Source organism: Poecilia reticulata, chromosome 11 (genome assembly GCF_904066995.2).
Source record: "Poecilia reticulata chromosome 11, P_reticulata-male-v2, whole genome shotgun sequence".
NCBI lineage: Eukaryota > Metazoa > Chordata > Actinopteri > Cyprinodontiformes > Poeciliidae > Poecilia > Poecilia reticulata.
In genome coordinates, this window is record NC_088840.1 from 25,996,825 (window position 1) to 26,057,772 (window position 60,948).

Genomic DNA, 60,948 nt, shown 5'->3' on the forward strand with positions numbered 1-60,948 from the left:
TAGGAGGCGTTGATTCAATTAGTAAGATTGCTTCATTATTGTCATTCAGCCATGTTTCTGTCAGAAATAAAACATCAATATTATGTTCAGTGATGAAATCATTAATTAATAGAGCTTTAGCACAGAGAGATCTGGTATTTAAAAGAGCCAGTTTAAGTGACTTGGAGGATGAAAGTTCTTCAGTCTGAGGTTCCTTTAGATAGGGGATCAGTCTGAGGTTCGAATTAAGACAGCTGTTTTTTGTATTTATGTTTTTTATAACTTTTCTTGCAGTGATCCGGACAGGTAATGTCCTGCTATGCAATGTCGGCGGGCCAGACACATTCTGGAGGAAGAAGGGGGTAACGATAATATCTGGACCCCGGTCTCAGACCTCAGAAACGCAGAGTGCTGGATCCTGAGGGAGGTCAGAGGCAGGTGGCTTAGACGAAGTGAGAGTTGTGCCGAGGCGAACCTGTTGATCCATACTATCCAGCTGGGAGGAGAAAGAGTCCGTCCGTCTTTCTCCCTGACCTGAATTCTCCACCAGCATTTTCAGGCGGCTCAGGTGAAGCCCGACTCTCTTTAGTGATTCACTTCCTGAGAAACTCAGATCTTGTGAGTGAGTGAGTGTAGGAGCAGAGAGGGAGGGGGGAAGGAGGTGGGAGGGTGAAAAATGTTTGCAGTGAGCAGCCTTATTCCATGTTTGTTAAGATTGCGTCCGCCTCTTCCAAAGAGGTGAAAGTGTAACACTCGCTAAGTCTTTACAGTTAATAAAATCGTAATAAAACCAAAGCTAGGTTCGGCTACTGGAGTAGTGAGAAGTGTATTTTAAATTAATGACCACAGACCCCAAAAATTAAGTTAAAAACAGCCGGCTTATTTATCTATTTTAATCTACAGTTTGTTTTTTTTATCTATTTAATCTATTTTAGTTCTTTAGTTTTTCCCCTAAGAAGAAGAAAAAACAACAACAATAACAGCAAAACAACAAAACACAGCAGAACAATTCAGCAAGGACAGTTCAACTGTGCTTCAGATTGATGTCTTGTTTCTTCCGATGATCCAACAGTTAATTCTGTTTCGGTGATCCACTGCTAATGCGCACAACATAGGCAGGTCATACCAAGTTGGGGGTTGGCAGTGTCCAGCAGAGGGCGTAGCTCCTACTGGATGGTCTTTAAGATCCCGGGTTGGCTCGCCATCTCGTTCTCCTTAGGAAGATCCGTTTCAGTGATGATCCTTGACTCCTTAGTCCAGATTCCAGCCGAACAAAAACAAAAAAAACAAAAGGACACAAAAAACAAAAGGGCCTGTTGCCAACAAAGAGCGACAGTTAGCCACAGTTAGCTCCTCTGTTGATAAGCTGTTGAATTACTGTTGACAAAAGCGGCTGTTAGCTTCAGCGGATCAGCTGTTACTCCTGCTGACTTTCAGTTGGCTTCCTGTTAGCACCAAGAGCAACAGGCAATGCCTCCGCTGATCAGCCTCCGCTTCAGCTTTCCATTTAAATTAAATGGATGTCTATGTGGAAGGTCTGGATCATCAGCTGCATGCAAATAAATGTCTAACAAGCAGGGGTGAAAGTAAGGGGGTACGGCAGGGTACTGCGTAGCCCTAAAAGATTTGGCGGGGGTACGCAGTACCCTGCAAGAGAGGAGCGGCTGTCTGCTGTAAAAAAAAATCAGTGGGTTCACTGTGCAGCCGTGAGTTCACCCACTAATCAGCCGTGACTGATTAGTTTTTCGAGAACAATCTAAAACACGACTTAATCAGTTAATAAATAGCTTTTTTTCTCATTTTATATTGTTTCTTAACTGTTCGTGCTTTGTAGAGCAGCGGTGCGATATGTCGATCGAGGAAGGTTTTGAGTCGATCTCGGCATCAGGAGACAAACTGAACATCGCCAGGACGCTGAGATCAACACGTTCTCTTCTGACTCCTTATCAAAACGTTCATAACTTTATTAAAGAAAAACAACAATAAAATCAACATAACGTGTTAACATTAATGACACAATAACAATAATCTCAGTGATTATTGTGTCAACAAGGTGTTACGCAATTCTGTGCGTTTCGGTTCAATTACCAAAATAACGAGCAGAGCAGGAGTTTAAAATTAACTAATCAATCACCACTGTGTTCGGGGGAGGCTTATTAATGATAAATATCAAGCCTGCAAACCTAATATTGTAACGGACTGAATGTTATGTCTTTGACATAATCTCAGCCGTGAGGGTGAGAGGTGCGAGTGGTTTAGAGTTGATCACCTGTTCGGGTTGTTTTACCTTTTTTTACTTTTGCATTGGCTCATCACAGCCGCTGTAGTTTATGAACGTTCAATAAACGACACACTTTGACTAATTACCTCGTTCTTTGTGAGTATAAGTCATTGACAACAAAAAAACACGGTAAATGTGTTTCATTATGTATTTAACAAACAAATGGCTTCTACTGCAATAATTATGTGAAATTAAATTAATTGTCTGATATAAAAAATAGTTTGGTGCTGTGAGCTCTGTTCTGCCCCAGGCTGGAAGTTGGAAATGTTCTTGATTAGTTTTAGAAAGTTCTATAGTATTAATTTATCTGTATTTTATTTTGAAAGAGAAAGCCTGGCTGTTAATGTATGAACTTCACCTCCTGTGTTGTCAATCTTTTCTTACACCTCCGAAAACGATGGCTGTTCAATCTATGTTCTGTTTGGTGTTAGATGTTTTGTTAGTTTATTTTGAGATTGTTTTCCAAATGTGTTTATTCTAGAAAAGCCATATCCTGATAGTTTTTGTTTACATAGCAACAGTTGCTATGTGACTGTTTCTTAACTGCAGCTCAGGTGAATTCTATTCAGACACTAGAAGTTTATTCTGTGTATTTAGAGCATAGTTTATTTTTTCTGTTTCTTATAGTTTCACTCAACCTTTCATTGAGCTTTTCCACACCACTGCTCAAAGTTGTGTCAAGAAAACGTATTAAAGGAGCAAGACGCTCAGCTTCCTGGCTCATAAAATTGAGTTTGTCTTGCTGTTGATCTACGTTAACATACACAGAGTATTTAACATGTAGTGATAACAGTATAGTGAAAAGCCATTCTCAGCAGTTGGTGGAAGATAAAACTCATGACGATGGACAACTCTCATGAGGAAAAGGCAGAAGAAATGGCTAGCTCAGAAGCTAAAGCATCATCTAAAGCTAGCTTGAGATCCAAACACTCTAGCTCTAAGCATTCATCCTACAAGTCATCTTCTAAGTCCAGCGTATTTGAAGCAGCTGTCTTTGCACGAGCCTCTGCTGAAGCAACAAATGCTAAAACTTCCTACAGTAGAAAACAATTGGAAATTAAAAAGCAACAAGCAAATCTAGAGCTGGATTTTAAGATGCTGGAGATAGAAAAGGAAGCTGCAGCTGCTACAGTGAGAGCAGAGGTTCTAGAAGCTGTCTTTGATGTTTTTAGCTTTACTTTTTATCTATTTATTAATTTCTTTTTGTTCCTCTTTCTAATGATGTAAAAGTGGCGAGTGACTGAGGGGGCGTTTACACGACAACGATCCAACAAAAACGGCACTTTTGTTCCGTTTTTGTTGGATCGTTTACACGATAACGTTCTGATTACGATCTGTGTTTACACAGTAACGGTGCACATCGAAAACGTGTAATGCTCTCACTGCGCCTAGTTGGTGCTAGGTTCTTTGAAACTTTGAAAGTGGGCATGTGTTTAAAAAAAAGTTGTACTTGAAGGCATGTGGATTTCCGTGAGAGAACACGCATTGTGTGCGTCTGATTAGGGCGCATGCAGTTGGAAAAAGTGGAATAACTTTGCCGAAAAACCTTGTTTGAGCTTTCACGGTGTCTGTAGCGGCCCGGATTGGAAGCTGTTTATTGTTTTTACATTGGAATGGCCAACAGTCTGTTATTCCTATATCAATTTGATAAAATAGGAGTTCCCGCACGTCCCATATCCGTGTCCTCTGTTACCTTTTTCAGCAGTTAAAACAGTTTTATCCGTCGCTAACAAGTCGTAACCTGTTTTTCCGAGCCGCCTTCAAACGCAACATGAACGCTGAGACGCTTGCGCTGGGTTTACACCTGTGAGGCAGCGAAGGAGACCTGCTGCTGCTGCGCAGGTGTGTGTTAGAATCATGGCAGCAAACCAGCAAAACGTAAATAACTTGGCACAGTTTTTCCCCCGAACTAACCGACTGAGTTGAGTAAAGCTGTTGGATGCAGGGGATGATAGCTAAAAGATGACTGGCTAATATCAACACAGCATGTTAAGCTTGTTAACAAGTAGCCTGTAGGCTGCTGGTGTTGTTGTCTATGTTCAGCTACGTAGACTCATTTTGCCCCCCAAAATAAGTCGGTGCCCCTCCTGTTAAACTCGTCTGGAGCCGGGGCTGGTCCTGGTCCGTAGTTCTCTAGATAAGAGCGCTGAACAATCAGCCTGTATTTTGCCATCTGGGCGGTGCGGAGCGGTGAAGAGACGCTGAGGGAACCGAATCTGATGGGGAAACAGTAACACCAGCATTGTGAGTAGTTTCTTCTTCTTCTGTGGATTGTAGGAAGCAGCTATGTTTTGCGTCATACTATGCATGAGCTGGTCTGGAACCCGTTTTCAATCTGTGCCGTTGTTAGAGAAAACATTCGGTGGTTTCGTGTAAATGCACACTACAAACGCAACAAAACTCTTCCGTTTTCCCCCGAAATCGTTGTCGTGTAAACGGGGCCTGAGGGTCATTAGAGTCTAGAATTTAACCCTGTAAATTCTAGACTCTAACAGGTAAAAAATAGTGCACAAAAATCCATGTACGGCAAAGTCCTAGCACAAAAATTCGCGTGACAGGTGGACGGAACCTGGTCCTGCAAGGTTGGAGTCCTTGTCCTGTCAGGCGACGGGGCCTGATAACACCCTTGTTAAACGGACTGCAGAGTCCGGCGACGACAGGCATTTAAATTCCGTAACAAAAGTATGTTTATGTCTTTTTTTAATCTTTTTTTTTCAAAATCTCTTTCTTTTTTTTACTGTTTATTCAATGTCACATGTTTTTATTTTTTATTTAATTAGGTAAAGCACCTTGAAATGCGCTATACAAATAAAAATTCATTGATTGATTGATTGATTGATTGATTGATTGATTGATTGATTGATATCAGGAAAAGGACTCTGAAAACAAAGAATCAAAAGAGCTCCGTGAAAAAGGGGAGTTTTAAAGTCAGCACTCAGCTTTCAGAGAAGCGATCAACTAACTGCAGTGCATTCTGGGTAAAAGTGGCAGACAAGTTTGTAGTTCCCATCTGATTGAACAATTCCAGCTCTTTCCAGGGCTCAGAAGTGAGCATAAAAGCTGAACCAAGCTTCATGTCAGAAAAACTGAGTTGTGAAATAAAGAAATAAAAAAGGAAATAAAAGAATGTGATGGAAAAAGGGACTCCACAATCAAAATTCCAATCTTCAGAATAAGATACAAGCAATAATCCTGCATCCAGTGAAAGTGAGCTGAAGAAATAAAATAAAACATGACCATCCTTCTTATCCCTTTCAAAGAAAGTAAAGCAAGTAATTAAACTGTATGTAAAGCTCAGTTTGATTAACCATCTGTAACAACAATAAAGAGATTTGGTAAAACACAATGGGCATCGAGGTAAGGTCAGTGTCTGGCATAAAACAAGTTCCTGCAAGGAGGAGCCATAATGTTAAATTCCCACCACACTTTCTCACAAACTAAAACATGACAAAAACAATATTATATCAGAACTAGCATGACCTCGATTAAACATATTTCAATATCATGCAAAAGAAAACCATACCAACATATTTTATAAAATGCTTAAATATATGCAAATCCAAATGTATGTCAGTTATGACATCACTCTCTCTGTGATGTCATAATATCATTCTCTTTTGTTATGACATCATAAAACTGTCTCTAAATACTTGAACTTTCCCAAGATCTTTCATTCGAGCACTGGAGAAAGATTGGAGGAGACTTTTAACATGGACAACAACCTGAGAGACCAAATTGAGGAATTCTACATGAGGATTCAAAGGAGGAGGGTAAGAGATATGACCTCAGAGGAGTTGCTAGGAGAAATAGCGGAATTGATGAAGACTATTAAAAGGTCTTACAATTTAAATGAGTCGGATGAAGAGGAAATTGGGGAAGCGATTCTTCACAATCTGAATCGAGAAGTGCCGCAGCAGCAGCGTGCAAGCTGGAGTATGTGGAGCTTCTTGACTGATTGTGGAGAGTCCTTTATGAACGGATTGGGTTTTGGCCTGGGTTTTGGGGCAGCTGCAGGCATAGTTGTGATTGTATGTTCAAAACTTCTATCCTAAACTGTTCTGTCTTCTTTTGAATCTGGATGGTGCTTGAGGGAGGGGTCCCCGTCGACCTGATCTTCAGCTGCAGAACCTGGCTCTTGGGACGTGGAATGTCTCCTCTCTGGGAGAGATTGGGAGAGGGGTTCCTGCCTCAAGTGGAGGAGTTTAAGTATCTGGAGATCTTGTTCACAAATGAGGGAAAAAGGGAGCAGGAGATCGACAGGCGGATTGGGGCAGTGTCTGCTGTGAAGCAGGCGCTGTACTGGTCTGTAGTGGTGAAGAGAGAGCAGTCAAACAGAGACAGCTTTCGATTTACCAGTCGATCTACTTTCCCACCTCATCTTTGGTCATGAGCTTTGGGTCATGACCAAACGAACAAGATCACGGATACAAGCGGCCGAAATGGGTTTCCTCTGCAGGGTGTCTGGACTCTCCCTTAGAAATAGGGTGAGAAGCTCCAACATCCGGGAGCGACTCAGAGTAGAGCCGCTGCTTCTCCAAGTTGAGAGGACCCAGTTGAGGTGGCTCGGGCATCTGGTAAGGATGCCTCCTGGACGCCTCCCTGATGAGGTGTTGCGGGCACGTCCCACCGGGAGGAGGTCCCAAGGAAGACCCAGGACACGCTGGAGGGACTATGTCTCTTGGCTGGCCTGGGAACGCCTTGGGATTCCCCCCGAGGAGCTGGAAGAAGTGGCTGGGGAGAGGGAAGTCTGGACCTCCTTTCTGAAGCTGTTACCCCATGACCCAGAAACAGCAGAGGAAAATGGACGGTTGGACAGAAGTTTTTGTTATCATGCAGTTTCTAAGGGTTCGGCATGTAAGAGGATGAGGAGGTTCTAAATACAAATTTTCCGGATGGTTTGTCACTTTCATTGTTTTGCATGACCTGTGGAGGGTCAAAGGTCAAGTTTCATTCACCTATTAGTTGTTTTCTCTGATTAACTTACCTGGGCATTATATTGTTTCTTCGGTGGAAACTGAATTCTAATTAAGTATTAAGTTTACATGTTGTCCCTGTGTATTATGGGTTCTCTCCGGGTACTCCGGCTTCATCCCATAGTCCAAAAGCATGACTGTCAAGTTAATTGGCCTCTCCAAATTCTCCCTAGGTGTGTGTGTGTGTGTGCATGGTTGTTTGTCCTGTGACTTTCAGCTGCCCCCATCCTGGCCTCTCTTTGATCCGCCATCCCTTTCTTCCCACCACTGACTCTCATCAGCCCTGCTGATCTCCTCGTGGACTCCTCTGACTATCTATCTATCTATCTATCTATCTATCTATCTATCTATCTATCTATCTATCTATCTATCTATCTATCCATCCATCCATCCATCCATCCATCCATCCATCCATCCATCCATCCATCCATCCATCCATCCATCCATCCATCCATCCATCCATCCATCCATCCATCATCCACCCACCCATCCATCCACTAAACTTATATATATTTATAATAATTATAATATATCTGACATATATGTGTATTTATTATTAGTAGTAGTATGTATTATCATTATCATTATATATATATATATATATATCTCCCCAGCCACTTGGTTTTATTTATCCCTATATTCTGCGAAAGCGATATGAAACTCCAGATTCTTAGGATTAAGATTCACATAAGCCGTGTTATAGACGGAGACGGAACTTTTAGTTGTTCTATCAGTGTCTGTCCTGCAGAGGGCAGAGTTAACCTTTTGTTTTCTGGGCTTCACACTTTCAAATTCTTCTCCATTTTTCTTTTTTTCATTAAAAAACATCCTAAATTGAATACATTATGAATTAAAATAAATACAAGATTACTGCATATTTAGTTTTATTAAAACAAATTATTTATTAGTATATTCATCATTTGCAACTACTGTGGTTGTTGTAAAATGTAGATATGTAACTGTTGATTTGCATGGTACTAATTAGGCAAAAACAATATTTAACAGTTCTATAAGAGCATGTTTACCTGAATACATATATGTAAAATGTATGTAATAAGACACAACATGGATAAGCATTTGAATAAAGGCAACGGTGGACAGTAGTGAAGTACATTTACTTGAGTGCTGTACTGAAGTATACAGGACAAAATGACATAATTGAATATTCAAGAGTGACAGCAATAGCATGGTTTCATACACTTCAGTTCTGGACATTGACATAGAAGCAAAAAGAAGATATATTCTGTCACACAAAAACTTTTGTCTTCTAGTTCGGAGTCTAAGTTTTTATACTGTAATGGGACAAATAGAGTGTGCATTTTTTAAATAGACAAGATATTCTTTATAAGTAGTTTAATATAAATGCAATAATTTGGAATTTTATTATGTCTTCTATTTTGTCTCTGCCTGTCAGTGGTCTTTTTAGTCCTGCACAGCTTATAAACCGTAATATGCAACCAAAGACTTGACAATGATGAAAGTTTCATGACACATAGTAAGGGACATGAGATACTTTACTTCATAAGGAAATAAATTATCTGTCCTGCATTCCCCAAAATGGGGGCTGGAAAGGTCAGGTAAGGTAATTTCTGGGTTGGGTACAAACCTCAAGGAAGTAAAATCTAAATGGTACTTTCCAATGGCTTTAAAACATACTTCATGGGTATTTTTATACACCTATCTATGACTTTTGGCTAAGGCCATGTGGACAAACAATACAGGTACGGTTCTACTGTGACAGAAAAAACCAGAAGAGACACTCGCTAACGAACGAGGACATGAGACACAGGTGGCATTAAATAGACAGAGGGGGAGACCCACTGGACACAGAAACCAAAAATAAACACACAGAAAAACTCAAATCCTTACACTTTTATTTTCAGCTGCATTTGAAGCGTTCTATTACATTTTCTCTTTAAAGAGAAATAGTACGTCAAATCACCTGTAAAATCCCATTTTGGACTTTTTTTCCTTCTCTCTGTGAAACCCTGTTCACAGAGGTTTTTCACATTCTTGCGCTGTGTAGTATTTCCAATAAAACATACACACACTGCATATTATTAAAATTGTATTTTATATTCTTTCACAGTTGCTGTTGTCCAATTTCAAATGAACCTAAACGTTATTATTAAAAGAGGGATTTCTTTCAAAAGACATAACTTTTTTACATAATTATATTTCATGTTGACCGAAAGAACGAGATCACGGATACTAGCGGCCGAAATGGGTTTCCTCCGCAGGGTGGCTGGGCTCTCCCTTAGAGATGGCGTGAGAAGCTCGGTCATCCGGAAGGGACTCGGAGTAGAGCCGCTGCTCCTCCATGTCGAGAGGAGCCAGTTGAGGCTCGGGCATCTGCTCAGGATGCCTCCTGGACGCCTCCCTGGTGAGATGTTCCGGGCACGTCCCACCGGGAGGAGGCCTCAGGGAAGACCCAGGACACGCTGGAGGGACTATGTCTCTCGGCTGGCCTGGGAACGCCTTGGGATTCCTGGAGGAGCTGGAAGAAGTGGCTGGGGAGAGGGAAGTCTGGGCCTCCCTTCTGAAGCTGCTGCCCCCGCGACCCGACCCCGGATAAGCGGAAGAAAATGAATGGACGGATGGACGGTTGGACGGACGGACGGACGGACAATATCAGCTTGATTTTGTTGTTGGCCTTACCATCCAAACTTAAGACAGAAAAACACATTGGGTCTTTAAAGATCAGTAAGAACTTTGTAACTAAGAGGGAAAAAAATAAAAATAAAAAAAATAAACCTTTTGATATTAGCTATATAAGATACCTACATCCAGATCAAAGCCACTGTAAGTCATTATTGAGATTTTTCTTTTACAAAAAATCTGACAAATATCTGATAAAGATAATATAAAATTTTATAGACAGATTTGTTGGCACCCCTAAAAAGACTCATCTTTGAATTATACTGCAGTCAAACATATTGGAGTGTCTAATTGAATTTTTACATTTTTATTTATAGTAAGAGAGGCTGGGGAAGTATTTGCAACCTATTGATGCTATAAATACTCTGTTACTTATAACAATATAATTAACAGTGTATGGTCTGTCCCTCTAAATGTATTTATTTATCTAATTTTATTTTTGTGTTTTTTACTTTCTAACCAAGTTTTTGATTTTCAATGTAATTTCTGTATCTGCTTTAATGCTTTATTATGTCCAAGACAACATTCATATACATATACCACAGCATGCTTATAAGTATATGAACTGTTTGAAATAACATTTATCATAACACTTATCAAATAAATTAATGTTATTTATATTCTGTTTTTACATCCATCCAACTAACAGAATGAAGACAGATTATTTTTGATATGACTTTAATAAACCTTCAGCCAGACAATGTGGGAACTTCTCTATTTTGACTTGTCAGTTTGGTGACACTTGCATTATTTGGCTCATCGAACTTGTAATAGCTGTAATCTATCACATTCAGATTCCTGGAAGTAGAGCCAACTTGGTGGGTTTTTGGGGTGTTTGACTGAGAAACTATCACTTCATCCAAAGCATATTTTTTCAGACAAAATTTTGATTCGGTGTAAATCCATCAGCAATCCCAAAGCTTGGTAGAGCCCCAATATGAATAGAAAAGTCCCCAAGAAAATTAAGAACATTGTGAATAGAAAAAAATCCCCTCTCAGTGTAAACCCATCAGCATTGACTCAGCTCTCTCTTCACCACGACGGACCGGTACAGCGCCCGCTTCACGGCAGACGCTACCCCAATCTGCCTGTCGATCTCCCACTCCCTTCTTCCCTCATTCGTGAACAAGATCCCCAGATACTTAAACTCCTCCACTTGAGGCAGGACAGATTATTTAACCCGGAGAAGGCACTCTACCCTTTTCCGGCTCAACACCATGGCCTCAGATTTGGAGACACTGAGCCTCATCCCGTCTGCTTCACATTCGGCTGCGAACCGCTCCAGTGAGAGCTGCAGATCACGATCTGATGAAGTTGATATTGTTATTAGCCAAATATTGTTACACAATGTTCTTAATTTTCTTGGGGACTTTGAAGACTGATCAGTCACTAAAGCACTAGCTTATTCAGACACATACCACTTGTGTTAAATGTTTTGGAGGTATACTTAGAGAGGCCAGACTGAGATTGTTTGGACATTTTCAGAGGAGATACTCAGGACATGATGTTGGAGCCTCAGGGTGAGAGACCAGAATAAGATTGATGGATGTGGTCAAAGAAGACATGAAGTTAGATTGTGTAAAGGTAGACAATGGAGCGGACAGGACTATATGGAAATAGATTATTTATTGGGCAAATGCTGAAGGGAAAAGCCAAAAGAGAAAATTTGGCCACATACCAAAAGCATTCATGCAATAGAAAATTACTTTTAGGTAGTTCACTTTTCAAGATAAGTTACACATTGTGGCAACACCAAGGTAGAAATCTGATACTCTGCTCCTCACAGCAGGATAACCAGAAGTTAACAACACCACCTTGGGAATTGCAACCAAGGAAATAGGCTGCCAGTAGACTCGAGGTTCGTGACCAAAGAGAACAAGACTTTTCCAAAAAAATGAATTACATTTTATCGTTTCATGTTAAAAAGAGACAATCAAAACATAAGGAAACACAATAGGGAGGGAGTGTACAGTACTGAGGCCTACCAGCAGGGGGAGGGCGGTCCAAATCGGAACTGGTTCCTAAAATAAATGTAGAAATTCAAAATAAATCACCCCAAACACTTTTGAACAGGCATTCAATCGTGAAGAAGTCCCAACACCGGCCCCTCACACAACACACAGTTCCAGTCTCCCTGGAGGCCCCGCCCACTACCGTCAGCTCTCAGCCTGGAGACAAAAGGGTGGGGTTAAACAAGCAAATACAAAAAAAAAAATAACAAATACTACAATTTAAACTTGGCCAAAGACTAAAATGAAGTTACCTCCAACATAACCAATTAAAATTATCAATACTTTAATAGAATAGTCTAAAAGAACCCATGGCTGCTACCTGCAGTGAGGCTGGAGGCCACACAAAACAATAGAATGTTCCAAAGTAACAAAATTAAACCAAAGAAAACCCAAAGCTAAGAAACTAAACGAGACAAAACAAATTAAACAAAGCAGTTACAAAAATGAAACAAAGTCAACCAATGAAACAAGATAAACTAAACAAAAAAAAACGAAAGAAAACAGTGAAACAAAGCAGCAGGGTCTCCAGTGAGCTGCAGTCAGAGCAGAGCTGGATGACTTCACTCCAAACCAGAGGATCCTTTCCAGCCCACAGCAGGAGGATCAGCTTTCCAATATGTTCCGTTTTATGTGAAAACTGCACTGGGGAGGGTGAATTACAGCCACACCCCAGTACCAAGCAGGAGACTTCCTGTGGTTTTGATGTTAGAGTTTAAGACCTGCACACTACACAAGCGACCTTCCCAACGACGTGCGACCAAAGCAACCAGGTGAGAGAATCTCCCTTTATACTCTCCAGCCATCATGAGGTGATTAGGGGCCAGGTGTTTTGAATATTGGGGCAGGCTTCTTCCTGCTATACATTGTTTTCATGAAAAGTTTTGAGCATGTTTAAAAACTACACTTCCCTGCCCTTTTTACTTCTGTTTTTACTACTTCTGTTTTGCTTTTAAAATGGTATGGTATGGTATGGTATGGTATGGTATGGTATGGTATGGTAAACAACATTTAAGATAATTTACAAGTTTTTCAAAATTCTTTAATGAGGAATCCATGAATTAGTTTTTTCTAATTAATATGAACTAATATGAATTAATGCATATTTATGCATTAATTGGTACTAATGTAAAGTCATTTTGTACAAAGAAATGATTAATCGCATTTAAAAATGAGATGAACAAATTGGGGGTTCAAACTAGTAACACAGTTGGGTTACTATGATCAAACTCCTTGAGGAAGTAAAGACAAATGAATGTCGTTACTTTTATTCTTTCATTAAGATGAAATCACCATTCCTAAGATATAACAAAGACATTTTTTCAGTCAACTAAGAAAAGCAGGCACAAAAACAATATGCAGACATTTCCATTTGAAAGACCTAATAACCAGACCAAGGTTATTTCTGTATTTTCCCAATTTGCAATCTGCAGTGCACTATATGAAAGTTAACATACTGATTCATATCATGTTCAGACAAAACCTCAAAATGGCACAGATAGACCTACAAGGAAGTGATATTGTATGTTACTTTAGTGGTTATTCCTTGGAAAGTCATGTGGAACATATAAAACAGATTTTTTTTTTATTTGAGATGTGCAGTTAGTTTATAATATCAAACACACAGAACACTAATATTATTACTTTGTAATGTCAGTTTTACTGATTTCTGTTATTACTTTGAAATAAAGTCATTATAATAATTTTTAAAAATGTGTTGAATCTGTATTTCAGAATCATGGATTTAAGCTGTTTGAATTATTAAATCAAACCGACAATAGATTTCAGTAAAGCATTGACTCACATTAAACCCGACCAACAGCAGTTGGGCAGGTTTAAGAGCGGCTAAGCCTTTTTGCATTTAACTAACAAGTTCAACAAACTGAAACTTCCTCTTAAATCTCCATTTACACTTCAGCTTTCTAAAGAAGATGAAGTGGTTAGTCATACTTCTCATGCTCAGCCACAGCTCATCTGCAGGTAAGAAGAGGCAAAACATTAAAACATTGCATATGTTTTTTGATCCTCCTTTTCAAATCTGTGAGATGTTAGCATCTGTTTTAGACTATAGTAATGCTAAAGATAATATTCTTGCATGTTCTTCAACTTTTTGTAATAAAATATGTTATAAATGTTGTCTTAACTCTTTTTTTCTGTACAGAGACACACTCCCTAAAGTTTTACTTCACTGGATCCTCTGGGCTCACAACTGCTCCTGCTTCTGAAATCGTTGGAAAATTAGATGACATTGAAGGATTGTACTGTAACAAGAAAATACTTGATCTAAAATTTGACTGGGTGCAGAAAATATTTAGTGATGTGCCACAACTACTTGAGCTTCTCAAAACTAGCTGCTTTATCTCTAATCCTGCCTTCTTTACATATATAATCGCTGATATTATGAAGAACTTAAATCAAACTGAAGGTACTGTATGTTTGTTAATTAGTAGTTTATCTCAGAGATAATACTTTTAATTTTAAGCTATTTAAATTAACAACAAATGAGTTACATAACTCATTTGTCTCAAATTACTATTTTTTTGTTTTTACATGGATCTTAATTTTGTATGACAATTTAAGCAAACAACAAGTCAATTACTTATTTAACTCATGTTTCTTGTTTTTTCAATTAGTTTTTCATTTTGTGGTCAAAATGTTCTGTTTGATCTTCAGTCAAGATAACATCTGTTTTCAACATTTCATCATGTCTACATTTTAATATTGCTTAAAACTGCACCACGTTATTATGGCTATGTTTATACAATAAAAGATATTTTTTGTTCCAGGTATCCATACTGTCCAGAGGATAGGAAGCTGCGAACTGAACATGGAAACTAAAGAGCTGACTGGCGTTTTGAAGTACGGTTATGATGGAGACGACTTTATTGAATTGGATTTCAAAGCACGGAAATGGATTGCTCTGAGAAAAGAGGCTCTTTTTCTCAAACAGCATTGGGATATGGATACAGGAGATCTCCAAACTAACCTTCATCTGCTCACATATCAATGCTATCAGTTGCTTAATACCTCGTTGGTCGATGGACACAGATATTTGTTTAGAACAGGTATAGTTTTTCAGCTGACTGAATTTACTTCCAGTACATTAACATTAATTTAATGTTTCTGTCTCTGTCTTTCAGGAATTATATTTAAAATTCAGTTTTCAATAACACCTATGTTGTTATTGAGTTTTTTTGTGTGTTTGAAGGCCTTTGATTAAAAAAAGATTCCTCATATTTTCCAACCAGCTTGCTCTGCATTGTCATATAAATATAACATATAACTAAATCAACACTTTCCTTTGTTTGCCACTCTCCTGAGCAGATTACCCCTCAGTGTCTCTCCTTCAGAAGACTCCCTCCTCTCCAGTCAGGTGTCACGCTACAGGTTTCTACCCAAAGAGTTTCCTGATGTTCTGGAGGAAGGATGGAGAGGAGATTCATGAGGGTGTGGACCCTGGAGAAGTCCTCAACAATGAGGATAATACATTCCAGTATCGTATTGATCTGGATATTTCATCAATCCCATCTATGGACTGGGGGAGGTACGACTGTGTGTTTCAGTTTACTGGACCTGAGGACAAAATCCTGATCAAGCTGGATAAAGAAGTAATTGAGACCAACTGGGGTGAGAATAAATATCCATATTTCAGCGTTATTACAGTTAGTATTTTGGACATGTATGCTAAAACTTATGAATTCTGCTTAAATCAGAAAGTCTGGAAAACAATAAACATATTTTGCACAGAAAGCATCATAACTGCTTTACTTAAACTTTTGGAGAGAATCTGTTTGCAACACTGCTGATCTTGTTTAGCACTTCTTAAAAATAAGATCCTTATATGTGACATTTTCTCCAAAATACAACAGTTTTCATAACATCTATAGCTTAATGTAAATAGAAACCTTATGATCCCCTTTGGGATTTTCCCTTATTGGTAATTATAGTTCCCGTTTCCCACACAGCACCCATTCGTCAAAAACTTAAATGAAAGGGTTTTATTGTTTTTTTTTTTTTTTAAGATAAAGCAGTAATATTCTATAATATTATCATTATTATGTAATAACAATGTGGTTTTTTAATAATAACCTATTCACATTAATATTAATATATCAGTTTCCAATTCCTGCTGTGTTCTTACGTGAACTGTAACTTTGTTTGTCTTTGTATAGATGAATCATCTCAGATAAGAATCACTGTCATTGCTGTGGTTTCTGCTGTGATGTCCATCATCATCATCGCTTTAGCATTTACTGCCTACAAGAAGAGAAATGGTAAGAACATCTTAAAGCTGGACTTGTCATGAAATAACTTCAAACTTGAGTACAATCTGAAGAAGACAGCAAAAAATTACTCTTACGTTGCATGTAACATTAAATAGGAAAACATAAAAATACAGATGTTTTCTCTCTCAAAGTTGTGTTAATATGTTTGGATATTGAAACCCAAATTATCTGTGTTAGTTTCAGAAATATCACTCACCACTGGTAAGTCCCAGCATTTGTTACTCTTTATCAGACATTTATGTTTCACCAAATAATCTGTGAAGTAATTCTAAGATTAGCAGATTAACATCATGTTTTTATTCTTCAGTTTCTGAAAACACGTCTCTGACAAACTGACTTGAGAATCAAGATGGAGAAATGAAGCATCCTGCTCTGACTTTGGTCTTTTAGTGGAATTGTTGGTATTTAATCCATTATTACCTCAAATGAAAGAATAAGTAATACTTTCAAAGTATTAGGTGATTTAATTTGCACAAACACAATCCCTCTACAAATGAAATCCTACATAAATAATCTTTTTGTTCTTTTGAAAATGTTTTTATACAGTATTGAATTTATTATCTACATATAATGCAAGCCACAGTTGACAGCTGTTTAAAATTCTTGGAGGTACTATGACAAAATACAAGAGTTTTCAATACATACATACATTTCTTCTTTGTGTGCTTTGGAGTTTCTGTGCTGATTAATTTTTTTGCGAAGCGATAAAAGCTGGTAGCTCTTGAATTGCTACAAAATAAAGCTGTATTTCCTTCAACTCACTGGCAGCGATGTTGACACCTTGAGATGCCATTGATTGATGAATAAAATAACTCCATGTGCGTTTCATAAACTTATAAACATTTGCAAATTTTTAATACTGCTTTGGTTCCACTGCTTAAGCCATAGTGTTTTATTTAATTCTCCATTATTGTCTTTGCACTATTATTTATTTTGGAAAGCATCAACCTCAGGCGCGGGGTTGTGGGGGCCAGATGGGGCCCGGGTCTGGAGGTGCCAGGGAGGGAGGAATGGTTTCAAGTCGCTTAAATGTTTGATTATAGACGGGGAAAGTGCGCCCTCGCCTGTTGAGAAAGGTGTATTTAATGTTAAAGTTACCTTCCCCAATGGAATGTATACTAGTCAGCCCCAATGGCTGTTTCACTAGCGGATTATCCGAAATGCTTCCTGGGTAAAAATCAAGATATACGCGCAACAGTTTCCAGCAGCGCACGTAAGGGGCCCGGTGATTCGTTAGAGGTCCGGTAATTGGCCCCGCCCCCCGGCCCGACGCTGACTTGTTCCGCTAGTGATCAACCGTTAAGCAGTTATAAAACATATTTTCCTTTTTTTTTTTCAAAATCTTTCTCTTTCTCTTTCTCACTGTTTATTCAATGTCACATGCTATTTTTATTGTAATTATGTAAAGCACTTTGAAATGCCTTGCTGCTGAAATGTGCTATACAAATAAAAATTGATTGATTGATTGATTACATCTGTTTCTGTTCATTTTTTTAGTTTTTTATAAGTCTGATGTAAGTTATAATTTAAAATTTCATGTTTTCATTACCTTTATGTGAAAATTATCATAATTAACAGAAATAAATACTTTCAAAAATCAATTTGTGTGTAATTAATCTGTATAATTAGCTGCAGTAATAAAGTTTCTAAAATAAAAACAATATTTTAATTTATTTAATGGATCAGTAAAACACTACTATATTAGTTATAGTTAACTCTTATCTATCGTTGTTTGAAGTTCTCATTTATAAGCATGTTTTATGTCAGTGGTCCCCAACCCCCGGTCCGTGGACCGGTACCGGTCCATGGACCAATTGGTACCGGGCCGCGCAAGGAATAATGAAATATTTCCGTTTTATGTATTTTTTGAGTCTGGAGGATATTTTATTTTGAAAATCCTTTAACCAGATTCGCTCGGTTACTTGCGCGCCCACATTGAGCCCACAAGCAGCAAAATGAGTAAGAAACAGATCAGATGTCTTTGGAAAGTTTCTTTGCAAAGGGGAAAAGGCCCAGAGAAGAGACAGGAGAATGGATTTATCCCGGGCTTGTAAGGTGAGTCCCACATTACAAGCCGCTCTGCGTAACATCCGGCGACCGGCTGCTATGAGGCAATGAAGCTTCAAGCTGCTTCGCCACGTAGAGACCAAGCAGACTTTGGAAATCAGCAACACTTCGGGTGTTATTGTCTCCCATCACTCCCAGATCGGACCGTCTGGTTGAAGAGAAACAAGCTCAGGGCTCCCGTTAGTCATTATCGTGAGTTAAAGTTTTCACGAAAGTAAAATGTTCGTTTTTGTGGCGCATGTGTATCTTATTTTGAAGGGATATGTAAACGTTACCATAGCGACCAGAGTCAGAGAGCGTTTGGGCTGTGGTCGAGAGGAGATGAGTAGAGCTTTAGTCTTAAGTCTGGTTTAGACGGAAAGATTTAAGAATTGTCGGCAGATTCTCCAAACCTCTGTGACCTCAGAGTTATTGTACTAATTATATTATTTATCTTTTTAAATACCTATGTCTGAGTCCTTAAACCTCTCCACCATTTACATTTTCTACAAGATCACATGGATTTGATATATTAGTAAGTGACCAACTGCTGATAATAAATATATTGAACCTCATTTCATGTTTTATGAAATGTCAGCTTAACATCAGAATAATACAAGTTTGTTGCCTCTTAGGAGGTGGAATCTAAATGGCTCTCAGTTTTCTCTTAAAACTGAGAGCCAATTAGTATAACTTGGCTCTCAGTTTTCTTAAAAATCAACAGAACAATAAGAACCGGTTCTGTTTGCAGCAGTGGGTTAAGCGCTGCAATTTATTGATGGAAATGTTTCAAAGTGTTTTTTGTACTTTCTTCAGCAGGACACCAGAGGGCAGCATTGGACAGATAAAATCTGTATTACTTAACATTGTCGATCCAAATCTTTTCTGCTTTGATTTTGCACCAGTTCACTGAAAGCTCCACAGAATTAACTAGAAGAAAATTCCCTGTGAGGATTGAAACATCTGGAGACATTTACTTATCATGTTTGCAGCAACACAAATCCCCAAAAATATCAGAGACAAAAAAGACTTAATGTATTGAACTATTAGGTAGACATTTCTAAACCATCTTTTTATACCTTATACATGACAAAAATAATTTCTCAACAAAAAAAGTGACCTTCATGTACATAAATTTTAATCTTTTAAAATGTGTCAACAAAGTTAAGATCTGAGGTAGATTATTTTATTAGATATAAAACTTGTAAAGTTAGCACAGTATTGCTGCATCTGTAAACAACAAAAGGCAGGCTAGCCCTACTGGTTTTACTGGTGCAGTAAAACCAGTTTTTCCTACTTTGTTGCACCACATAGCTTTGGAGGCATCCCGAAGCAAACTTCAGCATCTGCTTCATCCAAACTATAAGAACCTGACAGTGAACATGTGTGTCCATGAGAGCCGCTCACTGAAACATGTTCTGTCTGAAGATCCACACAAAAAAGTAACAGTCAGGAGTTATTGCATTATTTTTCTAATAAAGTTGCTAAGCTTCAGCTCATTGATAAACTACTGTTAATTCCTGTGAAGCACTTTGTATTGCCTTGTTGCTGAAAATGTGCTGTATAAATAGAATTACCTTTACTCATAGGACGCCATCTTTTTTACAACCAAGTAGAGTGAAATGCTAACCAGGTAGAAGTTGCCTTCTGCCTTCTCCTAGTGCTAACTAGAAAGAACCAATCAGGGGTGGGTCTTAGCACTGTCAATCACAATGTTGTACAGCACTTCTCATCTTTCCCTCTCCATCCCCCTTTGCTCTCTGCTAAGCTGCATCTGGCATAGCCTGTTGTGGATGCTCAGTTTAGTTAGCACAGCAGAAAAAGGAAATAATACAACAATAATCTTGTTGTTTCTCTGCCATTAGCACATTTAGCAGTGAGTACAAGAGATTGATTCACGGTGCCAAGACTCTCCTGGCTCTAATTGGCTGTTTTTGGTTGTTTCTTCAGATGGCAATAGCAACTCAGGGAGGAGGTGGAAGAGATTGATCTTTTCACTGATTATTTGTCTCATAGCAAATTGTCACAAAATGGTGACAGTTTTAACAGATATGTAGAAAAAAACATATATTTTATAAAAGTTACGTACTGCGTTTTTAACTAGGATGTGTCCTTGAAAAAATTCAAGGACAGGAAGCAAACTATATGATGACAACATATACCCTTTAATTGATGACAGACTAAACAGAAACATTGATCAAACTATAGAACAAGAAGAAGTTAATTGAGAATTATATCATTCTGAAAATATAGTGATTTTGTAATTGCCATACAAACCAAATTATTTCAAGAAAGTCATAGCTACATAGAGCAGTACAAGTCATTGAATCAACCAGGTAAGATACTTAAAAACTACCTTCTTTCGTTCATTAAAAGATTGCTTTGATATTAGTTCATAAAAAAAGTTAAACCAAAATATGTAACAAGTTATTATTTTCCAGTATGTCGCCTGCAAGAGACGTCACACCATAATATTTTTAAGGAGTCACAGGTAGTGTTGATTAAATAACATTATTTGTAATTCCAGCGTTGTATCCGTTCTTTTGATCCCACTCAAAACACAGAGTTTGATCACAAACTTACTCGAAATCACAATGATGTTGACAATTTTGTATGGTGGCTGTCAAAAAAGAAAAAAAGAAAAAAGATCAAATGAAAAAATTGTTTTTTGAAAAAGTATGTTTTAGTTTCAGAATTCTGTTGCTTCAACATATACACAGAACTCAAGCAATACGTTTTATTTACCTCATGTCCAATGAACAAAATAAGAAATATTTTAGCAAATATATGTGGATCAGTGTGTGTGCACTGAAGAACTTACTTGGATAGTTGGGATATGGAGGTCTGTCATTGAAATGTGAGGCTAGTAGGAAAAAAAACATTAGTATTTTATCACAACAATATATTCGCATGATAGCTTGGTTTACATTACATTAGTAACTTTCAACTTATCAGGTATTAATATAAATGGGGTTTAAAATATAAATACAAAGATGTTTTCACTCATGTTTAATATCTTCTTTTGTTGTAAAGTTTTAAAAAAGCTAATTATCAGAATACAAAAAATGTTTAATTGTGTACCGTTTGTAGAATTTTTCCAAAGAAAGAGTCCAGTTATGCAGAAGCACAACAGAATCAATCCGACAACAAGTCCAATGGCCAAATCATGAGGAAACTTGGAGGAAGAGGAAGGTGAAGAGGAAGGAGAAACTGGATCTGGAGCTGGAATTAGACATTCTTTTAATGACAAGTTTAAAGAATAGATATTTCATCTGTGCATTTTGTGATGAGAGCTTACCATCCTCAGTAATGATTATTTCCTTTTTCAGTCTGGTTGCTATGGTTTTATTACTGAGCTTAAACACGCAGTCATATCTCTTCCAGTCTTCAGATTCAATAGCTGAAACATTCAGGTCGACACTCATCTGGTAAGTGTTGTCATGGTTTGGGAGAATCTCACTGGGATCCTCATCATTTTGGATCTCCACTCCATCTCTCCTCCAGAACATCTCAGCTGAGTTTGGGTAGAAACCTGTGGCAAAACATCTGACAGGAGAGGAAGAGTTCTTCTGGAGGAGAGCGACAGAAGTGAGATCTGTATGAGGAGAGGAGAGGACAGAGGGTGAAGAGAAGAAAAGTAAAATGTTTAGGGAAAAACAAGAGGGCAGTGATAACATAAATGGAAGATATATGAATCTTTCCCTTTGACTGCTGGAGAAATGCATTGCCTTGCAAAAGTGTTTGCATCCCATAGCATTGTTTTTATGTCAAACCACCAACTGATTGAACAAGCAGCAGATGCCAAAGCAAAGTTTTGAAATAAGCTTGTATCTTGGTTTACAGATACCGACAGTCTTTATTTTATCTTACGGAAAGTTAACAGATATAAAGGGAAAAAATAACCAGTTTTATGATCTATTGATGTTTAGTGTTAAATACGTTGAAGAAAATCAGAAACTGAATGCCTCATTAAGTTGATCAAACAATGCACAGCATACCTTCTCTCTGCAGAGCGCTACGATTCACAAACTCGTTTAGCATTTTAGGGCAAGTCAGTGACAGAAACACCTTTATGGTTTTTAGTGTCTGCTGGTATACAGTCAATTGCTGTGTAAGGTTTTCAGCCAAAGGATGCTGAGCAATCCAAGTCAGATCTTTGAAGTTGAGTTTTATAAAATCTTCTCCATTGTAGCCACATTGCTGAAAAATGACAACTTCAGCAGATGTTTCATTTATTTCACAGCCGTTCATACACTGTAAAACATGAACAGCTAAGACAGACAAAATTAGAAAATTAGATTGAATTGTTTTAAAAAAAAAGAGTATTTAACATTTAAATGTCAGGTAAGTGACTGTACCTTCATCTTTATTTACAGTTGCCAGGTTGTTTAAGTATATGGTCAAACTGAGGTCCACATAGTTCAATACATCTTCAGAGAATATCGTCGAATGATAGGAATCTGATATGTTCTTCCAGAGAATCGAGCTTTGTTTTCTAATTCCATTGCCGTCATAGTAATCCACTTGGATGTCGTCAATTACTGTTGTAAACAGGTTTGGAAGATCTTTGATCCCAGTTGATATAATGGCAAAAAACGTCAGTGAATTTTTGACTGTGGAGAAAAGATGTCAGATTATCCACTTATACGGTCAGTTAACATCAGCCTACACAAATCTCCATCCATGCATAAATTGTTATATTAGTGACATTGAAACTGGTTACAATACCTGATGATGAAGTCTGGCAGAGAAGAAGCAATATTACTATTTTGTTTGTATAAAACCACATCTTTTCTAGAAAACCGAGCTGCTAAATCATCTCAATGAAGTTCATCAGTTAATCTGAGAGCAAAACCAAAGATCAACGCAAAATGACTGGAGATATTGAAACAAGAGCCGCCTTCAATTCCTTTGCCTGCCCCTCCCATAGCATTTGAGGAGGAGTAGAAGCAGAAACATTATTCATCAAGGAGATGTTGCTTTATGTTTAACAGTGTCATGTGTTGATTTCTGAAGGCGTAACTTATTTTTCCATTTTCCATTGTAAAGACTTATTTTGGATCATGTTATAGTGCTAGAAAGAAGAGAGAAAAACAACTTATCTGTAATAATCTTAGGAATGTCTTCACCGTCGTATGGTGTTGTGCTTTCCTGTTGTGTGACATTGATGAATGGTTTCACTTGAATGTTTCCTAGAACTGTCTAGTAAGCATCCTTCATGTCTTCCACATCTGATCTCATCAAACCGGATTTGATTCCAAACAGGTAACGTCCCTAACCCTAACCCTAACTCCACCTTGGCTTTTGTTTTATTTGTTGCTGCTCTTTCTCTTGGCTCAGTCTTGTTTTTTTTCTGTCTTCCTTTTTAAAAATAAATACCTGCCCATGCAAGATATATTTTGAATTTGGCTTATTTTTAAATAGGTCAAAGCTGTTTTCTAACAAACTTTAATTTCGTATTTTAATATTGATTAAAAAATTGTGTGCTGGATGTTGTGGTGGTGCAGGGGTTAAGCACGCAGGATGCAGTAACTCCATATGTAGCAAGCGTGGTCAGTGTTTGTGGAAGTAAACATGCATGGTACTGGTGGAGCATATCTTGCTTTCTTAAAGTTGGAGCCAGCACATTAACAACTTAATCCTAAGTATCGTCCACCATGGATGTTATTTTTCTTTCCGTTTCTGCGTGTCACAATGCAGAACAGTGACTTTTGTCAAGTATCAATGACGTATAGGTCGGATGAATGCGACCTGGTCGTACAGACACAGGTCACATTTTAAAAGATCAGACACGTATCAGCTTTAGAAACACATATCAAAGTAGTCTGGGTCGCATTTGTAAAAAATGCAACATGTATCTGATCTTGTCTGACTGTCATGACAAGATTGGATACATGTCACATAAAAGCAAAAAAAATCTGATTTGGGTCACTTCAGGCTGCAGAGTGAATTTAGCCTAAAATGCCCTCTGGTGTGAGTGTGAGTACACTCACACACACACACATTGTGTGTCTTTGTGTTTCCAGCACTGCAATTAACTGGCAAGCTTTCTACAGTGTTCTCTGCATTGCCAGGAAATTCTTATAAAAGAAGTTTTATCTGAAGAAATAAAGGTCTAAACATAATGAAAAACAAATTAAAAGTGTGTTGTGGTTTCTGTTTTGGTCTGACAAGGGTCTAGCTTTACAACTGTTTTCAGTTACGCTTGAGTAACTACATTTTCTCTTAAAAGAGAGGAAGCATTAAATAACATGTCATATTCCAAGGGAGTTCTAGCATGAAGTAAAGCTCCATAGTTACTAAATCATCAAACTGACAAGTTTTCACTCAAGCGTTGACTCCCTCCAACCATACTAAACACGCCCAACAACATAAAACTGAAAGCATTTCTGGACTTAACAAACAGGTTAAATGATTGAAACTTTCTGCATAATCTCTGTTTACGATCAGCTTTCTGAGCAAGATGAAGTGTTTGGTGATACTTATTATGTTTTGTCATGCTACATCTGCAGGTAAGAAAGCTCAAAACATTATCAATTTTGTTACATCAAATATTGTTTTATTTACTTACTAAGGTTCTATGTAAATAGATTACTTATTTCTATATAAAAGATCAATTAGATCATCAATTAGATGGTATTTGTGTATTTGAAAGGACAAATATTTATTGACTTACTTGCTTTAAAATACAATTTTATCTCTGTCCTTGCCTTCTTAACTGACCTTAACATGCTCCTCATTTGTTCGTGTTTGTCTTCATGTAACTGTGCAAAATTTGCGGGCCTCGTCTGTAGCCATGTTTTTCATTGATAACAGAATTTCTCTGATAATAATATATTGATGTTTTTTGGTTATGTTTTGTTGACAAGTTGTGACGGTACATTATTCTGTCTCTTTGGCTGGAATTCATACAACACAGAGTTTCCATAATCTAACAGTTGAATAAATGTTTCAACATTATGACCAACATTTATCTATGTTCTAATGACTCCTTAGATAGTTGGATATGGCACCCTGTTAAGAACAGGTACATATAGATCACTAAATGTGCCTCCAGTTTATCAACATGTATCAAATGTTTGTCTCTTTTTCATCCTCTCTTTTGCTCTTGATGAAGGCAGACACTTTTCCCTCTGCTCGCTCCCTTCCCATGCCTGCCCTGCTTGCTCTGTTTTGCTCTTTTTCTATATTTTTGGAGCCTTTTTCTGCACATCCTCCAAATCTACAAATTATGGGTTTGATCAACCGATCTCGATGCTATTGATCAAATTTTCTCGACTGGGCACAGGAGAGCCCTCTTGTCCTGCGGGGACAGTTTCTCTCCTTCAGAAGACTCCCTCCTCTCCAGTCAAGTGGCACGCTACAGGTTTCTACCCAAAGAGGTTCTTGATGTTCTGGAGTTGCTAGTTTTGGTTCAGTGGAACGACCAAACTAATTTGGATGATTGGGAACTGAGATGTATTGGAGAGACTTTAGGGAAGTTTGACATTTACAAAACTTCCCGACCTAAGACATTCTGTTTCTGAATTTAGTTTTCCCTGTGTCGCCTTGGTAGGGCTGCACATTTCCAATCTCCTTGAAGTTAGGTAAACACAACGCTCCTTACCACTTCACCCCCTCCTATATCCATGCAGCTGTGGAGCTGAACGCTGCCAAGGACATTCCTTGATAACAACACCTTTCCTTTATCAGACTTCTGCCGGGAGGCTGAGCAACATGGTTTCATGGCCTTTTGACGTCACTGCCTTAATTTATGTCTTTGTTTTGCCCTTTGTTTTGTGTGAATGTAGCCATTTGCCCTAATGTATCCTTTCCTCTTTTTTGTTTTTCTTCTTCTTTTTCCTTTGGTTTGTTATTTTGTTTGTATTTCCTTTTAATTTGTTTTAAGTACTTTGAATCGCCTTGTTTCTGAAAATGTGCTATATAAATGAAATAACCTTACCTTACCTTACCTTACCTTACCTTACCTTACCTTACCTTACCTTACCTTACCTTACCTTACCTTACCTTACCTTACCTTACCTTACCTTACCTTACCTTACCTTACCTTACCTTACCTTACCTTACCTTACCTTACCTTACCTTACCTTACCTTACCTTACCTTACCTTACCTTACATTACCTTACCTTATCTTCAACAGTTACTTTTTTAATGACAGTTATGTTTTTGTGTTCAGTTTTTTTGCTTTTGAAACCAATTTACTAAAAGCAGTTTCCTCATATTTTACATGAAGACTCTGCTTATATATTTTAGCCTCATTGTTTCTTTCCTCTTCTGCATTCCACCATGTTCAGATTACTCCTCAGTTTCTCTTCTTGAGAAGACTCCCGCTTCTCCTGTCAGGTGTCACGCTACAGGTTTCTACCCAAAATGAGAAAATAACTACGTGTTTACACAAAGAAGTCTGCCTCCTCCTTATCCTGTTTTAATAGAACAATAAATAATTTCTTAAATATGCATAATGTTCAGTAAAAGTGTATATAATTTAAAGACATAGTAACACTGTATATGTTGAGTATCCCAAAAGCAAAACAAAGGGAATTAGGTGCAGTTTTCTGCCACATTTTGATTGTCTGCTGAGATTGATGTGTTGGCAGCTAATGTAACAGCTTAGACAGAGACATGTTGTGAAGATGGACATTTATGATTATTGAGTAGAGATTGTAACCCTAAATGGAACTGTTATACTTTAAAATCCATCCATCCATCCATTTTCTTACACCCTTATCCCTTAGTGGGGTTGGGAGGGTTGCTGGTGCCTCTCCAGCTAACATTCCGGGCGAGAGGTGGGGTCACCCTGGACAGGTCACCAGTCTGTCGCAGGGCAACACAGAGACACAGGACAAACAACCATGCACACACACTCACACCTAGGGGCAATTTGGAGAGGCCCGTTAACCGGACAGTCATGTTTTTGAACTGTGGGAGGAAACCGGAGTACCTGGAGAAAACTCACCATGCAGAGAGACTGGGGCCGGGAATCGAACCCAGAACCTTCTTGCTGCAAGGAAACAGCTCTACCAACTGTGTCACTGTGCAGCCCATACTTTAAAATCTTTAATTAAATATTATCTACAAACCAGTTTGACTTATTGTCTCCTCTATAGCATAACCAATGAAGTTAAGATCAGTTATAATTTTACATGGCATAAAAAAAACAAGAAAAAAAACTGGTGATTGCATAAAGTTACAAACTTTATAGCAATCACTTCTTCTATATGAGCTAGAAAATGTGAGTAACCATTTACTTATTTATTCTTTTGATATCAATTTTAATGATCGGAGAATTCAAACCAGTATACAAAATATCAGTTTAGCAGGTAGAATGATAGTGTAGTTATAGTATTGGTTAGTTATGTATCTGAGTGATATGAACAGCTAATATGTATTATGAAATTTAAGGCTAGCATCAGAGTAACACAAGCTTATGAGGAAGAATCTAAATGTTTTTGAGGCATCTGTTTGGATGGTGTAAGAAAACATTTTGTTTCTAGCCTTATATCATCTTTGATGGAACTGATGATACTTTTTACCATTTATTTACTGATTATATCTGCTGTGTTTTTGTATTTCTACAAGATGTGTTTTTCCATTAAAGAAGTTTGAAGATAATGTTTAGATGTTTCCACAGTTGTGGTAGCAGAAGAGACCTGAAAGACATTTTCGGTAAAATCCTAACCTGGCAATTGAATTACAGGACTGACGTGTGGAATGCAGTTTGTACCCTGGTTTGACCTGCACCCATGAGTAACTGACAAAGAATTAGAAGTTTCTCCTGAAATCCTTATCGGCTCTTTCCTGTGATAAAATCATCCCCTCCTAGAGGTGAGGGACGGTTCATGAGTTGGGTAAGGATTAACTCTGTGGTCCATCTGTCAATTCAATTTGTAAGGTAAAGTAATGTTATTTAAATAGCACATTTTCAGCAATGAGGCAATTCAAAGTGCTTCAAAGAGACTCACACAGAGAAAAACAGTAGTTAGACACTTTTATTGGACTGAGAATTTGGCACTCGGACACCAGCAGAAGATGTGCATGCTGAGAATTGCTGCAAGCTTGGATGATCGGCTCAGGGCGAAGCTCAAGGTAGTCTTCCCCCCAAAAGAGGGTGCCAGGCAAAGGCCATGCCGTTTCCTGCAGGCTGATTGAGCCCTGTTAGGTGCAACAATGGTCGGGTCTGCAACCTGACAGAGCACTGTTAGGCAGGGGGTGATGGCCAAGGCCTGCAGGCTGTTTCGAACCTTGTTAGGCGCAACTTTTTAAAACTATCTGAGCTAGATTGTTGCACTCCAAATTTTATGTAGATTTCATCAGCTTCCCATTTTGGTTTGATGCTGACAGTCTGGAGAGTTTGAGGAATCCATGTCAACTTCTTTGGGTTAAATTTCATAAAGTCTGCTCCGTTATATCCAAATTGTAAAAACAAGGTTGTTTCTTTTGTCTTTTCCTCCCATTCACAGCCAATAATAACCTGTAAAATGTGAACAGTTGGAGGAGAAAACAGAAACTGAGATTAGAAATCAAATTTAATATTGCTAAGCTGTTGCAGCTCAGTTATGAATATGATTGTCTTTACTGTACCTTCACTTTGGTTCAGGTCCTTTAAGATTCCCATCTTAACCTTGAGATAATCAGACATTATTTCAAAACATTGTTCAATATACCAATCAGCAATCTGTGACTCAATGTTCATTAATTTTTGCCCATATTTTGGGTTTGCTCTAATATTTTTGTTGCTGTCGCAGTAACTTGTTGGCAGCTTGTCCACCTGGGTCGTGGTTATGAAGTCTAAATAATGTGGAAGTCCAGAGGAGGCAGTGACCAAAACCGTCAGCGAGTGTTTTTCTAGGAGAGATGGTTAAATATTCAACAGGATGCAGACGTGTTTGACTTCAGCAGGTTTTTGAATGGAGCAAATTATGAAAGTAAAAATAAACTACAAGGAATAAAAATAAACACTTTCAAAAAGGGAAAAGCAAAAGCTTACCTGGTGATGAAGAGCCAAATAAAAGCAGTAAAAACAACATCTTCATGTTGTCAAAAGATAATTTGTGATGCCAGGAGATAAATCCTTTACTTTTCCTCAGAAACTGTTAATCTAAAAAGAAAAATAGGTTATTTTGAGAATCTCTGCTTTTTAAAAAAGAAACTATGCAACAACCACAAGAAAAGGGATGAAACTGGTTATATGAACTGACCAATCTGATGAGCATCAGCGCCACATCTGGAGCATCTTTTCGGATGATCCGGTCCTCTGTCTTTATGCTCTAGTAAAACAAAGAACAGATGCTTTCTTGAAAGACGGCCTCTCACCACCAGGCACCGACAGAGCACCCGCTTCAGGCTCATCAGCTTTCATTTTTCGGACTCTGGCGTGCTATTCACAAAACATTGGTTGTGACACCTGTTGTTTTAAAGACGAGCCTGTTTGTCACCATAGGAACCATTCTGATGAAATGAGGAAGTTATGGTTAAATACTAACCTCGAGTGAACCCCTGACATACGTCCCTGACTGTTAAGCACATTTCATGTTTGGGAAATGTATTTTTTATTTGAGAAGTTTATTTTTTCATAAGCTCACACATTTAGGTTCAAAATCTAAAACTCGGATCTGATAAAGTTATTTTTATCAGAAGATAGTAGAAACTGCTTAATGTGACTGAAATGTTTTGCAGTTTTCTGGCTCATCAGCTTCACCTTTCATTTTTAGGACTTTGTTCTGTCCTTTGTCACCGTAGCAACCATTCTTATCCTGCCCTGATAAAATGAGGAAGTTATGGTTAAATACTAACCTGGAGTGAACCCTTGGCATGCAGTTATGCAAAAAGTGCACTACTTCAACATTTCACGTTTGGAAAATAATCTGCATATTTTATCTGTACCAGATGTAACTAATGTAAAATCACTGAATTGTTTGTGTCATGATTTGCAGCATTTTTGTAATGTTCATCATATCTATCAGTTGAAGGTGGACTTGATGGATATGTCCATATGTACACATATTCTTTTGTTTAACTATTTTTGAATCTCTGTTGAGGAACTGCTCCCTCTTTTCATAGAGAAAAAATCAATTTAAGTCTACAGCATTAAAGCTTTTTTTAAATATACATTTTATTAGGGATGTTTTGTTGTGGATTTAAATACAAAAAGCATAACAAAGGATAAATAAAAATATATTCTCAATGCAATAAAAAGAGAAAATATTAGAATTTCTTAGCCTTCAGAACAAAAATTTGTTTTAATTGTTTTTTTTCTCCCTACAGGATTAAAGTTTACATTAAGTGGTAGCTATAAAACGTAAAAAGTATAACATTACAATACAAACTCAATTAATTAATTTTATAAATTGAAATATAAGTTTAAGCAACAGTAATATGATTATTAACAAGTGCATTCCTCCAAAAATGGTAAGAAACTCCCAGAGCAAAGACAAAACTTGTTCTAATGTTTATAAATATTTTTTACGTTAAAAGATGACAACTTGGCTTCATAGACTTAGTAAATTATAATTGGGATTGTAAAATTCAGTGGATCCCAGTCTCAGGTCTTTCCTCAGCACCATTTGCCATTTCATGGTTTTGTTCATTGCTACTGGTCTGGTCATCAACAGTTCTGGCTTCATCTTTAAAACTCTGAAGTTCAGTGTTATCTTCTATTTGGTCAGACCCTGTGAAGACAGAAATGAAAAAAATAAAGAACCAAATTATGTCTCTGAATTAAACAGCTTTTATACTAGTAGTACAAGATGGCCTGAATTTGAATTTTGTCCCCTTTATTTGGTAACTGTAAACAGAAATTAATACATTAAAATTGCTTGGCTTAGCTGGTAGTAAAGCGATTTGGCATATTTCCATAATTGTTATTTTTGAAAGCAACTTTAGCTACTTCTTATTTAATTAGTAGACACTATTTAAAATCTTAACTATATCACTTCTATACTCAGGAGAGAAATGAAAATAAGTAAATGAGGTGCGAGTAAGCTGTGAGAAATTCATAACATTGTGTTGTTCTTTCAGATTAATGTTTAATGGTTAAGAAGTTTCATGTGAAATACACACCTTTAAGGTCTCACATTTTGCCCTGGAAACTACCACTTTTTACTCCTTGTACAGCCTTGCACCCATATTAATATTTCCCTGTAAATTTCCTGCATTATGCCTTCTCCCCCATGTCCTCCTGACTACCAGGAAAAAAAAATAGTGTCCAATCACCTTTTTTTTTTTTAAATCCCACAGACTTTGTAAGGTAATTAGAATACTGAAAACATTTTTTGGGGAAAAAAAGTTTTTATTTTTGAAATATGATGTGTCTACTACAGAGGACAATTTTTCAACTTTTAAATACTACAATAAAATACAGTCAAAATAATTCATAGAATGTTTTATGTGCTGCTAAAAGACTTATTTAGAACATTCCAACAAAATTTTAAACCAAAATTTGCACAATAAAATGTTTTATGCACTTACTTTGTCTCTTCCCATAAAATGTATTACTAAACTGGCCATTTTTATGGCCAGTTTTATGGCATTCATCAGTCCCACCCCTTCACATGTGGTATCAATGAAAAACACTAAATGTCTCCAGATACCAAAAGGAATTAATTCAGTAGAATGCAGGGGGTGGAAGATATTCAGGTTTAGAAATGTCCTCTACAGAGGACAAAAATGAACTACTGGTAGTCAGGAGGTTAAACAGTAGTGAGGAACAACATAATCGAGAATCCCAAAACTGGAGTAGAGTTGGCTCAAACATAAACTGGTTAGACCGGTTAGAGGGAGACTTGCCAACGGAGGAGTGCTTTTTGCTTCTCAAGTTGAACATTCTCACACAGAACTACACGTATCAAAACGGGATACAGATTTCGACTGGACACACTTCCAAAACAGACCGTTCCACTCACTTCTGCTCTGCTACCTTTGCTACCTGCTACATACAATGAAGATCCTCATTCCAGCACTTTTTGTCTGCTTTGTAACAACTGCAGGTAAAAGTCTAAATCCCTAATGTATACTAATATTGACTGGTTAAACTGTTTTGATAAAACATACATTTTTAAAATGTGTGCAACTAAAAGCCAGGGGCACTGCAGAAAGTGAACCATGTAACTATATTTGTGCAAGGTATAATTATTTTTAGCTGAACAAAGGGATGAGGGACAATAAGCTGTGTAAGCTCACTGCTTTTTTAATATGCCAGCTATTCTCCTTGGTAATGGTGTTCTATAGTTAATGTGCTTCCTTAAGTCTTTATTTGCTATTGTGAGGTGTGTGTTATTGGGAAGCTATAATTTGCATATTGAAAATAAAGAAAAAAATACAAATATTAAGCTTAAGCATGCCTAAACAGAACAGATAATTGAACTGAAGCCCTTTCCAAAAACACTTTAAGATGGGATTAAGGTGTATCTTGTGGTCCACATGTTTTGTAAATGACAAGGTGAAAAGAAGCTTGCTCAGAGGGGAATTCCTAAACTTTGGATTTGATTTGATTGGTTTAATTTGATTTAAATGGTTTTGTTAGTCATGTATGAATTCCAACTCATATGAATGTTTCCTTTATACTGAAAGAAAAAAATTGATACTGAAGTCATTTACTTTATTTATCCAACAGCAAGACACTCTCTGAAGTCTTTTGTCACAGCTTCCACCGGAGTTCCAAACTTTCCAGAGTTTGTTTTTCGTTTAGAGATTGATAACAGAGAGCTGATTTACTGCAATACCAGTAAAGGAATTGTTGAAGGAAAACAAGACTGGATTGAGAAGCTGCTCAAAGAAGATTCACTTTATCGGGCGGACTTGAGACGTTCATGTTTGGAAGTACAACCAAAATTATCCAGATGGGGTTTTACTAATTTGAAGTACATCTCCAAATTAAGTGAAGGTAAAGTAGGAACTCCACTCAAGTTTGTCAAATTAACAGTTTATACAATTTCAATAGAATATGTACTGTAATATTTCTTTTCTTACTGACGTTAGCTGTACAAAATAAATATACCACGGAAAGATCTGAAAAGGCAGCAAAGTTTTATTAGATTAAACAAACATCAAATTCCACCCTAAATATTTTTTACATAATGAATCTAAATATTACTTTAAGCTCCCTTTCCATACTAGAACCCTGCAGGAAGTATATATATATTTTTTTACTTTTATTGTTTTTGACTCTCTACATAAAGACAAAGCTTAAATTTATTCTAGCCATAAGAAAAATGCTAACCATAAATTTAGCAACTTGGATTCTGCAAAGTTGAACTTTTGCTTTATTTATTGTGTTACATTCTATGAAAAGAACATCAGAGAGGTGGAATGCAGAGTTTTATCCTGTTAAGCAGTAAAATATTCATGATAATGCACCTAAATACCAGGTGGTTCAACAATACAAAGCCGGTTAATTTTGGTAAAAAATTAGAAAACATACAGAAACATAACTCTCTACTAGCCAGTGAACCTTGATAAAGAAACGAGTTGTCCAACAAGGTTAAGGCATCCATATTGTTCCATATTACTGAAGTATAGCAGAGACACTATTCACTTTTACATAGTAATTTACTGCTAAATGCATATAAGTATAACTTTTAATTTGCAAAAGAAAAATTTTCCTTTGCTCTAAGAAACATAAAACTGATTTTAGGTCAATCTGAAATTGACCTGAATCGTTAATGGCAATTAGAAATTGTCATTAAATTGAGCACTAGTCTCCGATGGAAATAGTCCCAAACATGAAAGAAATATAATCTTGAAAAAAAGCTAATAATAAATATTGTTGTAGTAGCTCCTCATTTTTCCCTTACATACATAGATCTATTTTATTTGATCCCTACTGGATCAAATTTATTTAAAAATGTCTCTATGCTTAGATGACAAATATAATGTAATGTGAATATTAACAAAGGTTTTTAAAGTAAGCAATTACCTCACTGAACAATAATCTTAAAGATTTATATTTGATTCAATGAACAGTCAATGTCAGTTATTTATGTAAAATGTATTATTAAGTCTAATGAAATATTCATGATGGATATCAGTAATATGTTGTCTCTCTTTTCCCCCTTTGCTCACAGGTGCACACATCTTACAAGCGGTCACTGGCTGTGAGGTTGATGAAAATATGGAATATTCTTCTAGCTTTTTCCACCTTGGTATAGATGGGGAAGACTTTATGACTTTGGACATTAATAAATTGGCATGGATTCCTCAAAAAAGTCAAGCTGTACCAGTCAAACATGTATGGGATCAAGACAAAGAAGGAATCAAACAAGTTGTGAACATTTTCACCACAGAATGTCCAGTATGGCTGAGAGGCAGTGTAAAAGCATCCAACATCTCTTATCAAAAATCAGGTTTAACACTGTTTGATTTTCCTTTTATTTTAGGCGTGTATTAAAAAAAGACCAAAGCAAAATTGCTCTCAAAATAATTATATATCTTAGAAAACAAAAAAATAATATCTCATTAAAGTCCCTGACACCCACCTCTGGCCTTACAATGTCTCATGGAGGTGGTATTTCATGTATCGAGAAAAATAAAACACTTTTGGCTCTTTCCTCATTCAAAAATAGAATTATGTTGACAGGTGTTTGCACATTAATTGCTTTTTTGTGATTGGGTTTATTTACACACCTTTTGTGTTCATAGAAATTGTATATTAAATCTCAGAACTATTATTTATTTATTTAATGTGTACATACAGTAAAATGTCCCTGCAAATTTAGCTATTTAAATTTACAGAGACAAAACTGAAAGCTAAAGTGTTACATTTGGAACAACGTCTGTCATTAACTCTGTTCACAGTTTTTACAATATGTTGCTACATAAAATTATTTTTTTCTGGCTGGCATATACTGGTTAATGCATCTGCTATAAACAGGGAAGGAAACTTGATTAGTCACATATCAAAGCTGGAACTGGCAGACCTGAGAGCCTGTAACTCTTATAAAATGTGCTTCCTAACTTGTCTCACAGCTCTTAAAATACATTTTGTTTAATGTGAGATAAAATCAAACTACAGAAAAAAGCTAATTCCTATCTCCATCAACAGTTCTCCCCACAGTGTCTCTGCTACAGAAGAGTCCTTCCTCCCAAGTCAGCTGTCATGCTACAGGTTTCCACCCAGACAGGGCTGTGCTGTTCTGGAGGAGGGAGGAAGAGGAGATTCATGAAGGAGTGGAACATGGGGAAATCCTCCAAAACAATGATGGAACATTCCAGATGACGGTTGGGCTGAGTGTCTCAGTAATTCCACCCAAAGACTGGAGGAAATATGACTGTGTCTTTCAGCTCTATGGAGTCAGTGAAGACATTGTAACTCCACTGAATAAAGAAGCAATCAGGACCAATTGGGGTAAGAAGAAAATAAAAATGTTAAAGATATGTTATTTAAAGAGAGTGGGAAGGTATTATGCACAATAGACTTTTTAGTTTTATGTTTTCATGCAATATTGTTATTCCCTCAATAAAACATACCTGGAGTCTTGCTCTGAATCCTTCATACATGTTGAATCTGCCGTAGCATCCATTTGGGATGCCTTAACATCTTCTTCTGCAATGTGCTGCCTATTTCTCCAAAGTTGAGCCTTGGAGCTTCAGGCCCCAGCCGAGCTCCCGCCCTACACAGAACCCCTTCCCCAAGTAGATTCCATCAGACTAGCGGCAGCAGCAATTAGCTGGTGGAACTACACATCTGTTGAGCCTATCATGCAAGCTATTTCTCAGTAAAATGTTCTTCAGAATTGTTGTGATGTGCTGAAAGAGGAGTGTTGGAAAGGAAAGGATATTTTTAAAGAGATCAGTCTTGTTTGTGTTTTATATTTAGTCCAGTCCTTCTTAGTAATTCTAGTTCATTGTTTGTCTCTGGTTTTTTTTGTTACTCTTGTATAATTATGCTTCTTAGAATTATTTATTTTTCAGTATTATATTTATTATCTAGCCCCCGTGCCACTTTCTGTTTTTTTTTATCCCCTCACACCTGCAGTCAGTTAGCTAAATAACCCAGGTCCATTGTTCCAGCATTCATTCTCACAGAACTTATATTATTTCTACTCTCACTCCTCGCCGGTTCCTCTCATCAACTCTCGTTATCTCCTTGTCAATTCTCTGTCGCCAATTTGGTTGTGGGATCCTATGTTTTTCTCTGATCTGGTTCCCTACATTCGCTGTGTCTTCATGTTTTTGTTGAAATGTTTTGTCCTTCATTTTTCATTAAAAACCACACACATTTGGGTCCATCTGCAAACACCCACCATGACAGACGCAACCGTCAGTTTCAAAATGTCAAAATGTCTTCAAAGTATTTACATCATAACCATGCATCATTGCACAGGAGTTTTGTTTTTTTTTTCTTTTTTTTCTTTCAGAAAACTAGTAACTAGATTGACTGGATAGTAATTCACAGCTAAGATTACACAGAACAATAAATTCATGTTTCTATGTCTGTTTTATGTCCTCTGTATCTAACTCCAGCTTTAATGTTTGTTTTATACAGAACACTCCAGTAATGTTGTTGTCCCCATCACCGCTTCACTGCTGTTTGTGGTCATCATAGCTATCACTGCGTACATAGTTTACAAAAGGAAGAAAGGTAAGAAACAAAAGGAAACATTTTAATTATTTTTAATTTACCAAATTGCCCACTTTAATACAAAAATGAAGTCATGACAGCTAAAGTGTAAATGTTGGTATATTTTTCTAAAAAAAAAATTAAGCTACTTGTTTTTTGGTTTTCTTTTGTTTTGCTTTTTTCAGACACATTTGCTCCAATATGTAAGTTACACTTACCCATTTGCATTCTACTTATCCTCAATGTTTTATCAAAAACTCATCATTTTTCTCCAACCCTACAGATGATAACAACAGCACAGGGCTCATTTAGAGATTGACTCCAGAAACCTGGTGTCTATCCAATGAGTTGCATCTAAATAAAACATAATCCAATGTTCGTCCAACCTGGGACTTGTTGCCTGGATTTGAGAAGATCAGCCTTTTACTGAACATGATCAGTGGGAACTAATTAACTCCAGTTGCTTGTTAATTAACTTATGTAATAATTCATGATTCATATGTTAATAAGGAAATTGTTAGAACAACACTATTTGAGTTACTAATGGTATTTTATTTGTATATTTTGTAGCTCTTACAGTGTGTTCACATACAAAGGCTGTTCAATAAAGGATTGTGAACCATCAGTTTGAGAGACCATTCTTTCAACTGGGACGCTATAAATATTAAAAAGTGTGTTTTATTTATGTTAACCTTTATTGAAAATGTGCTTTTTAGAACTCTGCATGTTACTCTGATAATTTTTATAAGCTATCTATCTTTCTGTGACATTTGTTGGAGGAAAGAAATTAACAGGATTAATAGGATATTAAAAAAGGAAGACTCTGTTGCACTCACTGAAACCAGCAATAAATACATTGATGAGTTAATATGAAATAATATCTTGTATTCACTTCTGCTTTCCATTTTGAAGTGCAATTGTCCATGTCGCCCTTATATCACAAACTGCCACTGCTCTCACTTACAACCTTTTTTATGGTCTGTCCACAAGCAGGGGGATTTCATTGGGTGATGAAAATGTCCAGACTTTTACTATTTTTTAAATCAATAAGTCTTCCTGTCTTATTGGTTCTGCATGTTAGTAGTTAGCTATGGATGAATATTTTTGACCAACCATAGCTTATGAATAGCTTCTTAAAAACCTGTTTTTTCCCGCTAAATACTTCTTGAAGAGCTAACAAAAGTGGAACTTAAAATAGAAGCACTAACAAGAAAAATTGGTCAAAGGTTGAAGTACTTGTTCAAACAGAATTAGATCTCAGACTCCCTTGATCCAGGTTTGACTTACATGCATTTTATGCAGCTCCTGAACATCCAGAACATATAAAAAATACATGGTAGAAGAAAATGTTTAGACTTAAAAAGGATTTCAGATGCTAAAACAACGTTTATTATGTTTAGGCACATGCATTGGTAAATTCCCTCTGAATAAGACTAAGGCATCAAGAGAGGAAAAAAGGGGGACCAGGAAATGATATATCACAGAAATTTTTCTGTGACAAATTTGAAACTAAGAGTAAAATATGGTAAAACTGATGAGATGAAAACTTATTGAACTAACAGAAGAAACAAACATGGATGAAGGAAAATAAGAAATCAATACAGGGAAATAAAGGGTCCATGTGCCATGGAGGACTGAAACTTATGTGCTGGGGGTGGCAGATTAAAATCCAAAAGTCAAAAAAGTTGACAGATTTGTCTTAATGTCTCTACCCAAAGAAAACTCCAATTAATTACCTTTTTTTTCTCCAGAATGATTCTAGTAGTAAAATAATACTAAAATACTTTGTTTTGTTGTTGTTTCAAAGCCATTATATTTGTCTTTGAATCAAATCCAGAAAAACGCTTAAATCACATGAAAGACACTCACATGAACTGAACTGAACCAACTTTGACTGTTGAGTGCCCTCTGCTGGTTAGCTTCCCTTCGTTTCAAAACCTCGTCAGACATCATGTTTTGCTTAAAGCTGCAGAATGGAGATTTCAGAAAACCACAGACCTTTAGCCTGAAAATTTGAACAAACACATCTTATCTTTCTCATTAGTAATGCAGTCAAACGTTGTGTACAAATACCCACGCAAGAACTTTATTGAAAAGAAAAATCCAAACAAAAAATAATAAAAAATAATGTACGCATCACTAATTATATGTGGTTTCGGTGTTTCACACAACCTGGTGCACAATTGTAACAAGCTTCAATATGTGGAAAACACATTTTAAGGTGTTTTAAAAAATGTTTTATTATCTTAAGCTTAGACATTTATTTGCATTATAATGTAAGGAAAATGCATTTCTATAGTTTTAACCAAATATTTGCATAAACTAAATAAAAAACCAAAGCACTTTTTTCCCCTCAGTTCTCAATACAATAGTCATTTGGAGCTTTCTCCTTAAGGAAGACATCTTTACAGACTTGCAATGAAGGACTCAAAATGTGTTGAATGCAAATTTGGTTCATACAATCAAATTTACTGAACAGGATAGTTTTCTCTGCTTTAAACTTGTTTTAACTGTTAGAGTCCAGATTTGACTTCAGTCTGGTTTCTTGATTGAGTCTCAGACAATTCAATGCTGTTGATGGGAGCTGTAAGGTAAAAAAAAAAAATTAATCTTCAGAATAATCTACAATATAAATGTTTATGTCAATAAGCGATAAACAATAAAGGATGGAGTTTGTCAATAAATCAAACTGCAAGATTCATCACACTTTTAAGAAGTGCTAAAATGAGAATAAATAAACAAATATGAGCAATGATAGATTGTTTATCTATCTGAGTACTGGCCAGCAGAGGACACTCAACAGCTTATCGTTGGAGGTTTCCTTACCTTTCCTGTTTTTGAAGACTGTAAATCCAACAGCAGCAACAATGACGAGAAAAACCACAGCAGCAGTGATTCCAACTATCAATCCAATGGGCTTTTCTGGACAGAAAAAAACAACAGATGCAGATAACCATGTTAACTAAGAGATGCATAAACTGTAGATTATGATCTACTGGAAAGTGTTAAGAAATCAGTATAACAGGGAATAATATCTTGAAAGTCTGTTATTGGATTTATAAAGTAATTGTACTTTTGAAGAGGTTCAATAATAAATAAGGTTGTATTTTAATTCCAGATAAACCTTTTTTTCAGAGCAAGAGTTACCTGGAAATCAGGGTTAAAATTTCTTTAAAAAAAAACAAAACAAAAACAGCAACACTTTCAAAAAGGATAAAACTTAAAAACATTTAAACAAACAGAACATCGTTCCTTACCCTCATCATTATGTTTCTGTCTCTTCCCCCAGTTGGTTTGGATCTTTTCTTTCTCCAGTCTGCTGACAACATCATCTCTGACATCCACCAGATGAAACACACACTCATATATTTCCCAGTCTTCTGGGTTAACAGATGAAACATTAATGTCTGCTCTCATCTGGAAGGTGTCATCCTGGTTAGAGAGGATCTCTGTTTTGTCCACACCGTCCTGAATCTCCTCTCCATCCTTTCTCCAGAACATCACAGCTTTGTTGGGATAGAAACCAGTAGCAAAGCAGCTGACTGGGGAGTCAGGAGACGTCTGGAGGAGAAACACCGAGGGAAGAACTGAGGAGACAGATGGCAGCTTAAGATCTACAATTAAATACTTTTCTATTATGTAAAACAGAATTTTAAAAAAATTTAAGGAAATGTGAAGATCATGAAAAACAGAAAGCAGTTAGAGACACAAAAACAGCATCACTTTTCTTATAAAATATTTAGAAAGGGGTAAATGCACAAAAATTCACAAACAGTATAATCATCAACAAAAAAATGACAAATGGAATAAATGAAACAAAACATCATGGAATGTAAAATGTAAATGACACTAGAGATGTGACCACTTTTCTCCAGGTCTTAAGGTTTTCCTGTTCATGTTGCTCTATCTCAGCCTGGTGAATGTAAAATGTTTGATCACACCATGCTGCTCCGTCTCACCTGTGCTCTGCAGAGGGCCTTGGTTATTGGCCATATATTTCTTCAGCCAATCAGGGCATATATGATTTAAGAAGTCCTTGTGCTTCAAATGGTATGTAGATTCATCAGCTTCCCATTTTGGTTTGATGCTGACAGCCTGGGGAGTTTGAGGAATCCATGTCAACTTCTTTGGGTCAAATTTTATAAAGTCTGCTCCGTTATATCCAAACTGTAAAAACGAGGTTGTTTCTTTTGTCATTTCCTGCCATTCGCAGCCAATAATAACCTGTAAAATGTGAACAGCTGGAGGAGAAAACAGAAACTGAGATCATGAATCAAATTTAATTAAATTTAATACGATTGTCTTTACTGTACCTTCACTTTGGTTCAGGTCCTTTAAGATTCCCATCTTAACCTTGAGATAATCAGACATTATTTCAAAACATTGTTCAATATACCAATCAGCAATCTGTGACTCAATGTTCATTAATTTTTGCCCATATTTTGGGTTTGCTCTAATATTTTTGTTGCTGTCGCAGTAACTTGTTGGCAGCTTGTCCACCTGGGTCGTGGTTATGAAGTCTAAATAATGTGGAAGTCCAGAGGAGGCAGTGACCAAAACCGTCAGCGAGTGTTTTTCTAGGAGAGATGGTTAAATATTCAACAGGATGCAGACGTGTTTGACTTCAGCAGGTTTTTGAATGGAGCAAATTATGAAAGTAAAAATAAACTACAAGAATAAAAATAGACAACACTTTCAAAAAGGGAAAAGCAAAAGCTTACCTGGTGATGAAGAGCCAAATAATAGCAGTAAAAATAACATCTTCATGTTGTCAAAAGATAAGTTGTGATGTCAGGACTGACATCCTTTACTTTTCCTCAGAAACTGTTCATCTAAAAGAGAAAGAATGTTCTTTTGAGAATCCTTTGTAAAATAGAAAATATGCAACAACCAGTAAAAAAAGGGATGAAACCTGGTTATATAAATTACCAATCTGATGAGCATCAGCACCACATCTGGAGCGTCATTTCAGATGATCCGGTCCTCTGTCTTTATGGTTTCCTAAAACAAAGAACAGATGCTTTCTTGAAAGACGGCCTCTCACCACCAGGCACCGACAGAGCACCCGCTTTACTCTAAAATATTTGAAGGTGGTTTGACTTGCAGATGAAAGTTAATCTTCTGCCTTGAAAATGCAATTTAAGTCAACATGAAAACTGTATTGGTTTTAACTCAAAAATAAAAGTTCATGAAGTTGACATAACAAGAAACAAGTTGTCTAAACATTGTTTTTTAAGTTTATTAATGTTGAATTATGAATTTTAACTTAATGCTGTAATTTAAACCAAGTAATTATTTCACAATATGCAAGAAAAAAACTGCCCTCACCTAGTTAAAGAGCAAAAGAGAACACATTTCTTTATTATTTTTACTCACTGTATCAAGATAAAATAACTTATTTTACATAATTTTTGTTTCAAATTACATGAACAACAATTCTGATTATACAATAATTTTCATTAAATACCACAAGGAATTCTTCTCAGAAACATTTAGTGTGAACGGGACATTATCCTCAAGCTTTGCAAACTGTCAGCTGCATTAAAATAAACATTTTCCTCATAACAAACAAGAGTCAGATCAATGACTCACTTCCATCTCAGGAGACAGAAACACGCCGCTAAGCATTCTGGGAAATAGTTCCCTGTCCTGTCTTTTTCTTCTTTCTGTTTGTTTTTATGCTAACTAAAACATAAAAGTTTACTCAGCTCTTGGGGTTTTGACAAAATTAATAAAAAAAAGTTAACACAACTTAATACTGTAAGTTTATATTTTCACAAACTCCCACATTTAGGTTCAAAATCTAAAGCTTGGATCTGATAAATTTATTTTACTTAAAGAGTAGAAGATAGTAGACACAACTAAAAGTGACCGAAATGTTTTGCAGTGTTCTGGCTCATCAGCTTCACCTTTCTGTCATTCACAATTTGTTGTGAAGCCGGTTTGTCAACTTCGCAACCATTCCTGTCCTGCGTTGATGAAATGAGGAAGTTATGGTTAAATACTGACCTTGAGTGAACACTTGGCATACATTTATGCAAAAAGTGCCCAACGTCAACATTTCATGTTTGAAGAATAATCTTCACATTTTATCTGTACCAGATGTAACTAATGTAAAATCACTGAATTGTTTGTGTCATGATTTGCAGCATTTTTGTCATTTTCATAATTTCTGTCAGTTGAAGGTGGAGTTGATAGACAAATCCATATAAATGTAAAGAGATTTCTGCCATGTCAGTTGCAGCCATCATGTAAAAAGTTTGTATTTAGAAAGAAATCTTTTGAACTATAATATCTGCTCATCTCACCTTACCTACTGTGGGCTGGGTGAGCTGTCTGTGGTGGTTTTGTTTCGTTAGGGATGTAAAGGATTTTAATGAGAGCAGAGGAGACGGGGACCAACTGGTGACAGAGAACAACAGAGGATCTGATAAAGAAACAGACGAACAAAGGAGTTTTGTGAAGTGCATCAACTCTTGCACTAATTTACAGATATTACTGCTGTAACTATTTATCTTTTTTTAGCTCCTGTGTGCTCAAAAAGAAGCTGAATCATGTTTTTTTATTACTGTGAGATACTTGAATATACAGTATATGTCATTACATCAGGTATGTAGGAATTAACACATAATAATTATGAAGTGAAACTAGATTTTTGTTTTTGTTAAAATCTGTTTATCAAACCGCAGATCAGAAACAACCTTTGGCTTTGGGAAAGTTTTTTAAGCCAGTTCCCATGTTACAGGTGAAGTGTGAGGAGTAATACATTTTCAAATGTACTATCAGCTTCTTGAATGCAGAAATTTTGTTTTTACATTTATATCTGCTACAAGTCTGACTGGTCAGGTTGTCATGTGCCTATTTTTGGTCTTCAGAAAAACTCCAGAAGCATTAACTTTGTTTGGCCTTCAAGATTACTTAGATAAAATACACATTATGTTTTAGTATATTATAAGTTTTTGCTCTTGTTTTAATTAACATTACCATGTTTTAAGGAAGCATTTTTGCATCTCTGTTGAAGAACTGCTCCCTCTTTTACTAGAGACAAAAACAATTTAAGTCTACAGCATCCAAGTTTTTTTTAAATATGTATTTTGTTAGGAAAGTTTTGTTGTGAATTTAAATACAGAAAGGACTAGTTTGGGGAGATGGGAGCATAACAAAGCATTAATAAACATTCATTCTCATTGCAATAAAAGAGAAAATTATAACATTTCTAAATCTTCAGAACAAACTTTTTTTTTTTCCCCTATGGGATTAAAGTTTACAATAAGTGGTAGCAATAAAACAGAAAAACGTATGACACTCCAATACAAATGCTACAAAAAAATTATAAAACATAAAATTATTTGCATCCTCACTAATTAACAATTTTACAAACTTAAATATACTCTAAGTTTTAGCAACAGTAATATGATTAATAACAAGTGGATTAAAGTGTCCTCCAAAAATGTTAAGAAACTCCGTGAGCAAAGACAAAACTTGTACTGATATTTATAAATATTTCTACATCAAAAGACAACTTCGCTTAATAGACTTAGTAAATTATAATTAGGATTGTAAAATTCAGTGGATCCCAGTCTCAGATTATCTACCAATTAATTTAATCTACACAGAAAACCCAAGAAAAAGCCAAGAAAAAGATGAATTTCACAAAAGTAAGTCCACTTCTTGAGTTGTAGGTTCACTTGTTCTCAGGGTTCTCAGAGATATCAGGGTTCTTAGAGATATCATAGTATTTGTTGTCCTGCAAGATTAAAAGATAAAGAATCAGATTTTATCATGGTCAATACAAAATGTTACTTTAACATGTAAAGATTAGAATATGATTAATTATTTTCTACTCATTACTATGATACACATAATATAATTTTGAATTCTGTCCATATTGCTGCCATCATACATTGTCATAATATCTTTATTGTGATTACTTAATTATTATTGTGTAAAGATATTTTAAAGCAGGAATCAGAGAAACAAGAAATTGTGTCAAAAACAACTAAATAAAAATGTTCACCTTTTTCCTTTTAATGGATGTGATAACCAAGGCAATTAAAGCACAAAGAAACATTCCAATGATGGTGGTGAAGATGGCAATTTTACTAGGATTCACTGTTAAAGACAGAAAATATATATATTAACCACTGTTTAAAAGTAGCCTATATAAAATACACAAAAAATATTGAACTCTATATTAAAACCGGCAGTCTGGAAATAAATCTGTGGCCTAATTTATATTAAATTAGTGGTTCTTAACCTGGGTTCGATCGAACCCCAGGGGTTCGGTGAGTTGGTCTCAGGGGTTCGGCGGAGCCTCTGCCGCGGAGGTAAAGACACACTTGTGTGAAGTCGTGATGACGCCCCGCTTTGCCATCACTTGTTGCAGAGGATCACGTTACATTGCTTTGCCATTCAGAGGATCACGTTACATTGCTTAGCCAATCAGAGCTGCGGAGGAGCACTGATTGAAGGAGCTCCACTCTCACCATGAATTTGAACTTGTGTCTTTAATTACTTCAGCAAAGCTCACAGTTTTTACCAAATTCTATAGTCTAAATCTGCTCCTTAGTCGAATCTTGGTGGTTACACAGCTAATATAATTACATTACTAAATCAGAATACCACAAAATATTTTGTATGTCGCGAGGGGGGGCATTGGAATAAGAAGGGTTCGGTGAACGCGAATATGCAACTGGGGGGTTCGGTACCTCAAAAAGGTTAAGAACCACTGTATTAAAGGAACTTGTTATGTCTGAATACAGACTATTTTTAATATTTATCAAGCAAACTTTAACATACCTGTTTTAATAATAATGCTGTTTTATTTTAAAAGCACTAGAGAACAAGAATATATAGAAATTTGAGATGTTTATTCTTACTCTTGTTGGTTTTAATCACTGCTTGATCCAGTCTGAGGATAATTTTGTCTTCAGTGTCAAGAAGCTGGAAACACAGTCATATCTCCACCAGTCTGCAGCACTGACTGAGGAAACATCCAGGTCAGCGCTCATCTGGAAAGTCCCATCATTGTTGGGAAGAATCTCCTCATAATTCATAAACTGATGAATCTGCTCTCCAGCTTTCCTCCAGAACAGCCGAGCTTTGTCAGGATAGAAACCTGTAGCGTGACAGGTGACTGGATCAGAGGGAGACCTCTGCAGAAGAGACAGTGTGGGAAGCTCTAGGTACAGACAAGAATCATTAGAGAGACAAGATAGCAGACAAAGGGGTTGGGTAAAAGTAGATGGACAGAAAAAATATATATTATTCAGAGAATGGTATAAATAAGAAGGTCATCCTCCTATAGGCTCCTGTTTGTTGGAGGATGAAGGAGGCTGAAGATTGGTTAAATTGGAAAACATTAAACTTGAGGTGCAAAAAAGGAGGAGCAGTTAGAAAAGATTTTATTCAAAAAATAAAACCAGGAGTTAACTAAATATTTTCTATAAAATTGTTTGTATCCCTCTGTTAAGGACTGAAACCCTCTAGGTTCTCTCCCCCCTTCCTCCCCCATTTTTAATGATTGTGTTGAACTACAATTCAATAGCAATCTCTGATTTATTTACTAATTTTCAGTAAATTTTCATATTACTTACTGTATGTGAGCATCAAGTTTTTTCAGTGAGCATTGTGGACATCTCGGATGTTAACAGAAGGATAACATCAATAATTTATAATAATTTTGTCTACATGTTTAACAGTATACATGTAAGGTATTATGATATTTAGTATGCATGAGCATTTGAGCAGGTGATTCCATTGAATATCCACAACATCCATCCATCCATCCATCCATCCATCCATCCATCCATCCATCCATCCATCCATCCATCCATCCATCCATCCATCCATCCATCCATCCATCCATCCATCCATCCATCCATCCATCCATCCATCTATTTTCTTTACACTCTTGTTCCTCAGTGGGGTCAGGAGGGTTGCTGGTGCCTCTCCAGCTAACGTTCCAGGCGAGAGGCGGGGGTCACCCTGGACAGGTCGCCAGTCTGTCGCAGGGCAACACAGAGACACACAGGACAAACAACCATGCACACACACACTCACACACACACCTAGGGACAATTTGGAGATATCCACAACATGATATTGCTTTTTAACATTCAGATATTTCAATTCTGGATAACAAAAGAAAAAATCTTGGACCGCTTTTGTAGTTTAATATTTTCATATTCTGAATGAAGGAAATAAATTAGAAAGGTTTTTTATGTTTGGGTAACTGTGCAAAACTCAGTGAACCCAGAAACTCCCCAAAGTGAAACTGAACAAAATGACAGCATAACCCTGTGATAAAGATTAGAACTGCTTCTGGTCATGTTACCTGTTCTCATCAGAAAGTTTCTCCCGTAGTCCAAAGATCTCTTCAGCCAATCAGGGCAAATCTGAGAGGTGAATATCCTATTATTGTGTATTCTAGCTTTGTCATTGTCCCAGGCCAGTTTGGTGGGGATGGCTTGTTGTTTTAGAGCAATCCATAAATTCCTCTCGATGTCCAGAGCAATGAAGTCTTCTCCATTAAAGCCAAACTGCAAAAAACCAGTGACCTTTCCAGTCTCTGTATCCCAGTCACAGGAATGCATCCACTGGACTACATAAACATCTGAGAGAAACGGAAAAACACATAATCAATGACTAAATATGCTTACATTCAAAATGAATTCAAAGTGTGTTGCAGACTTATGCTCTTCTTATAATCTGTATGGCTGGGAAGGCAATTATGTGACTTAGCATAATTTTGAGTTGCAGCAATGAAGCATGTTCTCTGAGTGAGTTCAGCTGCTATTGTTGGACATTTAATCAAGTGAGAGCATTTAAAAGTTTTATTTTCCTCCTTCCGTTTTCAAAATAAGTCATGGTAGAACATTTTGATACCATAATGAAACTTTAGAAAGTGTTTATCTTTAAAGACTGGAAATATGCAAATCAAACAATCAAATAAATATTAATTAATTAATTAATTAATTAATTAATTAATTAATTAATCTATTTCATAAATCAGATATATGAGGTAGCTGGAAGGAGATGTACAAGGAGAGAAACCTATAAGTAGCACAATTTAACTCAATTGTGATAAATTATAAAAGAAATTTGTTGTGAAAAACATTTAATAGCATTACCAGTGAAGTCAGTTGTTCATACGGAGTTAATGTGTTAACTTAGGTTCGGGAGCAGTACCACACCCAAACCACACCTCTAACTCACCAGCCTATTTAAACGCTGCTCACCCACTCAACTCAGTTTGTTTCGTCAAACCCTTACCCTTTTCCTCTTTCAATTAATACTACTTCATTTATAACCGTGCTTTGTTTTTCTTTTTGCTTTAGGTTTTGTCTGGGGGTTCCTATGTTGGCTCGGGAATAAATAAGAGGAACTGCCTCCCAAAGACATAACCCCACTCAGAATCTTCACATCCCAAGCCCTCTGTCATTCACCCAGACGACCAAATCAAGACCCTTCATCCCTCCATCCCTCTCCCTTCATCTCCCCCTTTTCCTCCCTCTCCCCTTCATCCCTCATGCATTCATCAATAAATCTTTAAACGCATATGTTTGTGGTGTGGTCCTTGCTAGTTAAAAGTAAATTAACATAAAATAGTAAGTAAGTTAGGTTCTTCTGTTTGGATAGTTTTTCCTCATTTTCCTGGACTTGTCTGCTGCGTTTAACACAGTCGTCCTTCACTGGCTTTACTCAGTTGGCTCCACTTCACCATTGGAGACTCTGACACTGTCCTCAGTTGGTTCCATTCTGAACTCACAAACTGGACAGAATAAACCTCCCTGGATCATTCCACATATCAAAATCGCACACAGTCACCTACAGTGTTCCTCAGGGATACTTGGTCCCATCCTCCTCATTATGTTCCCTTTAGTCAGATCATCAGTCATTTTTCTTTTTAATGCTACTCTGATGGTACACAACTTTAAGTAAATACCACAGCTGGAACCCCACCTTCGTCACCACCAGCATCATTGTCAAATCTCACCACTTAACTAGCATGGAGCACTACTTTCTCCAACTCCACAACTCCAAAATTGAAGCATAGGGGACACTCTTTATTAGACCCAGTCATCATGTATAACCAGTATCACCTTCTTTGGTTTCAACTTTCCTTTTTAAGAGCAGTTATAGATCTTGGTGTAGATATGACCCCTCAGTTAACCTTTGTATCAGCCAGCTGCGCAAAACCTTCTTCAATTCTCAACATTTCCGAAATCTTGCCGATTCTCTCCTTATCAAACCCCCAAAAAGTGGTCCTTGTCTTTGTCTTCTCCACATGCCCACCAAAGTGAGGAGCACTTTCTTAGAGGTTTATTTATATCTTTTATTTTGTTATTTATCCATTGTAAATGTTTTGTCATTAACCCTTTGAGACTGCAAAATCAAAAGTGCAATTTCAATATAGTGTATTATTAAAATTAGTAAAATTATTAATAAAACCAAAACAATACTATTTTCATTTTCATCAGTCTAAAACATTTTTCTCACTCTTTCCAGATTTGATGAAAAGGATAGGCTTAAAGGTTTTTTTGTGTGTTATTCCTAGAGAGCAGTGTTTGTTTAAACTACTTGACGTCTACAAATTATAGGTGATGTTGCTGTTCATTTGTACTTTTTAATTTTGATCATTTAATAGTCCCTGAAGTTTGAAAGTCGCAAGTTTCTGTCACATGATGATGAACTGAAGCTACTGTACCTTCAGGTTGTTTGAGTCTTTTCTTCAAATCAGAAATCCTGGCCTTCCATTCGTTCGGTAGACCGTGAGAACACTTCATCTTGACCAGTTCTACATCATCATCCAAAAATTTCTTCACCCAGTCATGTGTTAATCTAAAATCTGTCCGGTTGCAATAACCGATCAGAGAGCCGTCAACCTCAGCAACAACCTCAAACTGAGGGAAGTTTGGGAGTCCCGAAGATCCAGTGAAGTAAAACTTAAGAAAATGTTTCTCTTTAGGAACAGAAAGCATACAGATAAAACACATTACAAAAGATTAATACATATTTTAAATATATATTGCATCCTGAGATATTAGAACTTTAATGTGAACTTACCAGCTGATGAAAGGAGACAGAAAATAAGCATCAATAAAAACTTAACCATCTTGTTCCACATTGAGCCGTGAAATCAGCAGATTAATGAAGACGAGCTGCACAGTCTGTGTCCTGTGCAGTGATTCACTCTGTGCTCTACTTCCTTGAAATAACAGCAACAACACTAAACATTTGTGCTGCATTTAGTTGTATGCTATCTTGTGCTATTTAAGTCAAATACATTTATTAAGTTTTAGATTTTGTACCTGGATGTGTGAGTAAGATAAACTTACTATTGTAAGTTTAACTTTTTACTAATTTTTTCTAAACCTTGAATAAACTGGAGGTTTTAGGTTAACACTTTAAAAAACCGAAAGAAGAAAAAGACTGAAATTTCCCAGTGTGCTTAGCTGCATATTTTTGTATCCTGTGTTGCACTGTGAATGAAAAAGAAGTGCGTTACATCGACTCTTGTGCATGAAATTGAACATTTGACATATTAACACAGCTGACATTGTCAGTTTGCAAAGCTTTAGAATAATGTCCTCTTCACTTTAGATACATTTTAGGAGAAATAATTGTGGCATTAAGTGAAATTCATTATATGGTCAGAAATTTTGTTCATGCACATTGAAATAAGATTTTAAATTGTGTAAAATAAACTATTTTAACTTGATACTGTGAGTAATAAAGAAATATATGTGCTTTAACTAGATGAGGACAGTTTTTTTCTTGCATGTTGTGAAATAATTGGTTTAAATTGCAGCATTTAACACAGTTAAGACAACTTGTTTCTTGCTGTAAAATCAACTTCATAAATTTTAATTTCATAAAGTTGAAACCAATACAATTTTCTTGTTGACTTAAATTGTGTTTTCATAGCAACAAGTGGGCTTTCATTTTTAAGTTAAACCACTTTCAAATCTTTTACAGTGAATGTACCGAGGCAATATTGATGAGGTTTTTAATGTAAGGCAATTCTTCTGGTGAGAAAAATATGTAATAATATTGCCCATGTTTATTGTAGCAAATTAATGTAAAACAGAAAGTAAATCAGGTTCTTCTGTTTTAATGATTAAACCTTTGCCTCTTCATGCCAAATTTTCCGAGGGACTCACTGAAACGTCCTACTTCAATAATGCTTGGGAAATTTAATTATATGTTTTGCCAATTTCAGATTTTTTTCCATCTTCACCGGTTTTTTTTCTCGTTCGGTTTTCTTATCTCCTAACAGTGCATTTTTGTGTTTTACCCTTAGAGGGCAGTGTAACGCAAACTATTTTCACATCTAGAGCTTTTCTGTTTGCTTGTTTGTATTTATTTATTTTAACTGTTTTTTTATGAATGTGCATTTATTATCCCAACAAACCAAACACAAATAGCCTGTTATGAATACATCTTCTAAAGCGAAACCTAGATACACAAATCCTTTAACATTCCCAACTAAGTACCTGTGCTAAGGGAATTAACTAATGATAAATGTTGTCTCTACTCTCTGCAAAGTAGTTTTCTTGTGACTTTGGCTCCTCCAGTCTTTAAACATCTACTTTTATCAAAACCTTAATAATAATAATAATAATAATAATAATAATAATAATAATAATAATAATAATAATAATAATAATAATAATAATAATAATAATAATAATAAGCTTTCAAGTGTCTTTCAAATTTTCACTCCGGTTAAGATCAGTTCTTTAAAGCAGTGCAATTTGCAAAAAATATTGAGACAAAAGACAAGCTGTTACAGGCACAAACATTTCAGATTAGCTCAAGCTTTGGAGAAAGGATGAAGAATGTCTGTTGACATCAATTATCAAGTTTGACCACAGATTTTCTATAGATCGATATCTGTACTTTGACTGGACCATTCCACCCTAACCCTAAGCCATTCTACTGTAGTTCTGGTTGATATTTAGAGTCATTGTCCTGGTGGAAGAGTAACCTTTGCCCCAGCCTAAACTATTTTGCAACCTCTAACAAGTTTCTTGCGACTCTGCTATGCATTTATCTGCATTTTAGGTTCACAAGTCTTCCCATCAACTCAATCCTGCATCCCCACACCATGATGCACCAACCTCTGTGCTTCACCCTAGAAATGGTTAGTTTAGGTTGCACAAAGTCAGTTTTTCTCCACAAGCAACATTTTGCATTTGGGCCAAAAAGTCGATTTTGGTTTCAGTTGACCAGAGTTTCCTCCATGTTTGTTGTAGAAAAATGCAAACAGGACTTTTGAAGACTTCCTTTTGAAAATGACTTTTTTTCCTTGTTGCTCCCGTAAGGGTCAGTTAGTAGTAGTTCTGTCATCAAATTCTTTGATCTGAAATGTGAATTTCCTACCTGCTTCTGTAACACCAGATACCCACATCTTGATAGGTGTGCAGGTTGCTATTCTTTCTAGAGCTTTAGATCCGACCTGTCTGCTGTGGATCTTGGATTCTTTATTCTGTTCTCTAATGAACCTCTGAGGCCTTGACAGAAAGCTGGATTTAACCTGAAATTTAGGAACATCACAGTAAAGGAGATTGAAAAAAAATGAGCATCACACTTTTCAGATTTCTATTTTTAATGAATATTCAAAACCATTTTACCTTTTCTTTCACTTCCATCATTATGTCATCCTATGACAAAATGTACATGTTGCAATAGAAATAATTTAACTTTCTGTCTTATTTAGGCAGGAAAATATGTTCACCTTTACCAAATAGGTAACACTTAAGACTACAGTTTGTAGTTTAAACCTGATGCCAGTTTATTTAAACAACACATCAAATTATTTTGCTCTTATTTTGTGAGGGAATCATTAGATAAATGTCTTGCTGCAACAAAATCTGGAGAATTTTATCTTAACTTAGCTGAACTTAATCCAAACACAGAGAAGCAATGAATGTTCTACTTTCTTTTATGCACCCAGAAACAACATACTCACAGGAAAGACAGATGTCAGACGCACTCCCAGACAGACAGACATTTGAATCAATCAATATCCTTGTCATTAAGTAAAGTCTCCTTCAAGTTCACACGTTCTCGGGGGCGTCTGCAGCCGGCTGCTCATTTTGTCCAGGGGAACTCCGCTGACCCCTGAGCCACAGCACGGGATTGTCCTGATGCAAATCAGGAGGGGGAACCAATTCATCGTCGCACAATTCGATTAGACATCTGCATATTGAGCATCTGCACACAACGAAAATCTGCCAATATCTGTCCCTCCATCCCCCCACCGGCCCCCAGTGGGGTAAGCACCCCATGACCCCGAGGGCAGCCCCCTGTCCCCGCTCCAAACCCACCGCCCTCTGTCTCCCCCTCTTGTCCCCTCCTGACCCTGTCAGGCCCGGCTACAATACCTGACCCCGCCCCAGAGACGAGACGAGTGGAGTTCAAGGTAAATATCCTTTTCTCTGCAGCCGTCTGCCCGGGCCTGCGTGGCCCCTGTCCGGCCCTCGTCCAGTAATCACATGCACCGCTCTTTTTCCACACTTTTTCACCCAAACAGACAGATGCTGAAAATGTTTTTTTCACAACAACCTCCTTTAGGAGGACACATCTTAATGGCCTGCCTTCAAAATGAAGGTTTTCCTTTCTTTTGAGAGTTTCCATTGTAAGTAGCTCCCATTCAGAAATCCTAGCCACTCAGACTATTTCCCTCCTTTTTTCATCACTCTCATTCATTCATCTGGTTTCTTTTCAGCATTCAGAAGGGATGCAAGCAAGTCAAGAAGTTTAAAAAATATGCTTAGTAACATAAAATAAAACTGGAATAAGGTAGAGTTAAACCAGGATTTCAGGTTTTTCATTAGAAAAAGCAAAATGAGGTTTAAAAGCACTGGTTCTGTTTGTTTAAATCATATATTATTATAATATTTAACTCTATGTTGTTCTAAAATATATGGAGGGATGTAATGTGGTTTCATCTTCTTGACATGGATGTGCAACAGAAACTGAAAACTCATGCAAACACCTCTGTGTGATTTCTGATAAAGAAACTTAACACAGGCAGTGATGCATCTCCTATAATCTACCTGAGATGGTCAAAGTTTTGCAGGCGCTTCAGGAATCACCCAGCAACCAAATCAGTCTCTGCTGGTTTGAAAGAGAACTTCTTCACTGAGACAAATTAGCAATCAACATGGAGAGAGAGAGAACAAGTCAATGTGACTTTTATATCTGTTAAATAACATCCAGTGTGGTTATTTTATGAGCTCAGAATGTTTGTACAATCATCTGAACCAGAGGGAAGCTGCTTGTTTCCAACAAATCTGCTTGAAAATGTTTAAGAAAATTAGGCAACATAGTTTATTGTTTACCAGGTTGTCTTCTTTAAGAATAAGAGAAAAAGCACCAAAAAGCAATAAAATGGATAACAAAGCAAGTTAGATTCCTACTGCTGAAAAAAAATATCAAGTCATATTTTGTCAAAATCTTAAGCTTAGATAAATCAAACAAATTGTCACAAAATGAAACATATTTAAGAATTTAAGTAAATACACAATCTGTAAACAATAAAGAGTCAAAAATTAGTTAAAATTAGTTCAGCTGCATGTAGTTATGAAGACAATGTTTCCTGTGTGGAGGTGGGAGATAATTTAGGAGGGATCATGCAAACACTTCATTAATTATGATGAGGAACTTCAACAGAAACCCTTTCTCTCTAGAAAACACTTAACTGAACATTGTGAGTTTAATAAAATATACATGGTTTTCTTTCATACTATGTCTGAAATAAAATTTTAACTATTTGGTTACTGTTTCAGGAAAACCAGGAACTGAACTCATTACTGCCATGTGTATAGACAAACCTAAACACACTAAGCACTTTGGAGGCAAATACCAGCTTGGTAATGCCTTCATAAAAACCTTCACACAAGTTTTTGTTTCCAAGAAAATGTCTGAATTAAAGTCAAGGCTGAAAGTGTGAATTGCAGCAGAGTGATAAAATAAATTTGAATGGTTAAGCTTGGGTGATTTTATCAACAGTGTAACGTCCAACTGAAATCTGCTGCAAGCTGGCAAAACCATTTCCTAAACTGTACGTTTATTAAAAGCAAAGCAAAGATACTGACAGTTTAGGAAAAATACATCACAAGAGTTTTTCCAATAAAGAAACAAAGCATTTCATCAGGCTATTTAAGTCATTGTTAAGAATTATGTGACGATTGACACAAAAAGGATTTCAGTCGCCTTAAGATCTTGGCTGAAACCAAGAGGGGGTGGAAAACCTATAAGGATCTTGGCTGAAAGGACCAGCATGACTCTTACTCATTGCCTGACTGCCACCTTTCGTTGCAGCAAGTGGCTGCAGGTAATTTTCAACCCATTTCCACTTCATACCATTATAGTTTTCAATGTTTCCATTTATTGGATTCCACCAATAAATTGCTGCGAGGAAATATGTTTACATGTTTCCAACAATGAGGATCTACCTGGAGGTCAACAATAATTATTACGGTTTCTTCAGGGTTCCCAATCTGTCATGCAATAAGAGTCAACTGATTGGGAGGACTGGGGATCAGAACCTATAAGGAAATATTGTGCAAATTAAAGAATCAACAAGATAATGTACAGTTGTATTAAATTGTACATAATGAATTATGTCTATTATTCACAAAAATACTAAACTACAGTGAAAAATTAACTGACAGTCTATGGTTTGTCTACATGGGTAAAGAAAGCAGGAAGCGACAAAGTGAGACAAGATGGGCATATTAACTGGTGATGGGACGATCTGACCTAATTAAGTTTTCCTAGTATTACTCTCTCTGTTAACTATTTGACTTAGTAAACATTGGGACTCCTCATGTCACAAACCTATGGATCTCATCTTAAGTCTCCACTGGAGAAATGGTCAGAGCTTCAAGTTTCCCTCTGAGCAACATCACATCATCACCACCCAACCGGCCCAGACTGCTTTCCTCCTTCCATAAGAGTCACTCAGATCCTCCATTCTGACTTCATTCACCATAAATCACCTGTTTGCTCTCCTTCATTCACCTTCACATATTTGTAAGCCAAAGAACTCCAGAGAGCTGCACCTACCTATCAGTCATCCACCAAAGCCACTTTGAACACATCGGCTCCTTTCCTGGCATCAGAAACCACAACAAAGCTCCGGCTTCTCTAAGATAATTACATGTTTTAATATTTGACTTTAACAATGACGCTGTTTCTGCATTCTGGTCAAGTTCATATTTCAAATATTGGCTTAAAATTATTCAAAGGCACATTTTCAACACCGAGGATCTGTAGAAAAAGAGCATGGTAAAAAAGCTCTAAATAACAAAAACAACTTCTGGGACTTAATGCATCATTTCCGATAACCCAGTCAAGTGAAAGGTTTTTTGAATATTTTCCTTTCTTATAAGATATTTCAAGTCTTTGTTTTACACAAGATGAAAACATGTTGGGATCAGTAGCCCATAGACTGAGCTGTTCTCTCATCTGCTTAACAGTCAGACAGGGGGAAAAAGTTCCTTTGAAGGTAAGCAAATTGTTTTTATTAGTTAATGTTTTACTTTGTTAGTGGTGTTTAATGATTTATTATCTTAGATTTGTCTCCATGTTAAAACATTTTATACACCAATGTTCTACGATTGGACATCAAGACTGAGACATAAATCCCAAACTTTCGGCTTGCCGGTGCAAACGTGTTCAACACCTTCTCTAAAACATGCAAAAAAATATTTTATGCTTTTCTGCTAATATGTGCTTTTGATGAGTTTGTACCTAGTCTTCCTTTTTCTTGGCAGGAAGTGAGTGTCAGCAGCTCTTGGTCATAAAACTGGTTTTGGTCGCGCTCCCAGAGTTCTGTGGTCGGGGAGAGGACAGAGAATCTCTGTGTCACTCGGTGATGGCACGGGATGTGAGGCGATCGCTGAGAATGTCAATAATTGCTCAAACTGAGCACGATCTGATGAAAGTTCAATAGAACATCCTGATTATCAGAACCAGAATGGTAAAACAGAACATTTTAATCATTTTAAAACAAAACTATTGATAAAGATCATACTCAAAAGAGTTCCACTTCTTTGTCAATAGTAGTTGAATACGGAGATATTCGAGAACCACGACTGTTTATGATTTTTTGAGGAGTTCATATTTTCAGTGATGATAAAACTATAATGGAAGAAAACTACGCTGCCAGTTCTACTTTTACCATAAAAATAATCTGGTCTTTATCAGATTCTAAAATTATTTCAATTCATACTCAAGTATACAAAACAACAAACCAATGATTTCACCATGAAGGCAACAAAGATGAAACCAAAATGTTAAAACTGTGTTCACCCCAAACGTCCCACAGATGCACAGAATGTAAAAACCACAGGAATTAATGGGGGTGTACTTTCTTTTTATCATGACTCTACTGAAGGCAATGCTGTAAAATTACAGAGATACATTGAATATTGTGTGTTGCTTTATTAAGATGTAGTTCATTGTAACATTATTTTATATTCCAGAAATAGAACAAGCCAAGGAAAGCAAGAATTATATAATCCAAAACTAGAAATATGACAATTAAAAAGAAAGTAAGCCAGATGCACATATTGAATATTACACACATAAAGTTGAATTAAAAACACCAACTTATTACACACTACTCACTGCACATAATGTTATGCTTCAATGTGAAACATTGATGCAGCAATGCCTGCAGCCTCTTTGATCCTGTTAGGTGAATTGTAATCAGTTAATCAGTTAAAAGAAGCTTTAAATAGGAGCAGATTGACAATGGATTTAAGAGTCTAACTGAGGGTTTTTATACTTCTGAAAAAGTGAAATATTGTCAATCGACAGGCAGTGAGCCTATTTTTGAGTTAAGAAGAAAAAAAAGAGAAAGGAAACTGCTGATGGATCCTAGAACACATCAGGGGAAACGAGACAATTTCCAGTTACCTTTCTTTGTGTCAGTTCAATTAAGGCAAAGTAATGAAACCAGCTTTGCTCTCCTAAATACAATCAGTCCAGAGAAATCCCCAGTAAAGAATGGATGAAGCACCTTCTTTTGTTTCTCTTCACCTCAACTCAGAACTTCTATAATCCATCTTCAGTCAAACTGACAGGAGTATTTTAATAACTTACTGGCAAGACGTTTTACTCTAAGCAGTTTCTCTGGGTCCTGTAAATCCTGAACAAGGTTGAAGCTGCCAAATGTAACTAATGTCTAAACCTTGATATATCTAGTTTTTAAGATTTCTTTATTCAGTTGGACCTTTTCTTTGACGGCTCTGGTTCCGTCTTTGTCTCAATACCTGGACCATCTGGACTGAATTTTATGCAGCACTTTTCTAGTCTTACTCACCTCTCAAAGCGCTTCACACCAGAGCCACATTCACCCAGTCAAACTCACTAATGTGCACACAGAAAAGTAAGATTGATCTGATTTATCTCAAAAACTGATTGAGTTGTCAAAATAGCTGTCTGTCCGTTTTATCTGCTGGAACTTGAGGTTCAACGTTCCCCCATCGGGATATATTTGTAGCTACATCGCAATATTCAAAAGCCTTTGTCCCTCATCCTATTGCTGGGAGCTGCGTCTCAGGGCTCGTGGACAAAAGATGTCAAACGGAGCGTTGGACTTGGCCTGCCATGTCCTCCTGAGGCTGCTCCTAATCCTATTAATATGGCCTGTGGAGGGGTATGGATCCTGCACTCCCTTCATCCCTGAAACTATTAAGGTTTAAGGGGGGACCAGTGTGTTTACACTGTGCAATGTGTGTGTGTGTGTGTGTGTGTGTGTGTGTGTGTGTGTGTGTGTGTGTGTGTGTGTGTGTGTGTGTGTGTGTGTGTGTGTGTGTGTGTGTAATTGCATTGTAAGCGCCTTCTTATCCACGTTGTCATAATGTGTTATCCACTGATGCGGCTCAGCGTTTGCCGTCTCTTCATTTCGCCATGGAGCAGGTAGACATTTCAATCTTTAGCCTTTCCCTGCTGCTCTACATGTCAGTGCTACCTGGTCTGGTCATTACTCAGCTCCAGCATCTCTAAAAACACAATTTAAAAGTGACAAAAACACATTTTTGTTTAGAGCTGGAAACAGATCACCAAATATCTCTTAAAACTTTTATTACATAATTAAGCCAAAACTGCAGTATTATTTTACCCTATGATGCATATTGATTGAATACTTTATAAAAACATTCTCCACCGTCCTTTCCACAGCTGCATCTAGGCAGGTAACATCTCATCCACTGCCTCATTTTTTTAATCTGCATTTTCCTCTTGGGTCACAGAGGAGCTGGAGTCTGTCCAGCAGTCAGCTGCCAAGAGATGTGAACCGTGGAGACCATCCCATTAGACCTATTTTCATACGTCCTTGAGTTTCTTTTTTTAGAAGTATGTTGTCCAATACATTCCTTTTTTTAATAAAACCAATAAATATGTCTAAAATCAAATAAATCAGATGTTTACAGTCTGTAATTTTGAAGTATTTATTAAACAATAATGCCACATCTATGTCATCGTAACCTGATCTGCAAATAAAACCAAATTTACTCAAAGTTTTTACCTGAACATGTTGGAGAGGATAGAGACAAAACTAAAAAGCATAACAAAAAGCAGAGAATGAAGGAACACATACAACATGTCTGAATGTGTTGTATTTATACCACATAACTAAAAATAATTTATGCTGTCTCCTGATGGTTCCTTAAATCCAATTGGACCAGAGAACCAGATCTGCTCCACTGACCTACATCAGCTGGCGAATTCATACCTGCACCAGACAAATCAGGGTAAAGTTTTTATGCAAGTTATAATGTTTTTCTACCAAAGACCACATTTTAAAATACAAACTAATAACAAGAGAACAATCATCACTGGTATAAATCTCATATCACTTAGGATGCATTCAAACTGCTTCTTCAGTGGTGGAATATTTATTTACAATACCACTTCCAGTCATTTTAAACACAACAATTGAGTGCAGAAAGTTGGATAGTATTTGATTAAATGTTTTTTTTGTGTGTTCTTCATACATTAATACTGTTAAGGTCAAGGCTTCAGGAAGGCCAGGCCAGAAGCTAGATGATGCCTGATTTACCATCCTCAACCTGTTTGGTTGTGTGTTTGGTATCAGTATCTCGGTGGAACAGCAGACTACCTCCAACTTTTAACTATCTAGTAGTTTAATATAAAAGTAGTCCTTCTTCTTCATTATTCCACTTTGTTCAAAGCTCCACCATACCAGATATTTGGCTCTTGTGTGCATGCAAGCCTCACATTGACTTTTTCAAATCTCAGTCTCTGTCACTCTTCAGTATAGATCTCTGGTTTATCCATGTGGGCAGCATTCATTTCTTTTCTACTGATTTCCCTTTCAAACCACATTGATGTTAAACTCACTTCACTACAGAGAGTTAGGATGTGGTTCCAGCAGCTCCAGTTTATGATAGGCCAGAGTTTTGGTGTTTCCTGAATTGTTCCTATAAATTCTCAACAATTTCCTTTCCCCAAAAAATAAGAACTTATGTCACATAAGTAAAGAGTTTACATTATTTAAAGTTTCAACCAAACAGGACACATCAAAACTTTATACTGAATGTAATACACATTGAAAATCTGTGGACAGTGTTTAATCTGATCTGGTTAATAAAACCAACTAGTTTATTTAATTTCTTGCAACTTTCCAAGAATATTTATATAAAAAAACAGGTGTATGAATTCACTCTCGTATGTAATTCTTAATCTGTATGGATTGGAGAAAAATCCTTATTAGATTCAAACTTGTACACTCAGCTCTTCTGTTTGAAAAGTATTGTAGTTATTTTTATTGTCACCTTTAAACACTGGAGAAAAAAGGTTTCAAATACCTTTTTTCTCCAGCCCAATGAAACACTTCGAACACTGTTTCTCCAGCACAAAACCCATTAAGCCGTCAAATACAAACTCTGTTAAGGAAAATAATACATGACTGCTGGTCTGTGTGCAGTTATTTTTGTGTCCACAGCCACAAAAAAGAGAGACTGTTTCAAATCAAAAAGATTCAGATTCAACGTTTTGGCAGTTTTATGAAAGTCTATGGGACTTTGTTCCATGTAAGGATCTGATGGCGGCTCTTTCCCACCTTCAGCCCATGATTTTGATTCATTACCGCCTTCAGTTTGTTCCATTGTCTCA

General features: G+C 36.7%; 5 protein-coding genes and 1 pseudogene across 6 annotated transcripts; 2 read left to right on the forward strand and 4 right to left on the reverse strand.

Moving 5' to 3' along the window:
* The first annotated feature begins 12,133 nt into the window (after positions 1–12,133).
* On the forward strand, positions 12,134–17,589 carry LOC103472934 (major histocompatibility complex class I-related protein 1-like). Its single transcript, XM_081612315.1, has 8 exons — positions 12,134–12,673; positions 13,819–13,880; positions 14,062–14,325; positions 14,687–14,965; positions 15,225–15,527; positions 16,073–16,174; positions 16,364–16,387; positions 16,494–17,589. The coding sequence occupies exons 1-8, from the start codon at positions 12,606–12,608 to the stop codon at positions 16,520–16,522; spliced, it is 1,131 nt and encodes a 376-aa protein (XP_081468441.1). The 5' UTR covers positions 12,134–12,605; the 3' UTR covers positions 16,523–17,589.
* Positions 17,590–19,315: 1,726 nt separating this feature from the next.
* LOC103472933 (major histocompatibility complex class I-related gene protein-like) lies at positions 19,316–23,141 on the reverse strand. Its single transcript, XM_008422813.3, has 7 exons — positions 22,961–23,141; positions 22,591–22,845; positions 22,231–22,503; positions 21,531–21,827; positions 21,314–21,454; positions 21,054–21,095; positions 19,316–20,852 (listed from the first exon to the last, which is right to left on the reverse strand). The coding sequence occupies exons 1-7, from the start codon at positions 23,019–23,021 to the stop codon at positions 20,812–20,814; spliced, it is 1,110 nt and encodes a 369-aa protein (XP_008421035.2). The 5' UTR covers positions 23,022–23,141; the 3' UTR covers positions 19,316–20,811.
* Positions 23,142–28,237: 5,096 nt separating this feature from the next.
* On the reverse strand, positions 28,238–29,739 carry LOC145553844 (hereditary hemochromatosis protein homolog). The gene is made up of 4 exons (XM_081612863.1): positions 29,432–29,739; positions 29,221–29,331; positions 28,810–29,078; positions 28,238–28,704 (listed from the first exon to the last, which is right to left on the reverse strand). Exons 2-4 carry the CDS (start codon positions 29,264–29,266, stop codon positions 28,432–28,434), a joined length of 588 nt encoding a protein of 195 aa, XP_081468989.1. The 5' UTR covers positions 29,267–29,331; positions 29,432–29,739; the 3' UTR covers positions 28,238–28,431.
* A 2,285-nt stretch (positions 29,740–32,024) lies between these two features.
* Positions 32,025–38,102, forward strand: LOC103472950 (major histocompatibility complex class I-related protein 1-like). 2 transcript variants are annotated; one of them, XM_081612626.1, is made up of 7 exons: positions 32,025–32,218; positions 32,845–33,114; positions 34,295–34,573; positions 35,272–35,574; positions 36,715–36,810; positions 36,975–36,992; positions 37,073–38,102. In XM_081612626.1, the coding sequence occupies exons 1-7, from the start codon at positions 32,170–32,172 to the stop codon at positions 37,099–37,101; spliced, it is 1,044 nt and encodes a 347-aa protein (XP_081468752.1). In that variant the 5' UTR covers positions 32,025–32,169; the 3' UTR covers positions 37,102–38,102. The 2 variants fall into 2 exon arrangements, with proteins under 2 accessions (XP_081468752.1, XP_081468753.1); XM_081612627.1 differs by lacking the exon at positions 34,295–34,573.
* Positions 38,103–38,253: 151 nt separating this feature from the next.
* Positions 38,254–41,895, reverse strand: LOC103472932 (major histocompatibility complex class I-related protein 1-like). Its single transcript, XM_081612625.1, has 7 exons — positions 41,719–41,895; positions 41,511–41,621; positions 41,103–41,366; positions 40,749–41,030; positions 40,047–40,376; positions 39,616–39,711; positions 38,254–39,373 (listed from the first exon to the last, which is right to left on the reverse strand). The coding sequence occupies exons 2-7, from the start codon at positions 41,554–41,556 to the stop codon at positions 39,303–39,305; spliced, it is 1,089 nt and encodes a 362-aa protein (XP_081468751.1). The 5' UTR covers positions 41,557–41,621; positions 41,719–41,895; the 3' UTR covers positions 38,254–39,302.
* A 2,578-nt stretch (positions 41,896–44,473) lies between these two features.
* On the reverse strand, positions 44,474–49,974 carry LOC103472949 (major histocompatibility complex class I-related protein 1-like; annotated as a pseudogene).
* Positions 49,975–60,948: the final 10,974 nt, after the last annotated feature.

Excerpts from the sequence above, each read along its gene's own strand:
- LOC103472934 (XM_081612315.1), top strand. The coding sequence starts at position 12,606 with ATGTTAGAGTTTAAGACCTGCACACTACACAAGCGACCTTCCCAACGA. Across the intron at positions 16,175-16,363 it reads TGCCTACAAGAAGAGAAATG|TTTCAGAAATATCACTCACC; the intron begins GTAAGAACATCT and ends TATCTGTGTTAG. Across the intron at positions 16,388-16,493 it reads AGAAATATCACTCACCACTG|TTTCTGAAAACACGTCTCTG; the intron begins GTAAGTCCCAGC and ends TTTATTCTTCAG.
- LOC103472950 (XM_081612626.1), top strand. The coding sequence starts at position 32,170 with ATGAAGATCCTCATTCCAGCACTTTTTGTCTGCTTTGTAACAACTGCA. Across the intron at positions 32,219-32,844 it reads CTGCTTTGTAACAACTGCAG|CAAGACACTCTCTGAAGTCT; the intron begins GTAAAAGTCTAA and ends TTTATCCAACAG. Across the intron at positions 33,115-34,294 it reads CATCTCCAAATTAAGTGAAG|GTGCACACATCTTACAAGCG; the intron begins GTAAAGTAGGAA and ends CTTTGCTCACAG.
- LOC145553844 (XM_081612863.1), bottom strand. The coding sequence starts at position 29,266 with ATGAAGATGTTGTTTTTACTGCTTTTATTTGGCTCTTCATCACCAG. Across the intron at positions 29,079-29,220 it reads ATTTGGCTCTTCATCACCAG|AAAAACACTCGCTGACGGTT; the intron begins GTAAGCTTTTGC and ends CATCTCTCCTAG. Across the intron at positions 28,705-28,809 it reads TGAACCAAAGTGAAGGTACA|GTTATTATTGGCTGTGAATG; the intron begins GTAAAGACAATC and ends CACATTTTACAG.
- LOC103472933 (XM_008422813.3), bottom strand. The coding sequence starts at position 23,021 with ATGTGGTTTTATACAAACAAAATAGTAATATTGCTTCTTCTCTGCCAG. Across the intron at positions 22,846-22,960 it reads CTGCCAGACTTCATCATCAG|TCAAAAATTCACTGACGTTT; the intron begins GTATTGTAACCA and ends TTTTCTCCACAG. Across the intron at positions 20,853-21,053 it reads TCCATATCCCAACTATCCAA|CCACCATACAAAATTGTCAA; the intron begins GTAAGTTCTTCA and ends CTTTTTTGACAG.
- LOC103472932 (XM_081612625.1), bottom strand. The coding sequence starts at position 41,556 with ATGAAGATGTTATTTTTACTGCTATTATTTGGCTCTTCATCACCAG. Across the intron at positions 41,031-41,102 it reads GGACCTGAACCAAAGTGAAG|CTGTTCACATTTTACAGGTT; the intron begins GTACAGTAAAGA and ends TTTCTCCTCCAG. Across the intron at positions 40,377-40,748 it reads AGGCCCTCTGCAGAGCACAG|TTCTTCCCTCGGTGTTTCTC; the intron begins GTGAGACGGAGC and ends CTGTCTCCTCAG.